Source organism: Vigna umbellata, chromosome 7 (genome assembly GCF_029865625.1).
Source record: "Vigna umbellata cultivar VRB3 chromosome 7, Vumbellata_1.0, whole genome shotgun sequence".
NCBI lineage: Eukaryota > Viridiplantae > Streptophyta > Magnoliopsida > Fabales > Fabaceae > Vigna > Vigna umbellata.
In genome coordinates this window covers 8,256,781-8,328,869 of record NC_142171.1, presented here as the reverse complement: position 1 = coordinate 8,328,869, position 72,089 = coordinate 8,256,781, and the positions used below count along the sequence as shown (strand labels likewise).

At 34.8% G+C, this 72,089-nt stretch overlaps 3 protein-coding genes across 4 annotated transcripts in view; 1 reads left to right on the top strand and 2 right to left on the bottom strand.

The window, feature by feature from the left end:
• Positions 1 to 12,420, bottom strand: part of LOC124820171 (protein SABRE-like) — a 23,793-nt gene extending 11,373 nt beyond the window's left edge. The window contains exons 1-11 of the mRNA XM_088094722.1: positions 12,350 to 12,420; positions 10,197 to 10,308; positions 9,684 to 9,968; positions 9,301 to 9,563; positions 8,781 to 8,994; positions 8,344 to 8,514; positions 8,186 to 8,263; positions 6,364 to 6,618; positions 2,907 to 5,015; positions 725 to 2,756; positions 413 to 510 (exon numbers count right to left, since the gene is read on the bottom strand). Coding sequence (XP_087950848.1) covers positions 413 to 510; positions 725 to 2,756; positions 2,907 to 5,015; positions 6,364 to 6,618; positions 8,186 to 8,263; positions 8,344 to 8,514; positions 8,781 to 8,994; positions 9,301 to 9,563; positions 9,684 to 9,968; positions 10,197 to 10,308; positions 12,350 to 12,420 — 5,688 coding nt within the window. The remainder of the gene's footprint in view (positions 1 to 412; positions 511 to 724; positions 2,757 to 2,906; positions 5,016 to 6,363; positions 6,619 to 8,185; positions 8,264 to 8,343; positions 8,515 to 8,780; positions 8,995 to 9,300; positions 9,564 to 9,683; positions 9,969 to 10,196; positions 10,309 to 12,349) is intronic.
• A 22,620-nt stretch (positions 12,421 to 35,040) lies between these two features.
• Positions 35,041 to 39,691, top strand: LOC148195095 (uncharacterized). Of its 2 annotated transcripts, XM_088094100.1 has the most exons (5): positions 35,044 to 35,284; positions 35,429 to 35,455; positions 35,710 to 35,832; positions 36,693 to 36,999; positions 38,499 to 39,689. In XM_088094100.1, exons 1-5 carry the CDS (start codon positions 35,226 to 35,228, stop codon positions 39,300 to 39,302), a joined length of 1,320 nt encoding a protein of 439 aa, XP_087950226.1. In that variant the 5' UTR covers positions 35,044 to 35,225; the 3' UTR covers positions 39,303 to 39,689. The 2 variants fall into 2 exon arrangements, with proteins under 2 accessions (XP_087950227.1, XP_087950226.1); XM_088094101.1 differs by lacking the exon at positions 35,429 to 35,455 and having other exon boundaries at positions 35,041 to 35,284; positions 38,499 to 39,691.
• Positions 39,692 to 42,697: 3,006 nt separating this feature from the next.
• LOC124821700 (E3 ubiquitin-protein ligase UPL1-like) lies at positions 42,698 to 64,388 on the bottom strand. Its single transcript, XM_088094232.1, is given in 19 exon segments — positions 42,698 to 42,973; positions 43,095 to 43,201; positions 44,357 to 44,496; positions 44,616 to 44,841; positions 44,920 to 45,000; positions 45,101 to 45,247; positions 45,328 to 45,806; positions 45,809 to 46,422; positions 46,722 to 47,008; positions 47,113 to 47,378; positions 47,580 to 47,784; positions 53,055 to 53,354; positions 53,423 to 54,483; positions 54,617 to 56,176; positions 56,179 to 61,129; positions 61,280 to 61,483; positions 61,567 to 61,662; positions 63,917 to 64,041; positions 64,222 to 64,388. Coding segments are annotated over 18 exon segments (10,923 nt in total). The 5' UTR covers positions 64,013 to 64,041; positions 64,222 to 64,388; the 3' UTR covers positions 42,698 to 42,870.
• Positions 64,389 to 72,089: the final 7,701 nt, after the last annotated feature.

Sequence of the window (72,089 nt, the reverse complement as noted above, 5' to 3'; positions counted from 1 at the left end):
TGAAAAATAAAAGACATAATATAGCAATTGGACGTGATCTACATTAAGAGAATGAAGAAAGATAAGATGGATTAAGGGTGACTGCAATGAAGACGTTTTTGAACAATTTTCAAGGAGAGATCTCTTACAACTATCTACAATTAGAGTTATTATTCTAGCTCACAATTGCCAATGGAATATATGAGTATTTCTCTTCATAGATAAACAACTAATTGTCCTAAACAAACTTACGGGAAACAGAAAACCAAAGCTGTCAGCTGTTTCTCAAAATAAGATCTGTTGATAAATTTGAACAAAAGGAAATTGTTTCAATCAAGGTACAAGTTACCATCTGAAAGGCATGCACAATTATCAAAATGCTTACTGTCTCTTCCCATAAGTTCTATTTAAAATGAAAAGGTTTATAACTTACATGTGCATCCTCTGAGTGAAGATTAAACTGTGGTTCAACAATATTAACCATGAAGTGACGAGTCCCCTCCTCTGGTTCATCAGCATTCTCATTTTTAGCTGGGAAATAGACAAAAAAGGGAAATAAAAGAGGGTAAACAAAGTTGTTAATACTCAGGAACAAATGGGGCTTAACAAAAAATTCGTCAAGGATCTCTGTTAAGCACTGATAGCACTGCTGTGACACAAGGCGTATTTAGCTATGTATTTGCTTTTCTTGTGTTATATTTAACTGCTTGCATACAAATTTTCTGAAGCATGTGACACATACTACTAGATGATGGCACGTTGTCCACATTATCCACTTGCGGTGGGGATGAAGGTAATTCAGGATTTTTGGCAGTCTGAGAAGAGGGAGAATCCAAGATGTTATTGGTGTTAAGGGACACAGAATCTTCATCTTGATTGGTTCCAGCTCCTTCATCTTGGCTGGTTTCAGCCACATTGTCTTGATGAGGTTCAGCTTCATCAACTTTACTGATTTCGCCATCATTATCTTGATGAACTTCAGTTCCATCATCTTGATGAACTTCAGCTCCATCATCTGGATGGACTTCAGTTCCTTCATCTTGAGCAGTTTCACCTGCACCATCTTGATCAGTTTCAGCAGCTTCTTGTTTTTTCTTCTCCTCACGTAACTTTCTCTGCACATACTGCCGAGAAGGAGAAGGCTTGGCAGGTGCGGCAGCTTTGGAAAGACTAGCAACCCAGAAACAAATAGCATTTCTGTTCTCAATATTCCACAGAAGCTTGAGACCATAGACAAACACACGCTGACAACTGTCTGCAATTACCACATTGTATCCTTCATCATCACTTGGATCTGATTGCGCTTGCTCGTCGGTTTCATTTCGATTTCCACGCTGTGGTCGTACATAGGTATTGTCAGAAGGTATTTTTCCTGCTTCATGCCAGGCTATCAAAGTATCAGGATCAGCCTTTGGGGACTGCTTTCTTATCGTGAAGTAATCACCAGATAAAAAGAATCCATCGTCAGGATCCTTCTGTGTCATGCAACCTTTTTCCGAGGGAGTTTTCTTGGATGCAGTTTGTGAGCCTTTTTGTTTCATGCTAATCAATTTAGTAATACTGCTGCAATCTTCTTTGCTAAGGAAAACTTTGGGCATGTGAAGATCAACACCTAGGTAAACAAGATCAAGAAGGGGACGGTAACATTCAAAAGTAAACTTTTGCTTGCCCCTCCCAAAACACACTTCAACCTTGAGCTTTGTCATAGAGAATGTCAGTCCTTTGGCTGGATCATCATCATGAAGATGCACGTTCTTTACACGAATTGGGGTGCCATCTATGCGCATCATAAACTCAGTTATAACTTTATCAAGTGCAAGGTTGCCTGATCTGACAATTCTTGGGCAACCGTAACGAGGGAAACGCGAGAAAAAGCGGAGTTTATGTGGGGGAAGATACATCAAGGTGCCAAATTTTGTCAGCCATGATAGATCATGAGAACCGAGGTTTATTGTTGGTGAAGCATTCTGAGAAGTGCGAGGAGGCTGATGAACATTAGCATCTCCTTCTGTACTATCTTTTGCAACAGATAATGATGAACTTTGTTTGTCTGATGGAGGAGGAAAGGATCTAAATGACATGCTAAATTTAATCGAAAGAGCAGTGGATCTGAAGGGGTCAAATAAGAACTCACGAGGCTTCCCTTCAATTGGAAGTGAAAACAAATAATGATTCAATGGCTTGTCAGACTCACAACCCCAATCCATTATAACTTCAAGTATAAAAACTGGAACTTCAAAGAATGGACCATAAACACCTGGTGGAATTTTGGCACCATTTTTGGTTGCCAAACTCTCCAAACTGGTCAAGTAAATGTTGAAATCTTCGGAAGAAAGAAAAATGCGACCATCTGACTGTTGAATTTCCATATAACGAGTCAAAAGTACAAGTTTATCGAACTTTTCATAAGGATCTGAACTTCCCAAAATATTCCAGTGTGTTTCAGAAAATAATAAGGTAATTCTTCCATGAATGTAGTTTCTCATGTCATCCCACCATGGCAAACTCTTCTCCTTTTTGGGTGGCAAAATTAGTGGCCCAGGAGTCTTAAGACTCAGATTAGCCCTCCGTAGCACCACGGTGAAAGCATAACTAATATCAGCAAAAACTGGTTCATAACCCACCCCAAATGACACTTCACCTTTCTGGAAACGTAACGTCAAATCTGTGTATGTCTTCATCGGCGGAGTAGTACCGGTGGCTGATCGAAGCATACTCACCTTTCTCCATTCCCCAACATAGACCTCTTGAACCATTTGAGGTTGAAAGCTAGTTGCCTACTTGAAATAAATAAAAGAAAAAATGGCCAAGAAAATGTTATCAGGTTAATCATATTTTGCAGGTTCTTAAGGATGACACTTGATCACAATAAGTAAGCATATAAAAACTACAATGTTGAAAAAAATATTATATTTGCTTCGTGTTACCTGCTGAGCCATGACAAGACGACCTTCACATTTGCCAGAAGTTCCGGCAAAGAGAGGAAATGTGTAATCTCGAATTTGAGCCACAAGAGAACCAGTGTTCAAGAGAATGTTTGCTCCATACAGTCTGGAAAATGGTATCTCTAATTCACGACAAACAGGATCAAGCGTCCTCAGAATTTCAATCATCCCATCTTCTCCACCATCGATTTTTGTCAAGGTTACATCTAAGTCTGTTGCATATGCTGAAAGAACAAAAGATCTTGAAGTACTGAGCTTGAAACCAGATTGAAATTCATCATTTTTATAAGCACCTGATCCCTCATAGAACTTTATGTTTTGGCATGACTGGTAATATGATCGGAATGTTCGTCTATAAATGTCTTCTCGCATCGATTCAACAACTGAAGGATCGTTTAGATCAACTTCAATATCATTGATATAAATTTTTTTTTCTTCAGTACAATTACTGGTATCATCAGTAGAGTTTGGATCTTTCTTAACCTTGGATATAAAATCATCTAAGAAGTTTAACCTGACAGCTAATTCGCCAACCTCCTTCTTCAACAGTGGGTAGTGTTCATCAAGCCATCCCTGAAGCGGTTCCTCTTCAATATCAAAAGTTAACTTGCGAAGGAAAAACTTCACACATCCAAATTTCACTGAACTAGGCTTTTTAGCTTTAGAACTGTCTTTCTTCACCGGAAAAATCATGTTGGTCTTTGCAGCAACAATAAGTTTCAATGCACGCAACATGTCTTCTAGAGCATCATCAATAGCACGCAATTCTAATCTGAATGGCATACAAATGTGAACATCAAGACCTTGAATCACCCAATCCCATATCGTAGCTCCCTTTGCATCAGATATAGCAGCATCAGATTTACTAGGAATTCGTGAAACCTGCATCCTGCTACTCTTGACGAGTCTGGCCCCATTAAAATAAAACAAGAGTCCTTCAAGGAGCACTCCTATACGAGCATTCTCAGAGAAAATTGACTTCACCTGAACCATAGCATCAACTCCATCTCCTAGCACACCAGATATCTTCAACATTTCTACATCAACAGCAAAAACAGAATCTTTCTTCTTTTCAGAATGCCCCGAAGGAAGAGGAACTTCATTTTTCTTATTAGAATCTTTTACATCAGACACTACATCTTCAACTTGTTCATTACCCCGCTCCCGAAGCTTGGAATTGTGTAATGCTAATTTTAGCTGCAAAACCAATTCAATCAGAGACAGATGTACATCAGGCTCCCACTTCAAACTAATCTCAGTGGCACTGAACAGAGAGCATGCAGCATTCTCTTTAAGGCCACCTAATCGCTGTACAAATTTAATATATCGTATGTCAAATAATGCCACCTTTGATACTGGCCTAGTTTCATCGTAATACTCCTGATAGATGCATCTGGCCTTCGCAAGTTCTACCTGTTTGGATCTTTTCTCCTTGTTCACACTCAACTTCAAATCTATGATTTGAAGAGAAATACAGTACTTTAGCTTCTGGTACTCATCGGAAACAGTGGATATTACAGTTGCAGTACGAGGGGTACCATCTGCGGACACACTTATTATAACTCTACCACCCTGTGAACCATAATTAACTCTCTTGGGGTCTGGAACAACTGCGTTTTCTATTCCAGTTTCCCCCAATACATACACTGAACACTTTTCGAGATTGAATTTCACCATTTGAGTTCCTTTCCCTGAACTTTTTGATGAATGTGACCGGGTAGTTGTGGATTTTTTCTTTGGACCAGAAAGGCTTTTAAATAGAACTTGAAAGGATATTGCAGTAGATATGAATGATTCTATACGCTCAAAACTTAGATAAATTGCCAGGCTTGTCACAACAACTGATAAACTTAGCACACACTTTGGAGCATCTTTTTCAGAGGATTTGATGTCCTTTTTGCCCCAATCCACACAAATCTTTGCAATGTGAAAAATGGAGGCAGAGTTTGATTCAGCACCAAAAATGCTTTTTTCCAAGCATTCTTGATTTTCATTAGCCATTTTGAGGCTTAATTCACAAAGTTCAGAATGCACTGCAGTTCCCATCTTCGAAGTGTTGTTTGCAGTTACATGTGTTGATTTTAAGCAAACCTGGATTTGGAAACAATAGATGAATGCTTGGTGTTAAATATGTCTTTACTCAAAAACATTTGAATTACATGTAAGATAACTTCCCCCAATAGAACTCAAAATGATCAAACAGGTGCCGTAATGACTTGGACAAAAGAAATTTGAAGAGTCAAAGAAACAAAACAATCCATCCATTTGGTGAGCCTCCAACACAACACTCAATCAATATCCAACAATGATCCTTTGAACCTCAAATCTAATATCCAAGTAGGGGTTTCAAATTTGTCTCTCTTAGTAGTTTATTCTAATCAATATGATTTTAATCCGTTGTTAATTTTTGTTTTTATAAAAATTAATACTCTTTAGCTCCTACGTTTATCACATTGATATAAAATGAATTATCATATTGATAAATGTAGAGATGGAAAACGTACTAAACATGGTAGGAACTGAAATCAATATTTTGAAACATTTTAAAAGATAGAGATATATTTTTATCCTTTTTAGTTTGAATGGTCATTAGGTTGTTGTTTTCATTCACATGTTTTCATTAATAGTTTAAAAAAAAGTCACCTTGTTTTCACTTCATTTCCTGTTTTCAAGAATCTGCAAAGGAGAAAAGAAGTGAAAATAAGGCGACATTTTTGTAGTTGTTTATAGAAGTATATTCGAAAAGAAATATAAAGCTAAAAAAAACTAAATGCAACCTTTCAAGAGAAAAAAAAAATACAGAATTATGATCTTTCCAATATTAGACTCACAAGCTTGCAGATCAAATGATCTCCATATTTGGACCTAGTTTTTGATTTTGAGGATGTTTTGATATCAGTTTAACATAAGTAACTTCTGAACTTTTTTTTCTGTGATCTCAAATTCATAACATAAGAAAACTGATATGATTTTATCTTTGAGCTTATCCTTTCTTGACCCTAGTGTAGCACTTTCTCCTGCTTCATATATATATATATATATATATATATATATATATATGCTTGCATGGACAAAATATAGTTTCAAACCGCAGATATTTCAGTAAGTTTGTAGTAATATTTTAGCTTCAATCAGTTACCAAAACTATCATTACAACAATATGGCTTGTTCAGGCTAAATATAAATATAAATATATAAATATAAATATATATATATATATATATATACACACACACATAATTATAAACTTTTGGTATTACTTTCTTTTTCATGCGTGTTATTTTGGAAATATCATACTTATTTTCTGATTTCTAGAGGACTCAAATGAGACACGTGTAACTAGAAAAGTTTTTAATCATGAATCACCACATGCACAACATCAAATATAAAGAGTTATATATATATAAATGTGTGTGTGTGTGTGTTTGAGAATACTTACATTATATAGTGGAGAAGCAGCCATATTGAAAAGCATTATTGTAAACTCCGAAGTTGACAAATTACATGTCCATACGATGGTCTTACTGTCATCAGTAGATTTTGGCTTTGCAACAGAAGGTTCTTCTCGGATGACCAGTTTTTTCTGCTTACTAGGTGGCTTTAGGAGCAACCAAGGCTTTATTCTGCTCATTACGATGTTGCATTGTGAACGTCCAATCTTAATTTCTGTTTCAGCTCTAATAAGCATAACTGACTAGAGGAAAGAGACCAAAAGATGAAGTAAGTTTGCGCATAAAATACAAGAAAAATAGTTATAACTCAGTGTAATAGTTCATATCAACCCTTCTTCATTCATACTGCGAGATCATTTTTTTATATATAAACTTCTCAAGAAATTATATTATACAGGATTGTGTCTATCAATGAACAAACTCTCCTAAAAGTTTAAGTTGTTATGGGTATGCTAAATTTGTTCTATATCTCCAAAGAAAAAATTATGTGATTGGATGGAGAATTTATAATTTTGTAAAAGTAAAATATATTAAATTTAAATTGTTTTACTTATTTAGTCATAGTTGATTGGAATTATTGCTTGATTAACAATTTTTCAATTAATATCAATTCAGATTTTTCTAAGTTAGCATTTGTCAATATCAATGCTATTGGTGATTAATCACAAGTTTTCTTAATCAATATTTGAAAAGAAATCTTAAATAATAAACTTTGATTAGCATCGAATGAAAAATAATAATATTAACTTCGATAATAAAAAAAATCTTATTAACATCAATCAAAATGTAATTTTGTCAATGTTGGTAAGCAAACCCTAATCATCATTAGTTGAAAAATAATGTTAACCTACATCAGCCAAAAAAAAATATTAAGTTAAAAACAACCCTGATTGACATTTGAAAATAACTCCAACTGATGTTAACAGAAAATAAAAAAAAAAAAAAAGTTTGACATCGATCAAATAACACTATAAATAAATGCTAGCTACGAAAACACAAAATAATTTGAATTGAAAAATAACGTGGACTTTCATCAGAAAAAAATAACTCTGACAATGTTGGTAGAAAAGCAATCTCTATGTTAAATCCACAGGTCAAGTCAACGACGTCTCAAAGGACACTAATTAAGTAGATTGAGTTAAGTTCATATGTTGGAATACTAATTAGATTGTGTTCAATTCATACATTAAAGTTTTACAGAACCATAAATAAGGTTAATTAATCCACAGTATAATATATAGTATATATGTGATATAAATATTATCTTACAAGTCATACTTTTAAATTTATTCTATAACAAAATTTATTATTTGTTAAATTTATTGTTTTATTTATTATTCAATCAATTAAAAATCATAAATTAATTTTAGATTTCACATATCACTTTGAAAATATTGAAAAATAAATCAAATTGTTAGTAATAGATTTTTATTTATTATTATGTTTATTCTATATTTAAAGTTCGAATTTTCTTATATAATTGGCGAGGAATCAATAATTATCAATATAAATTAATTATTAGTTCATCCATAAAGATTGATAATTAATAATTTGAAACAAATAGTATAACATAAAGAATAAGAGTAATTATTTATATTAAGGAAAAAAGAATGCAATAATATATGAAGCAAGTGCAAGTATATGTGGTTGATAGATTAAAGATATGTGATTTTAACAATAAGATTTCTACTAAAATTTCTCCACATAAACTACATATTTTACCCTTTTATTTCTCTCCCAATATTAGGAAAACGTACGAAATACAAAAACACAAAAGTGTTTCCTATGTGGAAAACAAAAATAAGTTACCTGTACAGGGACATACACAAAAGAAGCCATTTTCACACTCGATATCTCTAAGATGGAAGAACCAACTTCTTTAAAAAGCTGTAATAAACAGAACAACAAGAAAAGTAGTTGATAAGAAGGAAAACAAGTATCATGAAATAAACAAACACACTCCATACATGAATTTCACCAAATTCGAGTTGAAAATGAAGACGTCTACTCTCCCCACCATCCTTTGACGGTCGTGATTTGATGCTTTTGAATTGGATGCCGATGATGTTATTTTCAACATAAAGATTACGTTCACGATGCGTAAAACTAACGTTCACCTTTGACAAATTGAAGTTTACCTAATAATGTAAAAACATAGTTAAACACTTGATATTATAATCATTTGAACAACTTTTCTTTTCATTACATCAAATAAAAATATAAAGAAAACTATTGTTATCTTAATAGGGCCTAGAATTCTACACTAAATTGGCTCACACACTCCAAAAACTAATTCAATAATTTTAACACAAAGTCACTCATTCATACGTTAACTAACTTTGCACCAGTATGAGATCATTAGAAGAAAAAAAGAAAAAACAAAAAGCATGGTTAATTGCATTACCGTTTGAGGAAACTTTGAAATATAGCCTGAAATTTTTTCCTGCTTGTTGGAAGGTGGCTTTTTGCTATTAGGATCATCGCTCGATCCTATATTTTTCTGAGAGTCAGAAGAAGATTCTGATGAACTCTTTTTTTTCTCAAGCAACCCCTCATTCGAATTCACACTGATATCTCCAATGGAAATCTCTACACTCTTTATAGCTATACCTATTTCCCTAAATCCATAACAAGAAGAGATCAAAATTATGATACGAAATGAAAGAGATTATCCAAGTCAATGCTAATTTTTACTTCAATATATCAGGACATATAATAAATTGCAATGGAAAAATCAAATGTAATTATAAGACACCTTTATATGTAAAACAATGTAACACACGAACAACTACAAATATAAAAACTCCTATTGTCTTCAACCATAAGCTTTTCATCTTACATACAAATTCATTTCCTTTTCTCAAACTCAAACGAGTGAAGTGCATGATTAATATTTAAAAAAAAATATGCAAGGAAATCAGTACCTATCATGGCCAAATGTACAAGAGACAGAGAATTTTTCACAGACAAAAGTAGCAGAAGTCTTTTCAGTAGAAGCAACAGTTGCTTGGACAGAAGTATTGCTTCCTCCACCACTAGAATCCGATAATTGATTACTATCTTGAGGCTCAATAACGTTAAAGACAATGGGTAGTATTTGAACCCTAACTACCAAATCTGACTCGCTTCCAGCCTCTTTAGATATGTCCACATTCAACTTCCCAATTTCAACACTAAATTTAGGTGTCTGCAATGTTCACAAACACATTCACAATGTCCAAAACAATATTTTCAAATAACATGGAAATACTAAAATTAATGTATGTTTGATCGAAGAAGAAAAATAAAACAATAGAAAGATGCATACCTTCAAAGCTATATTTGTGACAGAAAGTGAGAAATATTTTGCAATGGTGCTTATAGTCTTCCACTTTCCCTTTCCTTTTCCCTTTCCAGAAGAAGCACCGCTGGATTTTTTAGGTTTCTTCTTTTTTACCTCAGTGCTTTTAATTGGAGGTCGTGTAACAACTTCTAAGTTGCATATTATTAGTTGCAACTTTGGGTCCCAAGAACTAAAACCCGCACCATGATCAACCAAACAACGACGGAAACTAAGTTTAATTTCACCAACATATATAGATTCAACACCACCCTGCACATGTCATTAATTCAAACAATGCATTTATATGAACTCGGATTTTCAAAATGGGTTGTATACACAAAAATACTGTATTATTTTTTATCACTTGCATAAGTAAAACTCAATGAATAATGAGTGAATTTTATTATTTCAAGCAATATTGGCTGATAATAACTATGTCCTGTAAATTTTGTAACTAGAAAATATGAACTATGAAAGTGAAGAAAAGTAAAGAAGAACCTTCTTAAACTTCAATTCCACGTCTTTTAAACTGTTAAATCCACTAACGCAAAATCCAACGGATGCACCAAGTACCCGACTCAAAATCCAAGACAATAATGCAAAAGATGATCTGATATAAAACTTGTAATCAGAAGCACGTAATAAAAAAGGTTAAAAGCACAAAATATTTCTAAAACATTAACTATAATGAACACAAAGTCAATGCAACATAACATTCAACTTGAAAACACAAACCACAATATGTTTTTCTACGTTAATGAGCAATAACATGATTTCATCATTAACATACAAGTAACTTTTTCTTTACACAAGTAAAACCAACAATGCAAATAACATATGATGATAAAAAAACATTGCATATAACATAAATTACAAATACGTTCAATAGTTTAATATAAAAATATCAATCCATAACAATAACAATTTTTCATCTTACATGTAGTTCCCCACAACTTCTCTTGCATGGTAATAGCAAAGGAGTTTACCAATATACTAATAAAATATATTTCTAAACTAAATCTGAAAAAAAAAAGCATTTTAATGACAATTGTCTTAAATAAAAAATTTGGAAATATAATATATATATATATATATATATATATATATATATATATATAGATTAATTCTAATTTGCTTTAATTAAGGAATTAAGAGGAAATAAAGTTTATATTACAATAAATTTTGTACTAATGGAAATTAAAAATAAAATAAAATAAAAATAAATTTTGGATCCTCGTGGTATTTGAGTTTTTCCTTGTAAGTATTGAATAAAAATTTTCTAACTAATAAATGAAATACTTCTAAAAAAATCCTTATCATGATATGTGTTTATTATCTTTGAAAATTGTTCAAATGGCAATATGCAACAGAATTGTATGCAGTGCTTCCCCACTAGCATTCTCACAATATTCAGCATAAACCAATGGAAGCTTAAAATCAAGCAGTGAACTCTCTTGACCACAACCACATCCATCGCGACGAGGATATTGAAACACTAGTAATCAATCATGTTCACCCTCTTGGGTCATGCGGGATAGAAAGGTTGAACTCTTAGTAACAAATTATTAAAAGTTTCACATCGATTACCTCAATTTATAATATATAAATAGATATAAACTTTATTTTATAAATTAATTTTATAAGATTAAATTAAATTTATGTATTTCTTGATACTAAAATCACAAAGAATATTATATCTAATTCTATGCATTTAAATTCGTAAGTAAATTAGTTATTATATACAGATTTTATCTATATATGAAAAACTAAATTCCATATAAGTACGTGTTTTTTTAGAGTATGTAACTATAAATATACACAAATTCACAAAGTAACAACAAAGGAGATTAACTTAAACATTAAACTATGAAAGACAATCAAGATGCAAGTAAATTTGTTGGGTGATGTTTGTTAATTTGAAGACTCAGAACAAAGACATTTTTTTAAAAGTTAAATATGTTTTTATTATTTAACTTGTAAAAGTTAAAATTAGTTCAGGTTCAAAACATTAAATTAATTTAGTCCTTGATTTTTAAAACTATTTTAATTTAGTCATTTTAACAAAATTTTATTAAGTTTTATTTCATGTTATGAAACACATTTGAAATGTTAAATAAATTTAACAAAATTTAATTAAAATGATTAAAATTCACATATAGTTTTATAAAGATAGAAGATTAAATTACTCCAAGATTTTAAATAGAGACTCATTCTAGTTTTTCCATACCAAAAACTATTAATATTTTTCTTAATGAAGGCAATAAGGTAATACATTATCTATTTAAAATTACAAATACAATATGTGGAGATTGATTAAGCTAACAAATTCATTAATATTTTATATGGTTTTGGTAAGCCACCCATCTCACTGACTAATGGCACTCTACATATAACCATCGTTTTTTAGGTACCTCCACAACCTTCTCTAGTTAGTTGCAACCATGACCAAACCTTCCACCATTCATATTGATGTCAACCTAAAATGCTTAACAAGTATTCAAAATTCAATCTCACCCACAAATATTTGTCTACACATTCTAATAAAAAAATTACATAAAAGACAATAATAATTGAAAGGCATGATTGAATATAACAAAAGTAAGTAGGAGAATGACATTTAGGAAGAAAATAGAGAATGATTGAAGGCTTACATGAATAGAACCAACAAGGTGACACAAAATATAGTGAATCCATGGAGGAAATTGATCGGAGAAATTTCCATTTTCACTCAAAATGCCATACGATGAAAGAAAGATGTTTCTTCAATGATGTAGTAGCATGGCGTAGTGTACCGAAGAAAGCATCGTGAAATGAAAAGAACTCATAAATTAATTTTTGCTTAAAAAAAGTGTAAAATGAAAACACATCCTTTAAAAGCATGTAGTGAGTGTTTTAGAATTAAGATCCGCTCCGTGAGGTACTCGATGATCAAAGGCGCCACTAATGTATTGCTAATTTATTATTTTAAAAATATACATATATATTTTCAAAAATAATTGAATAATTAAAAAAAATTCACCTCTAATTTAAATTTAAATTACACTAGTGGAAGCACAGGTGTTCCACTCTTCTCTTATAATAATTAAATAAATAAATAAAAATTAATTCTTCTTATTAAGAGTAAAATTTGTATACCAAAAATGATTAGAAAAAATAATTTCTTTCATTAATATTCATAAATAATGATATTAATATACGGGTAATTTTGAGAGTAATATACTTTTATATATCTTTTTACAAATTTAAAATCAATAAAGAGAAACTATGCTTAATCTACAGTATATATAATGATTATAATACGTGTGCATATCACAAAAAGACCTTTAACGTCACTATATAGATGTCCGACCTTCGAATATCCAACGTATAAAATGATCAGTGGTATTTCTGTAAATAAAACAATTATTTAGACGTCGGTTATGGGGGTCAGACGTCTAAATAATCATATACGTCGGCTTCCCATAATGGACGCTAAAACTAAACATAAAAGTAAAAAAAATTATTCTATTAGACGTCAGTTATGGGGGCTAGACGTCTAAATACTCATATACATCGGCTCCCCTGAATGGACGTCAAAATTAAACGAAAAAGTAAAAAAAATAATAATTTTATTTAAACGTCGGCTATGGGGGGCAAATGTCTAAATACTCATATACGTCGGCTCCTGATAATAGTTGAAAAACTGTTATTTTCATACTTAAAATTGATATTAAAAGCAACCTTTATACTTAAAAACTAGCTTGAAATCATGCTTTTCTTCATATTTTCATAAATAAGAGAGCTGGACAGGTTTATGCTTGATTTCAGTGTTTTTGTGCAGGTTTTAAGGTGAATTTGGTGAAAGAAGTGAAGAAGGAGAGAGATGGAATCAGAAAAGACATCAAAAAGTGCAAAAGGAGAAGCCGAAGTCACCGCTCAGCGGCAGTTTACCGCTGAGCGGCACTCAGGAAGTCACGGGAGGTCCGTTGAGGGGCAAAATGGCCGCTGAGGGGAAGAAACGACTCACGCACTTACCGCTGAGCGGTACTTTACCGCTGAGCGGCACTTTTATGGGCTTGGACCTAATTTTCTATAATTTACAAATAATATATAAGCTTTAGGGTTTCCTAGGGTTAGGTGTCTTTGGCTGGAACGAAGCAAACACTCTCTCTTCCACCCCTTTGAAGGAGGATCTTGGATGCTCAGGCTTCCTCTTCACCTTTCTAGGGTTTTATCTTTCATTCTTTCATTGTTATTCATCTAGGTTCACCATGAATATGGTGAACTAAACTCTGTATGTTTGTTGGGGAATCAATGTAATCTTTTGAAGCTCTCATATATTTGTTTTTACATCTTTTATTTAAGACCTATGCTTTCTTTCATCATTAGTTAGGGTTTTTCCTCTTTGCTTAATGCTTGCGTTGTTTAACTCATTCGATGCATGATTATTGGTTTTGTCGATACGGGCACGTACGGGGAAGTCTAGATCCGGGGAATTTCTCCCAATATTATATTGGTTGTCGTTAAGCTCCTGCACTTATGAACTAATTATTAGGAATGCTAGGAATTGTATGAACTCGTAATTAGGGAGAAGCCTTCTTGAAAGGTACTTTAGAGAGTGACATTAACAATGATGATTTGAATGTTGAATTCCTAAAATATATGAGAGTGGATAAGATGAAATTGACCCCCAACAACATATTCATACATATATTTCATTGAAAGTGTTTATCTTTTGCTTTTGTCATTGATCAAAACTTCATGCATACATATTTAATTTTCGTCTTTTGCATATAAAAATCCAAATATTTCGTCTTTAAGTCTTAGCTAATCAATAAACCACACAACTAAACTAGGCCGTGAGTCCTTTGGGAAGAACGATACTTGGTCTTACCAAGTTTATTACTTGAACGATTCGGTCATACTTGCCGATTGAAAAACAAGTTTGTGACATCATATTTTGGTGATCATAAAATTGTCCATCAAGTTTTTGGCGCCGTTGCTGGGGACTCGTGGTTTAACTGGGTAATTTGTGTGATTATTGATTATCTTTGACTTTAATTTTGAATTTCTGTTTTTATTTTCTGTTTTTTTTATTTTTCGGTTTTTTATTTGATTTTATTTTATTTTCTGTTTTTATTTGTATTTTTCTGTTTTCTGTTTTTATCTTCTCCTATATCTTTTTGTGCTAACCAAATATTCTAGGGTTTTGTTTTCTTGTGCATGCAGGAAGCAATTAGAACAAGGAGCAAGAAAACAATAGAACCTCTTCTTGAAGGTCTAGACGAGAGTAGACGGAGGAGAAGAATCCGAACATCTAGAAAACTTTTCCCTCCTCCGGAAACTCTGTTACAACCATCACCACAAGGTTCTGTTCATAGCACAGAAAATATGGAGAACAATAATATCAGAAGAACTCTTGCTGACTACACCAATATAGCTGGACCTCAGCACTTTAACAGTATAGCTAGACCTAGAGTCAATGCAGCTAACATGGAGGTCAAACCAGCACTGATCCAACTGGTGAAAAGCAACCAATTTAATGGGTTATCTCATGAAAGCCCATATGAGCACCTCACTACCTTCAATGAGATTTGCAACACAATCAAGATTAATGGGGTGCCAGACGAAGCTATCAAACTTAGCTTGTTTCCTTTCTCATTGGGAGGCAATGCTAAGCTTTGGTTGAATTCTTTCCCAGAAGGAAGTTTCACAGAGTGGGAAGCAGTGGTAACAAAGTTTTTAAACAAGTACTTTCCACAATCAAAGGTGACAAAAGGCAAGCAAGAGATATCTTCATTTAAGCAGGGCATGGAAGAATCACTGGGGCATGCATGGGATAGATACAAAAGTCTGCTAAGAAAAACACCCACGCATGGCTTTGAAGAACAGGAAGTAGTCTTAACTTTCCTTGGAGGGCTTGGTTCACAAACCAAGATGATGCTGGACGCCTCAGCAGGAGGCAATATTAAATGGAAAACTCCAGAGGAAGCCACAGAAATAATTGAAAACATGACTACTAATAAAAATAAGTGGAACAGTGAAAGAGGAGCTCATATTCAACAAAAAGGAGTTCTACAATTGCAATCCAATGATGCCTTGATAGCTCAGAACAAGTTAATAACTCAACAATTGGATAATCTCTAAAAGATACTTGAACAATTGCCACAAGAGTTAAAGACTGTTGCACAGGAACAACCCCAGTTATGCGAATTGTGTGGAGGTGACCATATCAATGGTCAATGTGCCTTTCCAGTTGAAGCCGTAGAGGATGTAAACTACATGACCAATCAGTACCGTCAAGGGAGCTACAATCAAGGGTGGAAACCATACCCAAGTATTGGTCAAGGACAAAGTGGGCAAGCTGGACAATCAGGGTCATTTCATAAGCAACAACAGCAACAACCAACCTTATGGCAACAAATGTCTATACTTAATGAAAGATCAACAAGGTTGGAAGAAACTCTTCAGCAATTCATACAGAAAACTGAATCTTCTCAAAAGAGCACTGAAGCTGCTATTAAGAACTTGGAGATTCAAATGGGTCGGATTACCAAGCAATTGGAAGAAAGGCCTGATAAAAATTTTGGCGCTAATACTGAGGTTAACCCCAGGGAAGAATGTGAAGTGCTAGTGAGTGTAAATGTTGAAAAAGTTGAGTTGGAAAAAGAAGAGAGAGAAGAGAGAAAAGAGAGAGAAGAGAAAGAAGAAGAGAAAATTTGTGTGAAAATAAAGAAGTTGAGAAGAAAAAGAAAAAGAAAAGGGAAGAAAAAAAATAAAAGAAACGAAAAAGAGAAAATTTAGGGAGAGAAAAAGGAAGAAAAAGAAGATGAGAGGAAAGAAGAAGAAATCATATGAAAAATCACATCCTCATCTAAAGAAGAATCACAGGAAGGAAAAGAAATTCAAGTGCTTTATGGAAATCTTCAAGAAATTGGAGATTAAAGTTCCTATGATTGAGACATTGCAACAGGTTCCTGGTTTGATCAAATTTCTGAAGAAGTTCAGTAGAAAGAAGAAAAAGAAGAAGGAACTTGAGCTTGGGTCAAGCTAATGAAGTTAAAAGAGCGCTTGCTGGGAGGCAACCCAATGATTTAAGAACTTTTGATTTTATTTTGGCTTTGTAACTTTTAATCTGTGGACATTATTTTTGTAAATATTTTGTTGGATATAGCATCTACTGAAGGATGCTAGGTGGTTAAGTATCTACTGAAGGATACTCAGTTTGTAACACCTACTAATGGGTCTTGGTGGATTTTGGGTCAGGCTCGTGACGTTAAACAAGCGCTACCTGGGAGGCAACCCAGTTGATTGAATATTTCTGTTTGTTTATTTTAGTTAGGGTTTGCATAAGCATTTTAAACACTGAATTACAGGGAACTAGTGAGGGGCATATATGGGAGGCACTAATAATAGTTGAAAAACTGTTATTTTCATGCTTAAATTGATACTAAAAGCAACCTTTAACACTTAGAAACTAGCTTGAAATCAAGCTTTTCTTCATATTTTCAGAAATAAGAGAGCTGGACAGGTTTATGCTTGATTTCAGTGTTTTTGTGCAGGTTTTAAGGTGAATTTAGTGAAAGAAGTGAAGAAGGAGAGAGATGGAATCAGAAAAGACATCAAAAAGTGCAAAAGGAGAAGCCGAAGTCACCGCTCAGCGGCAGTTTACCGCTGAGCGGCACTCAAGAAGTCACGGGAGGTCCGTTGAGGGGCAAAATGGCCGCTGAGGGGAGAAAACTACTCACGCACTTACCGCTGAGCGGTACTTTACCGCTGAGCGGCACTTTTATGGGCTTGGACCTAATTTTCTGTAATTTACGAATAATATATAAGCTTTAGGGTTTCCTAGGGTTAGGGATCCTTGGCAGAAACGAAGAAAACACTCTCTCTTCCACCCCTTTGAAGGAGGATCTTGGATGCTCAGGCTTCCTCTTCACCTTTCTAGGATTTTATCTTTCATTCTTTCATTGTTATTCATCTAGGTTCACCATGAATATGGTGAACTAAACTCTGTATGTTTGTTGGGGAATCAATGTAATCTTTTGAAGCTCTCATATATGGAATTTGTTTTTACATCTTTTAATTAAGACTTATGCTTTCTTTCATCATTAGTTAGGGTTTTTCCTCTTTGCTTAATGCTTGCATTGTTTAACTCATTCGGTGCATGATTATTGGTTTTGTCGATACGGGCACGTACGGGGAAGTCTAGATCCGGGGAATTTCTCCCAATATTATATTGGTTGTCGTTAAGCTCCTGCACTTATGAACTAATTATTAGGAATGTTAGGAATTGTATGAACTCGTAATTAGGGAGAAGCCTTCTTGAAAGGTTCTTTAGAGAGTGGCATTAACAATGATGATTTGAATGTTGAATTCCTAAAATATATGAGAGTGGATAAGATGAAATTGACCCCCAACAACATATTCATTCATATATTTCATTGAAAGTGTTTATCTTTTGCTTTTGCCATTGATCAAAACTTCATGCATACATATTTAATTTTCGTCTTTGCATATAAAAATCCAAATATTTCGTCTTTAAGTCTTAGCTAATCAATAAACCACACAACTAAACTAGGTCGTGAGTCCTTTGGGAAGAACGATACTTGGTCTTACCAAGTTTATTACTTGAACGATTCGGTCATACTTGCCGATTGAAAAACAAGTTTGTGACATCATATTTTGGTGTTCATAAGTTTGTGACGTTAAACAAGTGCTACCTGGGAGGCAACCCAGTTGATTGAATATTTCTGTTTGTTTATTTTAGTTAGGGTTTGCATAAGCATTTTAAACACTGAATTACAGGGAACTAGTGAGGGGCATATATGGGAGGCACGTAGGTTAAGAAAAGAAGGAGAAGAGCACATCACGAAAGTGCCGCTGAGCGGTACTCTCGCAGATGGGTTTTAATTCCCCTTAGCGGGACCCGAGCCCATTAGGGTATTTTTAAACCCTAAGCTGCGCAAGTTCTCATACTTTCAGGTTTTTCTCTGCACAAACACTCCCACATACCTTCTCCAAGGTTTTCCACATCTTTTCACTCTTCCCTCTTAAGAAAATTTCTCTTCCACTCACTTCTTCACTAGTGTGCCATCAAAGTTTGGGGTTGGAAGAGAGCATTCTAGCTTGGAAGCATTCTCATTGCATTTAGTATCTCCACCCAAATAAGTAAAATGCATTTTGTTCATTCTAGGGTTCTTGAATTTGAATGTGATTGTCAAAGCATGAATATTTATGGGTTTTGATTTCTATGCATGATTTGATGATATATTTGATGTTTGAACCGATTAAACTGCATGATTATGAACTGGAAAACTGAAAATTGCATTTGGGTGGAGTTAGGACAGCTTTAAAACAAGATTTTCAAAAATCTGTAGAGTTACCGCTGGGGGGTAAACTGCCGCTGAGCGGCACTCTGCCAGATTTGGTTTTTCTGATTTTTTGTGATCTGGAATGTGGCATTGGTGGCGCTGAGGGGAAATTCTGGCCCTCAGCGGTGGTTTAGCTTCGAAAGGAATTATGTTCTATGTTTTACTAATGATTAACATCATGTTCTGTGGTTTTGTATTTGTGTTTGAATGCAGGAATGACATCTTCTTCAGGAAAGAGATTGAAAACCATGGCAACCAAGAGAAAGGAAAAGGAACCAGAGCAACCCCACTCTAGCAGGTTCCTCTCTAGGAAACATGAGAAGCACTTTAGGGTGGTTCAGGACAGGAGACTTCTGATGGAGAGAAAGGTTGGAATGATACCTAACTTTGCTCCTCAATTTGGAGAGCAAGTGTTAGGGAATGACTGGGGAAAGCTAGCCACCTATCCTGCACCTGCCAACATAGTTGTGGTAAAGGAATTTTACACCAATGCAAAGAAGATTGGTGATTATCCAGCTGAGAATTATTTGGGCTATGTGAGAGGTCATGCTATCATGTATGATCCTGATTCTATTAATAACTTCCTGGATACTGTGTGGGCTGGTGAGCAGTGCCAGTTTGCTCTTTGCATGGAGGAAGGTGCTGATTATGAGGATGTGGAGAGAGTACTATGCATATCTGGAGGACACTTCCAAAGGAATAGATTTGGCTCAGTGGTTAACAAATGCATGATATTATGATTGTGATTGGGAGATTAAGCAGGATGTGTATGTCAAATGTGAATGAGCTTATATGTGAGGTTTTGAGCTCCAGAGTTGTTATGTTTGAATGCTATTACTCTGAAAGCATGAATGACTTTGCCCTGGTTTTCTATGATTGAATCAATTGCTTGTTTTGCATCATATGATCAAGGCCGTTTGTTGGAACCCTTTTTATTGGCCAAATTCATAAAGTTAGCCCACTAAAAGAGAACACTTATTGTTCTATCCTTTGAACCCTTAGCCTCGAACATACACTAAAACCCTTGATTGAAAATCTTTACCTTGAGTTAAGTAGAAGATCTTGTGTGGTATTGTTAAATGTTCAAGTTTGGGGTTGTTGGGAAAACATGAAAAAGGAAAAGCATTGAGCTAAGAGCCAAAAAGGAAGTATAGGCAAAGAAAAAGAAAAGAAAAGAAAAAGAAGTAAAGCTCAATGCAAATGCAAAGGCAAGTTGGGAAAAATAAGAATAATTGTGTGTTATGATTCTCTTAACTCAAGGATTTTGCGATCCAGAAAAACCAATTTTCTTGTTAGCCCAGCCACATTATACGCCATTGAAAAGTCCTTGTGATGATGCATGCTTGTGAATGTTTTTGATTGTGGTAAAATGAAAGGCAAAGTTGATTCATGTGACATTGTGATAGTAGAGTGAATGAGTGATCACCTCTTATACACTTGTGTGTTGAGTGAGACACTTTACCTAGTGAGGAAATATTCCATTAGCACATGAACATCCATGCTTAATTGATTGGTCATTCATGAAAAAGAGCATTTGTTGGGTATTAACTGACTTTGTGAAACACTAAAGCATGTGCACATCTTGATTGAACTCTTGGTCATAAGTTTAATTGAAGTTTTTACTTATCTAAAAAGAAGATTTTTGAATGAGTGAACCATCATATGAATTGGTTGAAGATTGAGTTACATCTTGTTTGCTTGAGGACAAGCAAATTTCTAAGTTTGGGGTTGTGATAACAGTTGAAAAACTGTTATTTTCATACTTAAAATTGATATTAAAAGCAACCTTTATACTTAAAAACTACCTTGAAATCATGTTTTTCTTCATATTTTCATAAATAAGAGAGCTGGACAGGTTTATGCTTGATTTCAGTGTTTTTGTGCAGGTTTTAAGGTGAATTTGGTGAAAGAAGTGAAGAAGGAGAGAGATGGAATCAGAAAAGACATCAAAAAGTGCAAAAGGAGAAGCCGAAGTCACCGCTCAACGGCAGTTTACCGCTGAGCGGCACTCAGGAAGTCACGGGAGGTCCGCTGAGGGGCAAAATGACCGCTGAGGGGAAGAAACGACTCACGCACTTACCGTTGAGCGGTACTTTACCGCTGAGCGGTACTTTACTGCTGAGCGGCACTTTTATGGGCTTGGACCTAATTTTCTGTAATTTACAAATAATATATAAGCTTTAGGGTTTCCTAGGGTTAGGTGTCTTTGGCTGGAACGAAGCAAACACTCTCTCTTCCACCCCTTTGAAGGAGGATCTTGGATGCTCAGGCTTCCTCTTCACCTTTCTAGGGTTTTATCTTTCATTCTTTCATTGTTATTCATCTAGGTTCACCATGAATATGGTGAACTAAACTCTGTATGTTTGTTGGGGAATTAATGTAATCTTTTGAAGCTCTCATATATGGAATTTGTTTTTACATCTTTTATTTAAGACCTATGCTTTCTTTCATCATTAGTTAGGGTTTTTCCTCTTTGCTTAATGCTTGCGTTGTTTAACTCATTCGATGCATGATTATTGGTTTTGTCGATACGGGCACGTACGGGGAAGTCTAGATCCGGGGAATTTCTCCCAATATTATATTGGTTGTCGCTAAGCTCCTGCACTTATGAACTAATTATTAGGAATGCTAGGAATTGTATGAACTCGTAATTAGGGAGAAACCTTCTTGAAAGGTACTTTAGAGAGTTGCATTAACAATGATGATTTGAATGTTGAATTCCTAAAATAGGGACAACCTAGGTATCAATCCAAAGACTCGGCTAAAATTAAGCCTAAAGTGTAGAATTAAATCTTGTATTTATTTACTATTTAATAACTACTATAGTAAGGTGGGGAAATGAAATATGAAACAATGAAATTAAAGAGAAAAGAATAAAGAAATCAAATTTGTATAAAAGAAAAAATGAAGAAAGAAAATGTAATTTGAAATAAAAGAAAAGCAATGAGAATAGAACTCTAAACTACCTAAACAGAAATAGAAATGAAACTACTATGAGAACTTAAATGCAACTAAGATGATCCTAAACTAATGAGCATTATTACTGTCTAATAACAAAATCTAAAGATTATCACTGCAATAGATAAATGATGCAAGAAAACAAGAAAATAAACCTAACTAAGAGTGCAAAGAAACAGAATAGAAACACAAAACCGATTTGAATCATCTCTGACTCGAGAAAACATCCCGAAAATGTATGCTCACTGTGGAGTCATTCAATTCCAAAAGGAACCATAGAATTTCAGAGTTACAGAATCCAAATCATTTTCTCAACACATAACAAGTACAGAAATCAAAAACAAAGAACAAAATCGAGACATACGAGAATACGAATTTGAACTTTATTAATATGAAAAATGAAAATTACAAACACTTTACCAGAAATCAAAGAATGAGGAACTCACGGATTGTCACGGTTCCATGAATCTCATCAGCGAAATCCAGAATCAAGAACAGTATCCTATTATGAGAAAAGCGAATAAAACCCTAAACTCTAGAACGGAGAACTGTAAAATGAAAAGGTAGAAAGCGTATGAAGAAGTGTGTTCTCCTCCTATTTACATGGTGAAAGCCCCTTTATATAGGGTCGAAAAACGAAAAGAGAAAAGAAAGGGGGAAAAGAAAAAATGGGAGAGGGGAAACCTTGCTTTGACGCTTCGAGCTTCTCCTTGATCCAACGGTCTCCAAAGGCTTTTCTCGTCAACCGTTCCAGCTCAGCATACCTCCGATCACGATTCTGCTTCTCCGGTCCGATTAGCTTCTGGGCCGGCTTCCTTTTGGGCCTTGTAGCTTGTGTTCTTAATCACTACTCTGGTTCTTCTCTTTTGCTGGAACACGAACCCTAGGTGTGGGGTTGAGAGAATTTGGGGAAAGAAGCTCCCTCTTGCACAAATGAAGCACGAAGTATAGGGAACTCCCAGCCTTTGCCCTTTCTCGCAGCATGAAACGTTGCGTTTCATTAAACCATCCAAAAGGGCTTCAGCCCAACTCCTTGCACACACTGCACTCCATTTTAATCAGCACTGGACTTTCTAATTTGGCCCAAACAGCACCAGCCCCTCTCTGCAAAAAAATAGTACCAAATTAAAGAAAAAAAAATCTAACAATTAAAAAGAAAGATTTTTATTAAAGATTTTCTAAAAAAAATTATTATTTTCCTACTAATTAACAAAAGCTAAAAATTACATCTAAAAACCTATTTTTAACTAAAATTTTATAAAACTAAAGAATTAAGAGAAAAACATAAAACTAGCCTAATTCTAAGAAATTAAAAACTAAAGAAATCTAAGAAATGATTTTTAACAAAGAAAGATATGTAAATCTAGAGTGTTATCACCAGTTTATTACTTGAACAATTCGGTCATACTTGCCGATTGAAAAACAAGTTTGTGACATCATATTTTGGTGATCATAAATTTGTCCATCAGCTCCCCCGAATGGACGCCAAAACTAAACGAAAAAAGTAAAAAAAAAATTTACTCTATTTAGACGTCGGCTATGGGAGGGCCAAACGTCTAAATACTCACCCAGAATCTAAAAAGTCAATTTTTGACTCAATTTAGACGTTTGATCCTACCACTATGACAATTATAGTCATTTAAACATCGGTCACCCCTATCCTGAACTTCTAAAGTATGCGCCAAAATAATTTTTTAAATGCTTTAAATGTCAGCTAGGCAAGGGAGCTAACGTCTAATGGTCTGCTATTACCAAACCCGCGTGTGAGGTAGCAATTACGCGCACTCACTATTCATCATCTTCCTCGCGTTTTCTCTCTGTGGGCTACGATTTTAAGGTTCGATTTCTCACTTTTGCACCGTTTAAAATTAATATTACTCCGATTACATTAATCTTTGATGAATTATCTTTCATTTGAACTGATTAAAATGCGTTTTCGTTGCGTTTTGGTGCAGTTTTGCTCGTGTGCTTAGACTTCGTGACTACTTTGGCCCTACACAAAAAAACACTCAATCCATGAGTCAAGATGCATTGAGGAAGATGGATCTTTAGTGGGAGGAAAGACTCAACCAAAGCATGAGATCAATGGAGCAACTATTCATGAAACAACTACAAGAACAAAAGGAAATACAAAGAGCGCTTGAAGATAAGCTGCATTCCATGACGCAGGTTGCCCACTAAAGCTCCCACAACAGACGTCTGACCTGTGTAGTCCGACATTTATATAGACATCTGACTATGGGGTCCGATGTCTCATTAACGTCTCCTAGAAAGACGTCGGGTCGGGATCAGACGTAAAAAGCCCAAAATAACAGACGTTAAAAGCCTTTTCTACACTAGTGTATTTTCTTAAATAAGCTTTTCATGTCACAAGATTAATTTATATTGACATATTTAATTAAAAATTTAAATCATATTAATAACATAGTCTAAATTTGATTTGAGTATATTTTTGTTTACAAATGTGTAACATCCCATTTTTAATAGTAAAATACTACTAAAATGAAATATTACATATATGATATTGGAACCACTATAAGAAAACAAACCTACAAAACAAGATCTACACCTATAGAATTATCTGGCCTCTCATCTATTTCCCCCCACCTTTTTCTTGAAGAACTGAAAAGACTGCATCTCAAAGCTCATACCATTAAGGTGATCATCGCAAAGAGAAAAGCAACATACGATAGACAACACAGAAGCAAGGGTAAGTTAGTGGTAAAACAGTTCATCATAACACAATAAACATTCCATTATACATTATATTATACACATAATAAACATCCATCAACATGCCATAAACTTATACTTGACCATCCGGATACAATATGAATGTCGAACTATGGTGGTTCTTGCACTTGTGGTAGCCTCTACTGCTCCTTACCAATGGGTTTCACCTTACCACTCACAAGATTAGTCCTCAAACGTCCTTTTGTCAACTAGAAAAAGGCCCCTCAAGCTAAGACCTCTTGCTACTCTCCATGACATAACCATCCATCTCTACTTAAGTTGGGGTTATTAAGAGTGCCAGGATAAACCACCAATACAAAGCTCCATACATTCATACAACAACAACATACACCACCATGTATCCTCTCCACGAGAATCATGAAATTACATTCATCAACCATTTACTTAATCAACCACATCTTAGATTTCTCACAGTCACTCTGTTTCTAGATCTTACCATTCAAAACCTTAAATTTGGCCAAAAACCTCTAAGAACTCACCCTAAGATGACACAAACAAAATTTTCTCATTTAAATGCCTAGACAAGTCCTAATGGGTCTTATAACACACTCCTAATTGTCCAAAACATTCAACGCCTCTTACTTCCTATTCTCACTACTCAAAACCCCCGCTTTTTCCACTAATACACTTCAAAACTTCAACAATGAACCTAAATCCTCTTCTTTCAACCATCTAACTCTTTTAACAAGTCCTAATTAACCACATAACAATGTTAGACCAGTTGTCATCTCACTCCAATACCAAATTCTCAATTTCACTCACAAAAACCTCTCTTTTAAGCTTGAAACTCAAGTAATTCACTCTCAATTACTCCAACCACTTTAAGATCACCATTTAAACCAAATACAACCTCAAGACGCATAATTATAACAGTAAAAAATCTAAACATATCACACCAAGCATTCAAACATTAAACCACCTTGGATCATTATTTAAACTCAAACATAATTAGAACAATTAATTCAAATACATGTAATTCACTTTATCCTACATAAATATATTAAGTTCAAACCCAACCCAATAATCTAAAGAAAGTTCTAGCTTCCCTTACCTCACAAGAAACAACCTAACTCAAAGAATGTTCTATTGATTGCTTGAAATGCAAGGAAATTCTAGACGAACCTACGAAACACCAAATTGAAAACGGACAGAGTCCTTAGAAATTTAGATGATTACACATGCAATAGTACCAGATTCTTCTAAAACAGATTTAGAACATAAGCGAAAAAGGAGTCGAAACTTACTTTATTCTTGAATCTAATCGGATAAGAATGTAGACCTTGTCGCCATGGTCGATTAGGTACCTCTTGATCGTCAAAGAGATGACGCAGGAGTTCAAACTCTTCAAGAGAATGTAGAGAATTCTAGAAAAGTGATTTGTATGGTACGTTTTAAAATAATGAACTCTTTTATAACAAAACTATTTATAAATAACACATTTAATATTAAAATAATCGAATCTCACTATTTTTAAACTACCACCACTTCTAAAGTATCATTTTCTGAAATTTTACATGTTGCAAGAAATGAGTCCATAAAATAAATTAGCAACATAAAAATTATACTTTATTTTATTTTAAAGCAATAAAGGTCGATAAGTTGATTTGTTTCTACACGGTTTGACTTTGACAAACTCATTTAAAAATGATTGAAAGTGGACTTTCATTTTGGCTCATTAAACGTTGAAATCAAATAGATTTCATGATCACGGGGAGAAACTTAAAATATTTAATCCAGGTCCTTATTAAGAAAATTGATCGATAAAAAGATAAATAATATTGTAGAACAATAATATATTATAGGTTCTTTTCATTATTAGGCTAGTTAGTAATACTAATATTTTCAATTTTAATATGCTAGATTTTCGTGTATGAGTTAAAATCACATTGATAAAACAATCCATTTTTAGTAGTAGATTTAAGAAAAAGTGTTTTATTTTTTAATAATAACTATTAGTATAAATTGTATTCATTGTTTTTTTTATAAACTATTACAGGATATTGGTCCAATTGTAATCAAAATAAAATTTTCAAATATATCTATTTAAATAAACAATTAAACAAGTTGAACAAAGGTAAACAGATTTAGAAAAGAACTAGTTTGAGACTCTTTCGTACGCATAGGTCAGATGCTTTTTTTTATATTTAATATTTTGATTAGGAAATAAATAATATAATTATTATTTTTTATAAATGAAATATTTATATTATATTTACGTATTATGATTATTTCTAATTTGCAAATTTGATATTACAACAAAAAGGTTAATAATATGAAAAAAATAATTAAATAATTAATAAAAAAATATTGAATTGTGTTTAAATTATATATATAGAAATATATTTGTGTATTGTAGAATATCTTATACTAATTAAATTAATGTATAGAAGATGTTTGTGAAGACGTTCTTCTTGATAAAGAAGCAAGGCTTCAACTTCTTTGAAAAATAGGATCGAGACGAAATAAAATGGTGGTAACAAATCACTAGTAAAAAAAAAGTGGTTACTAACACGCTATATATGCTTCGGTTACGCAGAACCCGAAACATAAAAAGCTATATACCTCGGTTGCACCTTGACCCGAGGCGGAATGGTGATATAGTCTCGGTTAGTAGAAAATCCGAGACCTATGCCTCTGCACTAAGCACTACAAATCAAACCTCTCTGTCTGACATCTTTTTAAAAAGACCCTATTGTCTCGGGTTGCCAGGCAACCGATGCTAATACACATGTGCAAGTCAGCCTGAAGCACTGACAACTGGCTTATTGCCTCAGTTTTCTAGGCAATCGATGCTTATACGCTAGCCTATTGCCTCGTTTTGCTAGGCAACCGATGCCTATACGCTGGTCTAGACGTTTCATTTGCAAAAAAAGCAGCTTCTTCTTCCTCGTGCTCTCCCATTCTTCCTCTGCGGTTTCGTCCACCACTACCACTTCTTGCCTCGCCGAGTCGCCCCCTGTGGTGCCAGTGGTCTCGCCTGCCTCCTTCTTGCCAGTGCTCGCGCCATTCCTCCCACATCTTCATTCACGTTTTCTCGAGGTTTGTCTTCGTGCAAACCCTATTCTTCACCTCTGTCTCTCATCTAATTTCTTCCCATTTTGGTTGTTTGAACCATTGAATATCTTCATCCCTATTGATTAAATGCCTTCCTCCACCGATTTCACCGATTTATTTCCCCTTTTTCATCTTCCATGGCCATCTTCATGAAGCGCCGTCGTCACGGATGGCGCCCTGTTTACTGTCATCGCTAAGCCCAACGGCTACGGCGGCGAGTTCTTTTCCTCCTCCCTCGTCACTGCCAAAGGATGGCGGATCTGGTTCGCGTTCTGACTTTTTAGCGGTGGTGCAGCGTCAGAGTTTCTCGTTGGCAAATTTGGGGGTTTATCGTTTTGGGGCTTGAGGTCTTGGTGGAAAAGGTTGGAGAGGGTGCTGCGGACGTGGACGCGGATGTCGCAGGATTTGCGCTGGGGTTCGAAGGACGCGGATGTCACAGGACGTGGATGCGACGCGAACGTTGCAGACGATGTGGATGAAGACATTGATTGCTCTCTTGATCTTACAAGGCAGAGGAAGAAGAAGGCAAATAAGTTGTTGGACGAGGAGACTGATAAGGATGTTGTTGGAAGGAAAGAGGCCAAGGAAGAAGGAGGGAGTGGCAGCAAAGTCACACCCTAAGGGCTGTTGAATTTCAATGATGGGATTTGGTCTGCTTGTGGAGGGGTTGCTTGCAAATAATTACTTGAAGCTACAAACTCATCCATTGTTTGACTCCATCAAGAGGCTAATAAAGGAGGCCAACATCACCCAACTAATGTTGCTGAAAACCTCATGCCCAAGTCCTCACTAGATGATCCTCACAAGTGCCTCTCCGAGAGCTGATAATATTTTGATTATCCTCATTACAGGTGAATCTTGTTGAATGGTTCAAGATGATGGTGGGGACGAGAAGGGTCGAGGAAGTTGTGGATTCAAGGCTTGAAGTGAACCCATCAACACGTGCTTTAAAACGTTCTCTTCTGGTTGCACTTAAGTATGTTGATCCTGAAGCAGAAAAGAGGCCTAAAATGAGTCAGGTTGTGAGAATCCTTGAAGCTGATCCATTCTAAGAGTGTTAGTCGATTTCGGCAAGCGTACCGAATCGTTCAAGTAATAAATCGTGGTAAGACCAGGTATTGTTTTCCCAAGAAACTCGTAATACTAGAAAATTGTGCGATTAACAACTCATCTAGACTCAATAACATAACATCAATTTACAAACAAGTGTAGAAACATAAATTTATACATAATTAAAAGGTTGGACTTTGGTAGTGAAGACACTTAGATATGGATAAAGGTCAGAAATGATATGGATCGGCTTTGCTCAGATTAGATTTCACCACTTTCACTCTTATGCATAAAAAGTTTCATCTCCTCTCCATTAATTACTAATGTCAACCATCGAAATTACTTTATCCCTAATTCCTTAGGTGAAAAGCCTAAATCCTCTATTAACAATCAAATCCATGATCAATTAATAAGAAAATCCGCATTAAAGAACAAAGATCTTAAGACAACTAATGTAGTAAGTTCCCTACCAGATTTCATACATTCACTAGGCCCCTTGTTTCAAATATAGATCACAAGATACATTCCCATACCCCATTAATCCCAAAAATCAATTCATGAATGTTTCCATTACAAGAAAGCATTAAAGATTGGAAACAAGAAACTAGAAATTAACAGAGCAGACATATATATATTCAAATCATTCAACAAAAACACAAGAATCTAGTAATTACATCAATTCTTAACAAGATGAATTTGGTTCTCCATTTCCATGGAAGAACCTCAAGCTTACAAACATGGTGGATGGAAGAAAAAGAAGACCCAAGGAGGAGAAAAGAGATGCTTCCATATGCCCCAAGCGACCTCCATGAGCTTCTGCAATGAAGTCGCACCTCCACACCGTCGTCCCTGAGCTCTAGGAGAGTTTCCCCCTCCAAAACTGCCTTCTCTGCCTCTGGTTCGCATCCTTAAAGAGATGGGTCTTAAGTGATTTTTTGCTAGGCGAGCAGGGTCAACTCGCTGGGCCACTGGGTCCTGGTCGCTGGGCCACTGGCTCCTTTTGCAGGCCAATCTGCTCCCTCTAGTTGGGCCACTGATGGGCTCTGGCTAGGCCACTGATGCACTCTGGCTGGGCCACTGATGCACTCTGGCTGGACTATTGATGCACGCAGGGTCTCTTTGATATTTTCCAATCCTTATTCTATTGCGAAATAAACACACAAAAACACTCATATTGATATAAAATCAATTATATATACATTTTATACAACTTTTCATGAGATTTTACTCCATAATACATCAAAGGAGATTAAAATAAGTGCTCAGTATATGTAATTTTGGACACTTATCAAAGAGGTTCATTCTTTGTCTTATCTTCTCATATAACTTTTGCTACATAATCTGAATTTTTATCACAATTTGGGACTCTGGATGTTTGTTTTGCTCCTTGCTACCTGACAAATCATTGGGAGTACACACTAACTCAATAGCCTTTTTGTAATCTAGTGTGTTAAGCTTCTTCTCTGTGTGGAATTATTTTTTGAACTTGATATTTTGAATGACTAGTAATCAATAACATGTTCCCAAATTTATTCTCAGAATTCATTAGCCGGTATGCATGCCCTTTTCATGATTAGTTACGAGTTACTAAATGTTGAATGCCATGGATCCTTTGGTTTTGTATGTGCATGTTTGAATGTATGAGTTTCTGGGTATTACATGAACTCTTCATCAGTCACTTCTATTGGATTTATTAATTTAAGGCAAACATATATTCTATATCACTTCCAGGATCGAAGAAATAGAAAGAGCCGCACAGCCAGCATGGAAATTGAGTGTCTGAAGGATATTTCTGGCCCATCTGATGCTGAAAAGGTAAAGGATTCTGAAGGCCATGCACCAGAAACAACTCAAGCGTAGGATTGACAGCCACACTTGACTTAACCAGCATGTACAATCGACATTGTTTCAATTTATGTAACCAATCAAATATCATATATGTTCAATTGTACATTGTTTCAATTTATGTAATCAATCAAATACCATATATGTTCAAAGCTTGTCTTGAGATTTTTCTTTTGCCGCAAATCCGAGAAGATAATGAATTCTGATAGGAGAATTAAGTTGGAGATAGCTTATTTGGACAATGAAGCATTTTTTATATATAAAAAAAAAACCTTTTACTACCTTGGTTGAACTCTAAATCGAAGCATAAGACCCAACCACGAAAATAAAAGTAAAAAGAGGAACATCCTATACTGCCTCAGTTGCATTTGAACCGAGGCAAAAGCATACACTTTTTTACCTCGGTTCTGAACCGAGGCAAAAAGTGGTAGACTTTTTACCTCGCCTGTTTATGCCTCGGTTGCGGAACCGATGTCTATAAGCGAAAATAACCGCTGTCTTTTCCCTTGACTGCACTAGTGAATTCATCGTACTCATCAAGTAATCCATCAGAAACAACTTTGATGTGATCGTTAGTAGAAATGGGACCGTGAGTAGAAATGGGAGACCCAATAACAACTAATAAATTAACACGTACTAGTAAAGAATTAGGTTTTTAATGTGTTTTATATAATTGTATCTTAAAATATTCTTTTTTTTCATAGTTCAATTGCAACACATATGATGTTATTAGGGAAATCAATTGTTAAGGCTAAAAATTTTGGATGGTTGACATTCAAGGTTTGGTATTTTGGTCCATATTTTCTTATAATTGTTTTATTCCAACGATATTCCTCAATTATTTATAATTATGATGACATATTGTAATGTAATAGACAAACCGACTCATATGAGTGTGCTTACTACGTAATGCATTGGATGATGATAATTATTAGTGCCCATATTACATATGGCTGGGAAACGGTAATATTTGCATTGAATCAAATATTTTCCTCCATTATTTGGAAATCATATACACTAATTGAAATCATTGTATTTTTGTGTAGAGCTTTAAGACTCCTTCTCCAATTCCTAACAAGTCCATTCATTAGATACGGAAAGTTTGTGCAAAATATGTAATAGAACTATACAATAGTATGTAATTGTTAGGATATAATAATTTGTATATTAGGATATCATAATTTGTACATTATATTGATTTTGGGTTATAATTATGTTTTTGTTTAAAAAATATATTATAGTATGTTTCTGTGTTGTGGATACTAGTTTTGATATGCAAGTATGTTTCTGTGACATAGGATGTTACAAAAATAAGAATCATATTTAAAAAAACGCAAACTTAGGCAACAATTATGACAAAAATTGAGGAAAAAAATTATTTATGGCCTCGATTCTTGGTGCAACCGAGGCCAAGGATGCTTAAATTAAATAATTATTTTAATTCAAATTGGGTCTATGGCATCGATTGTAACAATAACCGAAGCAAAAAAACCTTTGGCAGCGATTCTACAAACAATCGAGGTCATAGAACCTATCAAGGATCTATGAAACTGTTGTCATAAATCCTTAACCCCCTTGCCCCCTTTACCTCGTCTTAATATTCATCAGTTTTTAAATTGTTGTCAATTATTGAAAACAACTAATGTCACATCTTTTCACTGCACTAGTGACACTTCTTGGTATTAAAAAGCTAAACAACAATCTATTTATCTTTCTTTGGAGCTTAGAGTTGAATCTTGAGTCGCTTAACACGCGCAAAGGCATAATAAACCTTGAGTTATTGTCCAAACTTGAGCGGTGGTGGTGAGACCAACCATCTTGGTCAAAATGGAATAATACATGGACATAAGCATTCAGGTGAGAAGCAACTGATCTTGTTATTCATATTGTTGAAAAAGAGGATTGAAGCCATTATTAATGCCACTTTTAGGGGTTGTGTATTTGATAGGTACTCTTAATTCTCCAAGAATTGTTGAAGTTGTAATCCCTTCAATATAGTTAGGACCTATTGTTGCCATATGTGGTAGTTAACATCATCTAGCTTAAGAGAAATGGGAGTATTCAAAGTGTGATGTTGAAATATGGGTGTATATGAATTTTCATAACTTGAACACGTGAAAAATTTTAAGAAGCATAACATATCTTGAATTTTATCTAAACTTTAGCGGTAGTGGTGAGAGCAACAATCTTGATTAGAATGGAAGAAGACATGGACCTAAGCGGTCAAGCGAGAAGCAACTGATCTTATTGCTTATATTGTTGAAAAACAAGATTAATAATACCGATGACGACATTTTTAGGGGTTGGATATTTGAAAGAGTAATCTTGATTCACCAAGAATCCCTAAAGTTGTAATCCTTTCATGGTAGTAGGACCTGTTGCTTCTATATGCGGTAGTTATCATCATCTAGCTTGAGAGAAATGAGAGTATTGAAATTGTAAGGCTGAAATATGGGTGTAAAAGAATTTTCAGAATTTAAAACTTAGGAATTTTGAGTGAAAGCCATGGTCAAAATCATAAGGCTCTAAATACCATGTTAGCAAAGGGAAAGAAAGAGAAAGAGAGAAAGTGAACGAGAAAAGAAAGAAAGGCAAAAGTTGTATAATTATCAATAATGAAAGGCTAAAGCAAACAAGGAATAAATATAGGCAAAAGCCAAAGACTTAGAGAATTGGTTTTGCAGTTGTGTTAGTTACATTAAGACACATAGTCTATATACATTATCAGGTTTAAGATCCATTAGATTAATACACCATTAATGTGTATTTCGAGAAAGGATCACCTAGAAGATACATCATCAATGAGACATGGACCCAACTCATAAAGGATTAACACCACATCTAATCCAAAATCTTAAGGTAGTTTATGCTCTTCTTTCTTATACAATACTTAACTTTCTCGTTTTTACTTAATATATGACTTAGAATCATCCTTATATTTTCAACAATCATGAACTAATATTATAACTCCACCAAGGATCTTAAGACCAAATTAAATTGAAACCAATAAGTTTACATGATTTTTTCAATAATCACTTCATCAATGATGTTAAAGGTGGTTATATCAAGGACAAGACATTCAACTTTCTTAAAATATTAGTTATCAACTTAAGTTTTAAATTCTCAATCTATATATCAAGAGAATTTCATCTTCACGTACCTTCTTCATAAGGAAATGCCTCAAATAAATTTTACCAAGCTATTTTCAAGCTAATGATTTTTTGTACTCTTCCATAATGACAACTTTGTTAGTCTAATTTGATTTATACAATTATGACGTTCCTCTATTCTTAAGAAAATAATGCCTATACTATTTTTTAATACAAAATTCTTTTTTAATTTCATCTGTGATTACTGAAAACACTACCCATGCCATGTAACGAGCAATTAAATGGTCGTTTGTCCAATTTGACGGTAAGCCTTTAATTGTTACAATTTTACAAAAATGGGGACCCAATTGAGACGACAAAAAGAAAGAGGACTTAATTGAGATTCTAGGGCCAAAATAAGGATCTACAGAGACATTAAACCTTATTTATACAATACAAACTATTAATGTATTAACAATGTACTTTATAGATTAAATAAATATTGATTTATATTAACAGTAATGTTATATTAGTATTATTGATATTGTTTATATTGAAGATCTATTATAAAATGTATTTTAATTATATTATTTTAGTTACATTATTTTTCGAGTTCATATTTTGTATTGTCTTTTATTGAATATTTAAAGTATATTTATGTTGGGATTTTAGAAATATTTTTAATACACTTTTAAAAAAACATGAGAGGATTTAAAAAGTGGAAAGAAAGAAAATTGGGAAGTGTAGTGGTAAGCAGTAGTGATGAAAAAAAAGGTTATGGGATTCGTAAGAAAGAGGGATAAAGTGAGATGAAAGCAAAAGCATGAAAAGATAGGGAGAAAAAGAAAATGAGCATAGCAGAGAGAAAAAGAAAATTAACATTATTTGTGCTATTTAATAGAATGGACCACGTTAATGCAAATTTTACTAAACAAAAACCAATTTGACATAGACCAATTTGACACACTTTTAATTAAAATTGAAGACAAAATAGGCTATTAAAGTTAAAAATTATGATGATTGGATTGGTGTCAGCCAAGCAACATTTGTAACACAAAGTTGCTTTGTTAAGGAAATCGCCATTTTCGGATTCGAGTCAGAAAGTGGAAAAGGGAAGAAAAGAAAAAAGAAAATGAAAAAGAAAAACGATTTCGATTATAATAAAAAGTATAAATTGTAAGAAGAATTAAAAATAAAATTTGTATTTTGTGGTGTCGTTTTCTTTGATGGTTTATGTGGAAACAAAGAGACAGCAGTGATTAAATTGACTTTTGGTCTTCGCCTTTTGAACTATGCTGTTGGAACTTGTTGCTTCTCCCATAAAGTTCTTTCTTTGTTGGATTTAGATTGAAGAAGAAGAAAAGAAAAGAAAAAAGAAAAGAAAAGAAAAGAAAAGAAAAGAGATTGAAATTAAGAAGCAAAGAATGGGATGGGAAGAACCATTTTACACTCTCTTAACCAACTCATTCACCCTTCTTTCATGGTAAATCCAACTCTTCTCTCTTCTTCATTTACCAGTTATTTCTAAATTTATCTATGATCAACCAAATTTAACACTTCAGTTTCACTTTCTTATGTTCTTATTCTCTTACGATTGTGTCTGTTTTGTTTTTCTTACACACTGCAGGCCTCCATTTAGCTTGCTTTGTCCATTGTAAGTATATGGTACTCAGTACTCGTAAATACGATAATGAGAACAATAAAGGAAAAATACCCCCATTTTGTTGTTCAATTGCATTACTCTTTAATTCTGTGAAGTATTCGCTGTTCTCTTTGGGGATGAAATTAATTGTATTAAATTGTTGCAAGAATCAAATTGGATGTTTCTCTTGGCAAAAATATAGCCTTTTTATTCTGAAAGTATGACAGATGTATGTGTTTGAGATTGGTTCCTAATTATCTTTTCAGGTTTGTTTCTGTTTGTGCAATGGAGAGTGATTCTCGTTCCAGCAAGCAGCGATGCCTTACTTTTTGGGTTCTGTTTTCCTTGTCAACAATTGTGGAATGGGAACTTTCAGTGTTATTTAACTGGTATTTTCTTTTTTACTGAGAGTTCAATTGATAATTTGTGAAAATCTAAACAGTATTTAGTTTACATTAATCATTAAACTATGCTCACTGATAATTTCAATTCAAACCACTATAATCATTCTTTTGTCATTTCTCCTTAACTCTGATACAGTCACTGTACATTTTCCTCTTGTGATTTCAAAGTCCAACATTCTCTTCCATAGAGTAATGTGACAGTAAAACTTTCCTTTAAGCTTCGTTGGTACTTTGTGATCACAAATAATTCCTAGTTGTTTTTTTTTTCATTTTAACCACTCAGCTGGTATCACAAAACATCTTCATTAGTTTTAACATTATTTTGACTTGAAAAGGAGAATGATTTTTATTATTATTATTCACATCTATTACATTTTCCTTACTTAACAACTTAATCTTTTAAAAGGAAATAATAAAAAAATATACTGAACAATAAGCTAGAAGATTTTATAGATATTTTCTTAATTCTACAGATATTTTCTTAATTAGGAAGATTTTCCTCTAATTACAACATTTTGTATTCTTGATATACTTAAACATGTAAACTCTTGGTATGCTATCTTTTCCAATTTTACCTTCCAAGTTACTGCAATGTGCATATTTTGTTTTATTCCTGCTATTCAACTTATGTCTCAAAATCTCAAATTAGAAGTTAACCTCTTCCCTTATTCTTCAATTTGATTGTAGAGTTAGCAAAGAAAGAAAACATAGTAAGAGTTCATCCTCTTACAATCACTGTCTGCTGCATGGAACCAAACATAACTTGCACTGATACTTGAACATATCCTCATCTTTTGGTTTTCTACTTCAATTTATTCTCATTTTTAATTTTCCTGATTTTACAGCCTCCCATGGTGGCCACATCTGAAATCCATAGCCACTGTCTTGCTGTTGATGCCTTATGTTGGTGCAGCACCATGTGTCTACAGATTCCTAATTAGACCCTACTGTTCTTGGACCCTATTTACAAAGATATCAAACATCGTCAGTGAGAAGGGCACAGATTCTGAATCAGATGAGGGTGCTAAACTTTTTGATGTCTCTGACCAGACAATTACATCAAGTCAAATACAGGAAAAGGAACTTGTTGATTTCTATTATCAGACAATTACGCCAAGTCAAATACAAGAAAAGAAACTTGAAGCATGTCAGGTATTGCTTTCAAGTATTGCAACCCATCTGATAATATTAAGGTTTTAGCCATCTTTTTGCTACTTCTAATTTCTGAATTTATCTATGAACCCAAATATGCAAATGTCATGGGAAACGTTCACTGTAATTATGTTTCATGTTTGTTTATATGTGTTAGATATATTAAATTGTTAGATATTATCTTTATCTTTTATCATTAATTAGTTTGTTATTATTTTTATTTGTATTTTAGATTTAGTCCATATTTCTTCTGTTACTCTATGTGTATATTCAATCTTGGGAAGATTAAACTCAGACAATTTTTACTGTATTGAACATGGTATCTAGAATCTAAAGTTCTTTCAAAAAATAATTTTCTTACTCTATGTGTATATTCAATCTTGGGAAGATTAAACTCAGACAGTTTTTACTGTATTGAACATGGTATCTAGAATCTAAAGTTATTTCAGAAAATAATTTTCTTTGTCTCACCCGCTACTGGCGGCAGCAGCAGCGTATGTCATCATCGTTGGAGTTCTAATTTCGACCAACGACGGGTTTTGATCTTCTTGGCCAAGTGACCACAATGTAGTTAACGATGCCTTCATTTGAGCGCTTTCAGCGTGTTTTGAAATTGTGGATCTACTCCCTCTTCTATCGTGTATGGTGGCACGTGTCATCTCCTCTTAGGCAGGGTAGTGATTCACATTTTTGAGGTCATTCTTTTTCCACTTTCAGGTTTGTCATGCATGGACGCTTGTCCCGTCTCCTCTATGGCAGTGATTCAAAGCGTCAAGGTCACCTCTTTTTCTTTCACGTGCCTTGATTAGAAAATCTTGGACTTTTAGGGTTTATCTCTCTCCTGTTCATCCATGGCTTCTTCATCTACTGTCTCTTCTAACTTCTCTTCCAGGTGTGTCTGACCCGCCCATATATACTTTTTCTCCAATTGCAATTGTTAGTTTATTTAACAATGACCTCTTTATCAACTAGAGTTCCTTAATAATGATTTGCACGAAGAGATTTATATGAAGTAATCTCTTGGATTTGTTGCTCAGGGAGAGTTTCCTGAGTTGGTTCATTGTCTTCTATATCATCTTCGGAAATCATTAATAATTTGGTATCACGTAAAAAGATATATTTTCATTAAATTTTTATTGATTATATTTATAACAAACTTAGTAAATACGATTTGTGTGCACCAACTTGATGGGAATGTTAGATATATTAGATTATTAGATATCTTAGATAAATATCTTATTTTTATCTTTTATCTTTAGTTTGTTTGTTATTATTCTTTATTTGTATTTTGGACTTAATCCATATTTCTTCGGTTATGTATTCAACTCAAGGGAGATTAATCTCATATATAATTTTTACTACATTGAACAATATGCAACAGTCTACAATTAGGTGTCTGCTTCCTGTTCATTCCTCATCATATTTTCTCACTCTAACTCTAATGTGTAATTGTCTGAATAGACATTGACAGATTTCCCCTAACAAATTGTTTGCATCAGGATGATAGTGCAGGTTGTGACAGAACTGAAAGCAGTTATGCAAGGATAACTAGAAAAAAACTAGTTCAGAAGGAATGGAGCTGTGCTTTATGTCAGATTAGTACTACCAGTGAAAATTGCTTGAGGGCACATCTCAAAGGGAAGAAACACAAGGATAAGGAAACAGAGCTAAGAGTAGAGTTCCATGAAACAAATAGCAAAGACCTGTTATCCTCTACTCAGAAAAGAATCAAAGGTATGGTTCTGATAAGGAATCTGAACCAAATTGCTAACATTCTCAACCCAGTTTCCAGATCCATAAGATGGTGTGAGTGGACAAAGCCAAAGTTTGGATGGACAAAACTAAACACTGATGGTTCTATCAACAGAGATAGTGCCAGTTTTGGAGGGCTGCTTCGTGATTATACGGGTGAACCAATATGTGCTTTTGTCTCTAAAGTGCCTCAAGGAGATGTTTTCTTGGTTGAACTGTGGGCCATTTGGAGAGGCCTTGTTCTTTGCTGGGGCCTTGGGATCAAAGCAATATGGGTGGAATCAGACTCCATGAGTGTTGTGAAGACAGTCAATAGAAAACAGCATTGTCCAAAAGCTGATAGCTATTTGAAACAAATCTGGAAACTATTGAAGAAGTTTGATAAATATCAAATTTCTCACTCATGGCGTGAAACTAACAGAGCAGCAGATCATCTTGCTAAGATGGTTGTTTGGGGAAATGATGTGGTTTTGTGGCCAGTTGATTTTCCACCTACCCTTTGCAGTATCATTGAAGATGATGCCAGAGGAAAGAAATACCTCAGACGATGAGAGAATGTTAGCAACACTCTTTTGAAATGAACAAACTCTCCTATTGGTTAATGTTTTGTAAACTATAAACTTTAAACAATTAGAGAGAGTATGTTTCTACATGATGATGATATCTAACTTGGGTTAGTATCAGATTGCCATTTGAATAGAGAAGAAACAAAGTTAGAAAAGGCTGAGTTACAGTTTCTTCTTCTATTTGGAGGTCAGTTAACATCACTGTTTTAGACTCCAAAAAAGTTCAAGATTCATATATAGTGTTGCTACCACTGGCCATTAACATTGTTAAAAGTTGTAGATACTAAACTTTTTTTTTTACTGCTTTTGATGTTATTGTTGTGATCTCAGTTGTCTAAATATATGAGCAATGTATGTATCCTTAATTTTCTCGTTCAAGTAAATGGTTAATCTTACTCATAAAAGTTGTATTTTGTCTCATTAGTCTACAAAATATAAAAAAATAAGTAAATAACTTCTTGTCTCATTAGTCTAAAAAATAGAAGAAAATATGGATTTTTAGGGTTCATGGAATCCACAAAGTTAATCACATGTTTTTTCATTTTGTATTCTAATGTTTTTATTATAACAAAGTGTCTTTATAATAGAGACCAAATTGAAAGCGGTATATTTTAGGGATTTAGAAATAATCCTAAAGTTCAAAGACTTACTTGAGATTTACTTACACTAAGGTAATAGTAATATAAAATTTTAGTGACTAAATTCAATATTAATTTGAAATAAATAACATGACTAAGAAAAATAATGTTTAGTTGAAACCCATGCTATTCATCTTGGAAAAAAAAATATGACAAGTAAGAAGAAAAAAGTTATAAATAATGAGAAGTTTTGGTCTTAAAAGTGTAGAGACAAAAAATTTCCAATGTCTAAAATAATAATAAAAAAATCATGATTTTATATGGATTGGGACTTATGATAAAATATTTCATATCAGCCAACTTATTTGTAAAAACTATAACGAATAAAAGTCTAAAAGTATTTCTTTTGTGTAATAAACATATTAAAGTTTTTAAGTTTTTTCGTTATAAATCAGTCTAAACATGTCTATTTAAATATTACAAATAAATCTCGAAAGTTTAATAGGTTGGTTGTTATTTATTATTCTATTACTATTTATTATACTCTCCAAATAAATATTAAATATTACAAATAAATCTAGAAAGTTTAATAAGTTGATTATTATTTATTATTCTATTACTATTTATTATATTCTCCAAGTAAATATTATTGTAATAGGAACATAAACTTATGGTCCATGTTGATTCTATAAATGCAATTAGTATTTTTCAAAAAATTAATATGATCGAAAGTTTTCTTATTAACCCACTATAGATACTTCTGTTCCAATCCAAAATTTGAATGACATCGTCAGGATCAATCACTATACATTATCTCCTTTGAAACATAGAAGGTTTTGTCTTTAAGGTTTTGTTCACTTGAATGGATTTGGAGGAGAGTGATTGAGAGGATTTGAGAAAATTTGAAGGTAAATGAGAGTGGATTTGAAAGTAAATTTTTTTAATCTGTCACCATCAATCAAATATTACATTAATTCTCACAAACTTTACTTCCAAATCAACAAAACAATTTATTTTTAAATCTTCTCAAATTCCTTTAATCACTCTTCTTCAAATTCATTCAAGTGAACAAAGCCCTATTGAATGATGAAAGGAAAAAGAAACATTTAAAATATACTTGATTTTAACTCCTAACCAATGCAAAAGTATTAGGTGGGGGCAGAAACAATATAAAAAATATAATTTTACGGAGATAAAAATATATTAAGCCATACGTCTGAACATCACAAAAGACATTATTTAGAAAATTGAAAAAAAAAGGATAAACTATTTGAAAAATAAAGAATGGAGAATTATTAAGCAGAAAGCTGACGAGACAAATAACCTAAAGCTGTGGACCAAATTAATAGTGTTTATTCATTTAATTAATTTGTGAACATAATAATAGAGATTAAAAGCATGATTGTAAGTAACTAATTAAAACATCCACAGATGGAGAAAGAAAGACAAGGAATAATAAACTGAGAAAAGGTTGACGCACTCAGAAGTTCAAAAGTTTACAACTGAAGCACACATAGTAATGAAAAATTTGTTGTCATTGCATAAATTGATAGTTAAAATTTGTTGTCAGTGTAAGTTTTGTAGATTTTATACTCGAAGTTAATCATTATTAGGTATGGTAAATTTATTCTTTTTTAGTGACTAATGTAAAAATTATAAAGTTTCTTTAAGTTCTTAATATATTACATTTTTTCCCTCACCTTACTTTTAAGCACTTTAAAATTTATATTTTCTATAATTCATTAATTATGACAGTGAAACAAAAAGAAGAATAAAAAGGATTCAGTGACTTTTTTAAAAAAAATCACTTAATTTTAATTAATTTTACTTTTTAATTGGTGTTTTTTATATTTTTTAAAAGAAATTAAAATTAATCATTTAACATATAAAGAATGGATAAAAATTAACTAAGTTAGTGACTTAAAAAAACAATGCTTTTCCCATCTATAAAATATAAGAGTGGATAAAGACGGTTTAATTTAAAAAGCCAAATAGAACAATTCACTGTATGCGTGTATAACTCAAGAGTTAAATCACAGCAAAGATTTCAACTTCGTTATTTAATTATTACTGTGATTATTTTAATTATTTGATTATATATATATATATATATATATATATATATATATATATATATATATATATATATATATATATATATATATATATACACACATATATATATATCCACTAACTGAGAAATAGGTGGGGGAATAGAAGGCTTATTTTTTACAGTTGTTCTTTCTCATCGCTTTTACGTGAGGACAATTTCTTTCTTCCCGTATCTTCATAAATTTTTGCCCGCAACTCTAAAAAAATTCTAGTTTTATTTTTTTTAAAATTGCACAATTTGAAGGTTATAAATGAAAGTAAAAAAATTACAGTGTCTTGTAAAACCTCTTTAGACTGTAACAGTGTTTGGATAGAGTGAGATAAAGAGCAAAAGGTAATAAATTAACGTCAAATTTTATTTATTTGGTTAAAGAGAGAAAGAAGGAAGATAAATTATACGCATGAGACTGATCTCACGAGTTTCATATTCTTAAAGGAACTGAAAACGAAACAAGGAAAAATTTTAAGTGGAATGAAACCACTAATTTTGTTTGAAATACAGAATAAAATATGCACATGGGAGAACTGGTGAAGTGGAAGTTTTACAACTATAAATGCTAATACCAGAAAACTTTGCTATTAAAAATTCTCAAAGATGACGATAACAAAAAAGGTGTATGAAAATGAACAGGTAGAGTATTTGCAAAGAGTATAGGCTCTGAGATCTGATTATGCAGTGCAGAGTGGGGGTGATTAAAAAACTGCCACCGGCATTTCCCATTGCAAATATACGACTGTACAAGATATTAACATGATATGAACTTAAAAACTTCAATCCCCTGTACCACTGGATTCTATTCTGAAATAGCTCCTAACCTAAAATTGTAATACATTGTATTTTGTACCCACCCCGATGAAATTTCTCATCCAAATCCAAAACCCTCACTTCCCTCGTGAACTGCAAGCAGTAACCTCTCTTCCAAATGTTGTTTAGATGGATACTCCGGCAAATCTAATTGATTGAAACTGCGCGAAGAAAGTTCAGTTTTAGATTGCTTCAAATCACACCACTATAATTATCCATCACAGATAATCACAACTAAAACCAAATGCATATATGGAATTTGGAAAGGGGAAAACGACATACCAGGTATGAGCAGAAGGTAAGTGATCCGGACTTCCATAGGCCTTGTGTATCTGAAACTTCTGGGAGCCCGAAATTCCTTGAAGAGCACTAAAGCCTTCCAAAGGCACCTGAAACATTGGTTGTAAAAATCAGACCCCCAAATTGTATTGTAGATGTTTTTACGGCTTCAAGTTAGAAAAAGAAAAATGTGTCTACGTCATTACCATATCATAATGAAGAGTTCCTAAAAAATAATTGAATCTTATATTTCCAAGTACAGAGAAACCTTAGATCCAAGGTTGTCAAAATAAAAAATCTTATGGGGAGAGGTATGAAAAAACTCGTGCAATTGGAACAAAAATCCTAAGATTTTACCAAAAGTAAGAAAATGTATAAAAATGATCAACTAATACATACAATCGTTGAAATTTAGGGAATACTTCAAATATTGATTATAATATTAAAATTTATTTTATATTCAATAGCAATTACTAAAAGAAAAATAATCAAGCAGAAAGAGAACAGACAAGAACATTAGTCTAGATATCTTTTATTTCAAATAAAGGATACAAAAGCCAAGTTTATGGGTTTCAGGAAAAAAAACCAGTTAGAGCTTCTTCAGCAGTTCAGTCAGATCTAGTAGAACAGTGAAGAGACACACTGATGATCTGGCCAAAGAAAGAATGGATGATGCCCCAACACATAATAGACAAGTCAGGTCTCGAGAGCGTAGACCAAATAGGAGAGATGACTTAGAACAAGATCTAAAAGCTTGAGGAAAGGATTTTGAATGGTGGTGTTAGAGAAAGCTTCAAAATCCAATGACTTGCAGCAAAGAAAGGAACTAGGGAAAAAAAAGAGTTTGGCTTTCAGGTCACCCAAACCTACAAAAGCCCAGTTGCATCAAACAAATTCAAATGCTTAAAACCCACAAATTCCACGGCCCTACAAGTATGATCAGCTTTTACACTACAATCCTACTCAGGATCCATCAGAGAGTCTTACAAAATGTGTAAGACCTTACAATTCTATGACCTTCATCACAATTTCGATACACTACTAAGATCATTTGCATGCATTCAGGAATAAAACTCAGTCACACTCATCTCATACCCTGAAGCAGCTGATCTCAATAGACTCACTCTTGACTAAAATGCTTCAGAAATAAATTGAATACATGAACATGTGCGATTTCAAGTAGATCGTATGGATGGTGTTCACATGCAATATATCCGGAATGAGTAGCCTATTAAAATTTGAAAAGTTCCTCGATAGCAGTATACCTTTGATGTGCCTGTCACAAACTGCAATAGCCTAGCCTTGTCTTCTTTGCTTAAACCTTGAACAACCTCCCAAAACCATTGGATAACTGGCGATGCAGCACTATATCCAGAATATTCAGTGTTTGCTCTCAAGTCATCCACTGAAATAAAATAAAATAAAAGAACAGTCAAATTTGCCCTTCCAGGCAAATTCTCGTGGGGAGAGCAATCGAACATTGATCACATCTGATAAAAGCTAATGTAAAGGACCGAGTCTTACAATCAATATCAGGAAGTCCACTGATCAATAATTCCAGCTCTTTATCATTGAATATCGATATCAACTCCCTGGGAATCAATTCATTGAACCCTTCCAAGAAAGAATTTATCTGAGGTCGAATAGCTGTTGTCAACCGATGCTCGGCAACCAAATCAACATATTGATGTTTGTTCTCCTCAGTAACTTTGATATTCCGTCCACCGGCAATCAACTCATAATCCGTCACCTAGATATGATCATAATTAGACCATATAACAATGCATAATCCAACATTCCATATCAGTTTTAAGAGCATTGTAAATACCTCATTTCGTTCATATAAGATCAATTTTTCCTCATCTGCGTCAATGCTAAAAGTAAGATCCAGAACATCACTAATATCGTTCTGCAATCATACCAGAAACAGAGAATCATCACAAATTGAACAATAAACCAAGTGTGATTAAAATATAAAGGGAGGGAGAGGTCTAAATAAATGCACTTGCCTCAAGCATCCATTTCAAATTTTTGAAATAACCAGGATCAATGGCTTCAATATCATGATATGTAACTTTGACCCCAAGAATGTGCTTGTAAAATGATCGAGTAAAATGAACATCCAAGAGTTGGCCATCAAATAATGCTTTTCCAACCTGGATAAGACAGAAAGGGGTATAAAAATAATCATATATGACTAAAAGAAAATATTCAAAACAATTGAAAAGGGACCCACCACTCTACCAACAAATTTGAAATAAGATAAATGTTCTGTTTGGTAAACAGAGTTAGGGTTTGGCTGAAACGTTGATTCATTTCCCACTGTAGTAAAAAGCAGTGCTCCTTTATCAAAAATAACTCTGGACAACAATTGATACCATTCCCTTGTAAGCCCACCTGCATCAATACCCTCCTCCCCTTGGAAGTGAACAGTCAACCTTCCCTTTAAATCTTGAGTTGATCTCATGCGAAGCTGGTTATAAGAATCTTCTAGAACATATGCCCTTCTCACTGATATTCTCAAGGGGCTATGGTGATGGTCGTGCTGATGCTTAATTTTTGAACGGAAATGGGCTCGTTTGTTATCAAAGTCAATAAATCTAGGAACCTTCAGCATAAGTGAGAAAGATTTCTCGAGCAAACCAGGGTTTTGCCTTATAAAAGAATTTAGTAGCTTCCTATGCTTCTCTGAGAACCGTACAAAAGCAGCATGTTCTCATCTACTTTTGCAGAAGTTCCAGATGCTTTCTGGGGAGCAGATGTGCTAGCATACTCAACATCAGAAATAACAGGAATACTTGATTCATGACTAGCACCTGGCTGAGCAGGATGCAATTTCTCACAGACCACAAAGAAAGATTCAATGTACGGTAATATATTTTGAGAACCAGCTGGTAGTGGAGACATCACACCAGACGGTTTAGACACAAATGTACTAGAAGATGTCAAAGACTCGGATGCAGACTCGGAGTAAAATTCTATCTTACTTATGCAACAGCTCAGCTCATGCCACAAAGGCTCTAATGCTGAATTGATTTCCCAAACCTCAGAAAGGGCAGGAATACCTTTATCATTCTCCTTCCCAGTCAGTAAAGTTACAAGTGAACTCAAGGCTTGCAAAACTCTCAAAATTGAAGCTCCATCCGTAGAAGTAGTACTGAGCAGTGATTTCATTGCTTCACCAAATACATGTAACTCATTCATTGCAGATGAAGTCAACTTTTGAACTGCTTCTGCCAGCTCAGTGACAAAAAGCTCACAATGATTTGGAGCTATGGCCACTAATTTCCTCATTACCTCCGCAACAAGGGTATATGCATTATCTGACAATCTGATAGTAATGCACAAAATGTCAGATCAACTCCAAGGTTAATAAAACAACTTTGTATATCAACAGTTATAGCCAGAAGCTCTAATTGGTGATTACTTCAACAGTGGCATTACAAACAAATATGCAAGCAAATGCATATATCAATAAAGCTGACTATTTCTAAAGTACTTTAATGCTTATAAGTCACGAGTTAAACCACCCCCACCCTTACACTGTCAAGAACACAAAATCTCCTAGTCATTATGACAATATACACAAATGGCAGATATGTTGACAACAAGCATAGGCCAAACACATACCCTTCTTGTGCGAGTAGGGAGCAAAGGAGTCGGAGTTCTACTTTTCGAAGATTACTCAACACTCCATGGGAATCACATTCGACATTATGACCAGAAGATGTGGGTTTGGAGGAACCCTCAACATCAGTAGATGTGTCATCCCTAGGTGATAAAATATTAGAATCTGCATTCACGTCTGCCTCCACAGCAGAAATTTGTGGACCTGATGGCAGGGTAGTAGATATCAGGGACTTGTCAGATGACTTGTTTCCAGCACTATCAATGATAACATCCAGTAAATTTAGCAGCTGAAAACACACCACAGATACATGATAATTATGTCAGCACTGGCTGAAACTCTGATGGTACGTGAAATTAAATGACAAAGATGCCAATAAAACCAAAGCATCACCTGCTCAAGATGGGCTATGCTCCGCAAATAAAGTGGTTGGTTCAAGAGACCCAAAAGCATTGCAATGGAGATGTACCCTTCATTACTTTCACTTATATTTTCTTCACCTTCACCAACTATCACAGCTTTTCCCCGTTCGTCAACTGGTTCTTTTATTGTAGGGTGAGGTAGTCTGAACTGAAGCAAAATTTTAGCCACGTACAGATGATTGCGAGCAAGATAAGTGAGAGTTTCAAGTATTCTACGAGACAGCAATGGGGGAACTCCTATGTGATTAAACAATATGAAAGGTATAAATAAATCCATTGCCAAGAAAAAGACTAAACATTAAAGATGGACACTCCGGTATGCAAAAGCTCATGAAATAAGAAAATAAAATACATTTCAGACAAATTATAACTGGGAAGATTCACACAATAAGCACCAATGACAAACTGTATTTATGTTGCATAATCAAGTATTCTTACCATCAAAAGATTGAGGACGTGAATACATTACATTGCTCTGACAACCATATAATCTATATGGTGGTTCAACTTTACTTAAATAACTGACAGGTCTTTTAACATCAAGCATCAGTAAGTCCATCAGAATTCTCACTAGAGAGATTCTCGTTTCACTATGAGCACAAAGATTTAAAAGAAGCCTCTGTAGTTGGCCCTTGTAGAGTGGCTGCAAAAAAATAAACAACGAATTATTATGGAGAATAAAGAATGACTCTTCTGGAAATTAGGTTAAATGGAAATTGATATTTTTATTACAAAGAGATCATACAAGATATATACGGGAGACCTAAGCTATTTTAGGAAATATAATAACTATATTCTATTCTAGAATCCCTTGATTTATGGGATTGTCCCTATTTATTCAAATCTGTACTGATTACAATAAAATATATACTTGTTATGAAATACACAAATTTCCTAATTTATTCTTTCCTAAAATACTATTTGATTTCCCACACTCCCCCTCAAGCTGGTGAATAGATGTTTTCCATTCCCAGCTTGGATACAATCTTCTCAAAATTGTGGCAGCCCAGCCCCTTGGTAAGAATGTCTGCAATTTGATCTTGAGAGGACACATATGGAGTGCATATCAAGCCACTATCAAGCTTTTCTTTGATGAAGTGTCTGTCCACTTCAATATGCTTTGTTCTATCATGCTGCACTGGATTGTGGGCTATGCTGATTGCTGACTTATTATCACAATAGAGCTTCATAGGTTCTTCCCATTTTATCCTCAAGTCTTCTAAGATGATTTTAAGCCATAGCAACTCACATATACCTTGTGCCATGGCTCGGAATTCCGCTTCAGCACTGGACCGAGCCACTACACCCTGCTTTTTACTTCTCCAAGTCACAAGATTTCCTCCAAGAAAGGTGCAATAACCTGTAGTTGACCTCCTATCCACAATTGACCCTGCATAATCAGCATCAGTATAGGCTTCAAGCTTCACATTACCATTCCTTTTGAATAGAATCCCTCTTCCTGGAGTTCCTTTAAGGTACTGTAAAATTCTGTGGGCAGCTTGTAAATGGGTCTCCTTTGGGCTATGCATAAATTGGCTAATTAAACTCACTGCATAGGCAATATCTGGCCTGGTATGAGACAAATATATAAGTCTGCCCACTAATCGCTGGTACATCTCTTTTTCAACAGCAACGTCTTCTTCTGCATTTCCAAGCTTTATGTTTGGTTCTAATGGGGTACTAGCAGGTTTGCACGCTGCCTTGCCAGTTTCCTTGAGCAAATCAGTGATATACTTCTGCTGGGATATAAATATCCCATTCTTGGAGTGGGCAACTTCAATTCCCAAAAAATATTTTAGTTTTCCCAAGGTCTTGATCTCAAATTCCTTGCCCAAGCATTGGCTCAACAATCGCTGCTCTTCTTTATCATCTCCAGTTAATATTATGTCATCCACATACACCAATAATATTGTTACTCCCCCTGACTTGGAATGTTTAAAGAACAAAGTATGGTCCCCTTGACTTTGTTTGTAACCTAGACCTGTCATAACTTTAGTAAACCTGCCAAACCATGCACGGGGGGACTGTTTTAGCCCATATAATGCCTTTTTCAGCTTGCAAACAGTGTTGGTTACAACGTCTCTACCGTATCCCGGAGGTATCTCCATATAAATTTCTTCTTCAAGGTCTCCATGTAGGAAAGCATTCTTAACATCAAATTGTTCCAAGTTCCAGCCATAATTGGCAGCAAGAGACAATATCACCCTAACTGTGTTCATTTTGGCAACCGGAGCAAAGGTCTCCAAATAATCAACTCCATAGGTTTGGGTGAACCCTTTGGCAACTAGTCTTGCCTTATATCTCTCAATTGATCCATCAGCCTTGTATTTCACTGTATAAACCCACTTACATCCAACTGGCCTCTTTCCTATTGGTAAGGTGACTAACTCCCAGGTGTTGTTCTTCTCTAACGCCTCCATCTCTACATCCATGGCTTGCCTCCATTTTCTGTCAGACAATGCCTCAGATAGGGTATTAGGTAGGAGTGTAGTGTTTAGGTTTACTAGGAAGGCTTTATGGGTAGGAGAGAAATTTTCAAAGGACAGGTAATTTGAGAGAGGGTAGATTGGCTGTTTGGTGCATTTTCTTGGCCCTTTTCTAATGGCAATTGGGAGGTCAAGATCATTTTGGGTTTCAATTTCAGCCTGCACAGCTGGAGAAAAAATTGTTACCTCTTTTTGTGGATTTGAGTTGGATTCTTGAACATTGCTTGATCCTGGAATGGCCTTAGTCTTTCTTGAGTATACCAGCTTCTTACCAAATTTTCCAGCTTCAACATCTCCTTGATCAGCTTCACAATTAATTTCACTTGGTACAGCTTCAATTTGATCTAGTTTAGGTTCAAATATCAGGTCTGGAAGAATGGGAAAACCAGAATTACTACTTTCCTTATCTTCCCTGAAACTCTCCCCCGGAAGATAAGGTTGATGGAAATAGCCCTCTTGTTCATTGAAGGTAACATCCCTAGACACAAAGAATTTTTTGGATGGGGGGTGGTAGCATTTATACCCTTTCTGAGTGAGTGAGTAACCAACAAAGACACACTTTAAGGCTCTAGGATCAAGTTTCCCCCTGTCTGTATTATGAATATGGACATATGAGATGCACCCAAAAACTCTTGGTTTAAGATTATTTGTAGTGGATAGGTTTGGATAGAAAGACGACAAAGCTTCCATAGGGCTTTTTGATCCTAAGACTCTAGAGGGTAGTCTATTGATAAGGTGTGTTGCTGTAAGAACAGCTTCCCCCCAGAGATTTTTTGGAACACTATGTTGGAACAACAATGCCCGAGTCTGATTTAATAGATGCCCATTTTTTCTTTCTGCGACCCCATTCTGCTGTGGTGTTTTGACACAAGAGGACTCATGAATTATACCTTCTTTTTGACAAAAAGAATTAAGGACATGATTGAAGTAATCTTTGGCATTATCTGACCTAAGCCTCTTAATATTAACACCAAACTGACCTTTTATCAGGGAGTGGAAGTTTAGGAAGACAGAACTGACTTCTGATTTTTGTTTAAGTAGGAAAACCCAAGTGACCCTTGTACAATCATCTATAAAGGTGACAAACCATCGAGCACCAGACACATTTGAAACATTAGAAGGTCCCCATACATCAGTATGAACAAGATAAAAGGGGAAATTGCTAATTTTATTACTTATTGGAAAAGATACACGCTTGTGCTTAGCAAGTTCACACACCTCACAATGAAGACTCTCAACATCTAACTTTGTAAACAGAGAGGGAAACATAATTTTGATCACTCCAAAGGAGGGATGTCCCAACCGACAATGATAAAGCATGATTTTTTCTCTGTTGGTCATCAAAGATTCAGATATGAAGGAATGAGAGATTCTGTTTTTGTTGGACAGATTTGGATCTTCAAGATAATAAAGGCCATTCCATTCTCTAGCATGTCCAATCATCCTCCCCGAATCCTTGTCCTGAAATACACAATGATCGTTGTAAAAAACAACCTTACATGACAAATCCTTTATAAGTTTTCGTATAGAGACTAGGTTGGTGGACAGCTTTGGGACATGGAGAACATCTTTTAAGGTTATTAAAGAATTGATTTGGATATTTCCTTGACCAGCTGCAGTTATAAGGGTTCCATCTGCTGTGGCAATTTTCTTGTTGCTGGGACATGGGGAATATGTGGAGAAGTATTTGGCTAATGGTGTCATGTGGTCTGTGGCTCCAGAGTCCAATATCCAGTAATTGTTAAAGGGTGTATCTGAGACATTTAATCCAAAAGAAAGTGGAAACTTACCTGAATATGCCAAAGAACACACACCTGTAGGTTTTTCCAGCTTACTAAGAAAGGTTCTCACCCTTTCTATCTCCTCTTGATTAAGATGGGCAGCAGCTTCTGGATTATTTCCTTCATTTGTTCCAGCAGCAACATAAACTTGTCCTCCTTTCCTTGAGGGGCCTCCTCTGTGTCCCCCTTCTCGATCTCGATTTAAAGGCTTCCCATGCAACTTCCAGCACTTCTCTCGGGTATGACGAGGCTTATTGCAGTAGGTACACCAGAGACCATCACCTTTTTTCTCCACATTTGCTGATCCTCCTTTCTTCTGTTCGGCTACCATGGCCAACGTCTGTTCTCCTTTATGGTCAGCCACCATTGCTGAGTTCTCTACTACTGCTGGACTCTCCAACATGAGACCCCTTCTGCTTTCTTCACTTCTCACAATAGCCACCACTTCATTGAAGCATGGTACCTTTTGCTTCCCCAATATTTGAATCCTAACTTGATCAAATTCAGGATTCAAACCAACAAGGAAATCATAAACTCTGTCTTGTTCGATATATTCCTTGAGAAGTGCTGAATCTTCAGTACATTTGGCTTTTATGACTCTATAATGGTCTAGCTCCATCCATAATGATTTCAACTGATTGGCATATTCTGTAACAGTCTTGTTCCCTTGTTTTGCTGCCAAAGTTTTCACCTTTACGTCATATACTTGAGCAGCATCTTTGGCTTTAGAGTAGGTTTGCTCTACAGCATCCCAAATCTCTTTTGCCGAATTAAGGAACATGCATGTGTCGCTGATTTCTGGAATCATTGAATTCCACAGCCACGCCATGATCATTGAATCTTCCTCATCCCATGTAGTAAACTTGGGATCCTCCTGTTTGGGTCCAGACTCCATCAGGTGACTCAACTTCCCCTTTCCCTTCAGCACTGTACGAACAAGTTGGGCCCACTTCAAATAATTTCTTCCATTGAGTCGATATGCAGAATGGATATTCTGCAGTTCTCCAGGAAGCTGGGAATGGGAATTCCCTGTTTCTGGGGTTGGGTTCACAACTTCCGCTTCCCTTGACATCATAGCAAGAAGATGGCTGAGCGGAAAAAAGGAAAGGCTGTGCAATTAAGGCACAGAGAAGACAGCAGCAACAGAAGATTGAGCGATAGAGAAGGTTGCAATAGCAAGGGAAAAAAAATGTAATGAATATAGGAAAAGATGCAGCAGCAATGCAGGCTGCCGTCTTAGGGTTATGAGAGATGCAGCAGCAATGCAGGCTGCCGTCTTAGGGTTAAGAAAAATGCAGCAGCAATGCAGGCTGCCGTCTTAGGGTTTACAATGCGCAGACAGAGCTTCCTAGATCGGAAGCTCTGATACCATCTGGAAATTAGGTTAAATGGAAATTGATATTTTTATTACAAAGAGATCATACAAGATATATACGGGAGACCTAAGCTATTTTAGGAAATATAATAACTATATTCTATTCTAGAATCCCTTGATTTATGGGATTGTCCCTATTTATTCAAATCTGTACTGATTACAATAAAATATATACTTGTTATGAAATACACAAATTTCCTAATTTATTCTTTCCTAAAATACTATTTGATTTCCCCACAACTCTTATTTGAAGGACTTCACAAAGTAATACCTGCACTACGCGAAATAACCGAATCATAGCATGCAAAGCTTCTGTATCAACAAGAGGTGCTCCATCAGCTTCAACAACCTTGGCTCCACCAGACCGGCGAGAAGAAATGGTTCCCCCAGCTGCATCCAGACCAGAACCAACACCTTCTCGTCTTGAAGTCTCCCCTCTACGACTTCTAGGATACATACCAAACATAGTACGACTGTAACGATGAGCAAACCTCTCCCGCAACATATTTGCCTCAGCAACAAGAGCAGGTGTAAGATTGGCAAGGATAGTATCTGGTGATGTTAACAGAACCTGAAAAGGGGAAAGAACTTAAAATCACAGAGTCTCATTTTTATATAATAGTGAAAGTATAAACTTGCCTCTTCTCGTAAGTCTGATGGAAAAGTTGCAATTATTGAGACTGTATCCATTTCCACAGGTTGCCCTTCCAGTTCCTGAGACTGATGCAATCTCTGTGCTTGCTGCTGAGCTAAAACTTCTGCTCTAATATCAGCTGGAAGAGCAGCAAGGAACTCTGGATCAATATCCCCAGTGTTTTGAGACTCAACATTTGATGGCTGAGCTGCTTGACCCTGCTGAGCTGAGAGGACTTCAGCACGCAGCTCCTCAGGAAGGGCATCAAGAAAAGCAGGATCAATAGCTCCTGATCCCGCATCACTGTTTACCGGTTGTTCTGCTGCTGCTGGACCATCTTGGTCTGCATCATGGCTTGAATTTTCAGAAACTTCAGTAACACTGTGAAGGGACGCATCTCTTCCAACCACAGGAGAAAATTGAGTCAAAGGAATGTTTGCTCTTCTGGTGCGGGCAGCCTGTGAATCACCTGCTATCCTATCTGCAGAAACCTGCCTTTCAGCACCATCATCATGGCCATCAGCACTTCCAATCTCAACATCCAAGCTCCTAAGGCTTTCACCAAAAGTTGCTCCACTACCACTACTCTCCTGGCTGACAGCTTCAACATCTCTCACATTCCCATCATTATGTTCAAATTGCATCTCAACTGCCTGAGATTGTGTGCTTAAAACATTTGCTTGTGAAGGACCAGTCCCTGTTGGTCTTGCATCTACGTTGTTACTATTATCAATGACTGAAGGAGTTGTTGTACTAACTTCCAGAATAGGATCACTTTCAACGGGGACATCAGGCATTGCACCTCCTGCATCCTGTGCCTGGGTGATTCCAACTTTAGCATGAGAGCCTGCTTCTGCTATGTTCTGATTGGATGACTTTTCAGCACTTGGTCGCCTCAATTGATTCACAAGCAACTCCTCAAGGCCTTGTGGAACAACAACAGCACTTGTCCCACCACTTTGCTGGTAATTATCAGTCCACAAATGCAAACGTTGTGCTTGGCGTCCACTTCTCAGGGATCGAAATATATTATCCAAACCCACTGAGCTGTTCTCCAATGAACTATCTGTAATATTTAAACAAGATACCAAAAATCCCAAATGTCATTAAAAATATCAAGTCTTGAAATAACTAATAAGCTAAGAAAAAACCACTGTTGAAATAGATTATCAATAACAAGAAAACTCAGAGAAACTAGCCTGATTGCCCAGTAAGTGGGGGAAAAGAAGAAGGTTCAAGCAAGAGTGGATGACGAGAAGGCAAGGCAGTATCACCAGTTCTGCCCAAAAGACTATAAATAGATGTTGTTCGTCCAGGACGTCTAGATCCGAAAACTTCAAGTGGCATCACATGAAACGCCTCATTTGCAAAACTATTATCTCTGCCAAAAACGTCAATATGGTCAAAAACATTAATTCCATTAATTCCCTCCTCAAGTCGCAGTATAACACCATCTTCATCTTCCTCATCATCCTCATCCTCTTCCTCCATCACTTCATCATCAAAATCTTCATCATCAATCTCATGTTCATCTTGATCTGTGTCAGGAAGTGGCAAATGATGGACTTCTTCCAAATCATTGTGTTCCTCGTCATCCTCCTCATCTTCATCCACATCCTCACCTTCATCACCAGACATATCATCATCATCTTCATCAAGGTTTTCTTGGCCACGAGGTTGAATTTCAAACTGTAGACCCACATTTTCCATTCCATTTTCAAGATCTCTTGCATCCTCGGAATTCTCATGCATGTAATCATCCTCATTACCAGGAGCAAAACTTCCATCAAAATCTTGATCATGTTCCATGTCATCAGTAACAGCTTCTGAACCACCACCATAGGAGCGAACTGCATAAGACCTGACATGGTCAACTTGAAGGGAATCGGGATTGGCTTGTGAGGTCGTTTCCATGGACTGAGAGATCTCACCAATATTATCAGTTCTTCCAGGTTGACTTAGAACAGAAGGTTTTGCAGAAATATCACCCTTACTAGAGTCAACTGAATGGACATGCTCCTTGGTTACCAATTCAAGAGCTTTAATAATACCAGTAGCAACTTCAGATGAATCAGGATGGTCAAGGTCCAAAACTTGTAGAGTACAAGTGAATGGTTTAACCAATCCAGAATCAATAAAAGTGGTGGTAGCCTCAGCTGAGATGGATGAACCAGCAGGTGTACGTGCAGCCAAAACATCATTCAATAGATCAACAAAAACCTGAACTTCATTGCCTGGACTCCTAATGCCATGACATAAATCAACAAATTCATTGATGATATAACTAATCTCATTAAAAACCCTTTTCCTTGCCTCTGTGGATCGAACACAAGCAGCCACCAAAAACTGGTTGGCCCTGGTTGCTAGTTTTTGCCTCCAATCCCCATCAACTTTCTTGTCCTTCTTTGAGTTTCTAGAATATGGAAGAAAATTATGAAGAATATGATAAAATATCCCACCCATGCTTAAACCTGCAGGACTCTTTTGATAAGAACCCCTAATGCTGCTCATTTCAGCATCTCGTCGAAGTAGAACATGAACAGATGATGAATACATCAATAATATCTCTGTCAGAAGCTTTAGAATGAAGACAGTCTTTGCAAGTGATGCAGAAGCATCCTGACTACCGGTTTCATTGTCCTCGGACATGTTGGCAACAGCTTTTCCTTTTCCTTTAGCCAAGGAGACATCAATTTCCATATCAGTTGATGCTGCAGTTCCAGGAAGAGCATTTGAAGCAATGTCATCCTTCAAAGGGGAACAAAAGTGCAAATAGATTCAAGAAGAAGTTCTATTACATTAACAAAGCTTTGGGAAGGCTTTTTGTGACCTTTGGCACTCTTGGTATTTGAATCATGAACTTTTCCATTGATAGCAGGTGAGGTTGTATTTCCCAAACTAACTTTCCCATCACTGTTCTGTACTTTATCTTTCTCCTTAGCTTTGTCTTTATCCTTGTCTTTCAACAAGACAATGTACGGCCTCTCACCTACCATTTCAACTTGACACACAGATTGAGCAGCTAGCATAAAAGTTGCTGGATCCCGAGAAACCACAGAAGCTAAATTTGAAAGGAAATTATGAGGATTGACCCTTCCATTTGGATGCCGGTTGGACGCAACTACAAGACTATGCTTTATCTCAGATTCCATCGCTTGTTGGAGTGTTTGTGGATCTTCAAGAATATGACGAACAATACTGGCAGCAACATTATCAAACCCAGGGAAGAGGCTGCTGGTTGGCAAAGAAAGAAGTAGACTTAGACCACCAGCATCCAAAAAGGTAAGAGCTACAGAATGATTCCTTGTAAGATTGGAACACAGTAACAGAACAGCATGCATTGTATCGGATGGAAGCTGATTCTTCATACAACTACAAGCAATCTCAACAAGTCTCTTATGTTCATGTATGTCAGCATACTTCATACCGAGTCCAAATGCAGCCTGCAACCTGTTTTGCCTGTCTTCATCAATGGTAATTGATACCTGCTGGTTATTCACAGGTTCCTTCTTCAACTGCTCAGTAATTTCAGAATTCAATTTTTGATCCACTTGCAACAACCTGTCCAGTGCTAGGAAAGCAGCAGTGACCCATTTTGGTATCTGCTGCTTCTCCCTGCTATCTAGACTAGAATCCCACTGGAACAGTAGGTCAGAGGTAATTTTAATCATACCACTCTTGGATGCAGCTTCCCTAGCTAAAGAATCCTCATTAAGAATTAAGGCAAGAACGTGAAAAAGAGCAGCCAGGATGGCATAATTTCCATTGTTAGAAACCAAACCACATTCTTTTATCCGTTCCACAATAAAAGAGACTACATTAGTTCTATGTTGACCATCATCCTGAGAGCAAATCATCACAAGCAAGTCACGGACTGGAAAAGCAAGTGGATCCTTTGACAAAAGTTTTGTACAAGTAGATAGCAACTCATCAACAGGAGGAAGTTGGACCATCTCTTCCTCAAGATGTTGGGTATTGTCATTAGCAGCTGCATCCTTTGAATCTGATTCAGAGTTTCCAAGGGACATGGCAAGTGCACGGGCAAGTTCATCATCTTCTTGTGTCTCCTCTGGATGAGAGAACAACCACTCCATTGCCAACTCCACACTATTTGACCCAACTTGCCTCAAAGCTTCTTCTGCTCTAGACCTTGTAAAACCCATCTCTATAATGGTTGAAATAGTTGTTTCATTAGGAGGTGGCCCAGTAATACGAGCACCACCACTACCATTCACATTTTTAACTTCAATGCCTGTGTAGACATGCTTAATTATAGAAATAACTGTAGAGATAAATTCGTAACTACAGTCAACAAACTGGGGATGAGTCCAAACAGGAATTACAGTCTTCATTACTCTGGATTGAAGGACCTTCACAAAAGTCTCAGCATCCCTTGGGAAAGGTGTATCACCATTAGTGAGGGGCTGTGCAAGCAAATGCTTTGTGAATGATGACAATATAAAAGAAGAAGTCACTAGATGGTCCATCAATTTCCCATAACTAGCCAACGAGCCATAAATCCAACTATCTGAATCTTCCTTGTCATCTTGCTTTGCATTTGCATCATCAGTATCCATGGGTGAAGCAGGGGCCCGATTAACTGTAAAGAGCAGCTGACTGGTAGCTTCAAAGGTAGTTAATACAATTCCAATAACACCACGTCCATACAAGCAATTCAGCAGAATAGGGTTGCATGAGTCTAGCCTCTCCATTAGAATATTATCCATAAAATCAATCACCTTCCCAAAATATCGACATTTTGTTGATATGGATTCTTCTGTTCCAGAAAGATTTACACAACGGCCACCATAGTTCATGTGATCAAAAGCAATGGTTGCAAAAGTAGAAGCCACTGATTTGGAGGCAGGACTTACATTTACTACATCATCCCGTCGTCGCGAAGGTAGCAACATTACTTTTCCTAACTCTTGGAATAAATGGGAAATGTGAAATGAAAGTGATCTGACCATGTCACAACAGGAGGTATAATATGGTCTCTGCTTGTCAGATTCCTTCTTATGAGCAGTCTCAGAAGTATCATCTGACCCAGAATGCTGGACCTGGTTACTAGAACTTGACCGCATGTTAGATGGCCCAATTGAAATTGATCTATGCTGAGAACCAGGGGAACGGCCTAAATCTCGATAAAGATTTATAAGGTTAAAAAACTGAGATTCAATGCTCCATCCTGGTGTTCTCCTTCTTAATAATGGATCAAGAAACTGCCTGAAAGAATTGAATCTTTGCTCTTCACTTTCACTTGCATCCCCTTCTGCCTGTTGTGAATTAGAAGAATAAATACCATCTTCGTCATCCTCAGGCTTTCTATTTTCAAGTAGAGCAATTTGCCACAGAACTTCACGATGTACAAGCCCAATATCTTCAAGAACATCCTTACTCTCATTTCCAAATTCCGTAAGCAATGCAGTCACCCAACGATTGTCTTTTGATGTCGCGAGAAATAGAAGGAACTCAACCACAAAAAGTGAAGAAAAGAAGCCACCATCAGATGACATCCTTGGATCTAGCAACAAAGGTTCAGATGTTGCACCTAATCCCTCTAAAGCTTTCTTCAAGTGCACCCTAAGGGAAGAACAAAAGGCACGTGCCAGAGGAATGGAATGATGTTGAGCAAACCCTTTAAATACCATAGTGCTATGTAAAGCAATAGACATGCCATCTGAGGATTGTGCAATAGAGGGGCGTAACAACAACTTCAACAAAGCTTCAACTCCTAATTTTTCAACAAACAACCGGCATGTCTCACCATTTTCTATAGTCCTTTGAACCAATACCATCAAATGAAAGACACATAGCTGAATAAACTGCTCATCACCTATCCCTTCTACAGCTGAACTTGATGTACCAACAATGCAACAGTGGCCTTCATTTTCTTTGTTTTTAGAATCTGTTTCCATTGCAGTGCTCTCAGCTTTTCCAGAAGACCCTATATTTTTTCCATCCCCAAAGGATGCAATCTTATGGATGATTTCAATGATAATATCAACTCCGGTGCTTCTCAGTGAAGATACATGACGTAGAAGTTCCTCCACAGCATTTGCCAAAGGAACAATAGCCTCATTCATTGCTAAAACATACTTCTTGCTAGTGAAAATGTCAACAAGGAACCGTAGTGATGAAGATTCTCTAACAGCCTCTAACCCTTTGGCATTGAGACAAATAGCCCCAAGACCATTTGGAATGCATGTCAAAGCCTTTGATGAAGGAAGTATGTCAGACCCAACTGACAATAAAAATGCATTAGGAAGACCCATTTCATGCAGAACAGAAAAGCATGTTGGATCTTTGTGGATTATTTCACTCATAACAGTAACAGCCGAATAATAGATGTCACCACCAAACTTATCTACATTCTGAAAAATCAAGCTGAGAGTTGTTGGTAATGAACTGTCATGAGAATGCTGAGATCTGGTAGAGTTTGCAGGTGCATATGTTGCAGAACCAAGAGCCTTAAGGGAGACCTTTATGAGCCTCTTCTGGGAGTGCAATTGATCAGGATTATGTCTAAAGCTTTCACCAGTAAGCATCATGCTATCAGTTTCTCCAACCAAACCAATGACTCTGTGTACCTCTTTCTGTAATCTTTGAGTCAAAAGTTCAATGCCCCCCAATTCTCTAAACAATGATACAGATGAGCTGCTATAATCCATAAGCTTCTGAAGAGTTTTCACAGCAAAACAGACAAGATGAATATGTGTAGGATCAAAATCCTCCAGCAAAGGCAAGAAAGTAGGTACCATACCAGAACCTCTAATATTATTTGCAGAGGTTGAGGTTGAAACCACATGGAGCAGATAGAACTGAAGAAGTGCTTCAACAAAGGCAAGGGATGATGGATCATTAGAACTCTTCAATGACAAAATAGCCCTTTGGAGCACATTCAGGAGTATCATGCGGTTCCCACCAGCAAAAGTTAAATTTGATCCACTGAGTATCCGGGCTCGATGATGTGATGATGTACATGCTGCTAATTGAGCTCCTAAAGCAAGCATTGCAAGTGTTCTAATAGATCCAGATACAACTTCCTCTGATCGGACAATTCTAATCAATTCATTTGTATATTCTGGTTCATTAGCAAAAAAGGAGACAAGTTCATCCTGGGCATCACCAGACTGCACTAGAACAATGAAAGCCAGTAGGCAAATTCTGCTGTAAAGCCTGCATATTCTAGGAGACCGAAAGGCCCGAGCATATCTGATTCTAGTGAGCAAGGAAAATCTGAGCTCAGAAGGAATGCTATATTGTTCAATGCACTGCTTCATCAATGACAAATCATCTTCTTTGCACAGATGCAAATCTGGCATGTGTATAACTGTTGTGCCAGTGGAAACTGCCTCTGCACTTTGTTCCTTGCTCTGGGCACTGGGAGCATGCAATTCAAAATAAAGGGTAGTACCTATGCGATAATTTGATTGGTCATGACCAATCTTTGTAATATCAGAAGGAAATAAGCTCAGTGCTTCATCTTGGGCATCCTCATTTGCCATAATACAAGTGTACAATCCCAAACCCTCCTCCTTGCTTCCCCAGCCCTGAGCTAGAGACAAAAGATAGCTGTTCACCGAACCACAGCAAATCATCTTTGTACTTCCATGAAGCTTAGAGGGGTTAATTTTTACAAGCGCAGAAAGAGTTTCCAAGGCAGCAATAAGAATCTCAGGATCTGTCGATGCAAGTAAAAGCTTGAAATGCTGAAGAGGAAAGGATAAATATAAAATATCAGACATAAAAGTTTAAAATATAAAAAAATAAATCACTTGAGTAAAACACACAGGGGAAGGAATTAAGAAAAATATATCAATTAAGACCAGGAATTGATAATACACAATTGACAAACTAACCTCTAAGCCATCAAAGGAACTTTTGTTTGCACAGTTCTCTAAAATTATTTGTGTCACTCGTAATATTTGCAGAATTGCATGTTTTGGTAATGGGCTGTCGTCTTCTAGATTATCTAACAAAGTCAAATCGTTTCTACATGACAAATAAGTCTTGAAGTATGTCTCAAAATGAAGCAACAATGGTCTCCAGTGATGGAAATCCCCCTGATATAAAAGAAAGGCTTAAGCACTGGGAAAATAAAATAAATTACTCATTCCAACAAACCATCAGACTAAAATGGCAATACCTTATTGTACTCCCACCGAAAGCCAGAAAGCGGTATGGCAATATCTTGTAATGGACATTTGATAATCTTCTCAATGAATCCTTTGATCTTAGGAGGCTGAAACCAGTCAACCACCAAAATAAAATGACATCACATGGATGTTGGGTAAGGAAATGAATGAACATGTGTAAAAAAATATAACATCTAAATAAATACAAAGGAACATAAGAATACAAAATATGAAATGCAGTTGAAGCAAATCTGCAAATATATTCAACATCATAAATTTGTTTGTCACAATCAGTGTTGACTGATGAGTAACAGTATTACTCAAATGTTTAGTAAAAGAAAATTGTCACCAAATAATATTAATATTACCAAAAGGAATTAATATAAATGGAGCATGCACAATTTAAATGAAGAGTCCTGGTAATTGCCACTATAAACAATGCATGCAAAGAAAGAAGTACCAAAACCTAAAGCTGTTCAAAAGCCACAAGCTGCTATTTCTTAATGAGTAACAGGGTATGTTCACACTTCTGTATTCTGTATATAGAAAATTAAACTGATGTAACCTATCAAAGCCTAAGATACACAGTACACAACATGAAATCAATATATTAGAATATCTACATTAGTGAGAAAATAAGAGTAAACTTGGGAGTTCTCTTAAATTTTGCATTTAATATTTTGAAAGAACAAGGTGATGGGCTCTCTTGAAGATAACTGACTTACTATCTCTAAGTTGGTTAGTGTCCCAACAGAACTAACAGAAACAATGAATACAAAACCATATGCTTCAGTGATAAAATGTAGAGAATGCAACAAAAAATAAGAAGCTAGAAAATAAGAGTAAACTAGAGAGTTCTCTAAATTCTGAATGAACTCCCTTGTCCAAAATGACTTCCAACATTATAACTCTCTAACTATCACTGAGTCAGTTAAGAGGGGGACAGAAGCCATGACTACTCTACATTCTACTACACAGGCAGTATTCTCTCGTGGTCTCGAGTACCTGAGATGCAAATGGACAGTAAATAATGATAAAAGATAAACTACTTGCAAGTAAAATAGAGTAGAATTGCAGCTTATGAATCATATTCTAATATTCAATGTTTAACAACAAAAATGCATCCAGGAGGCCTCAGTTCTATCAATACTTACATAAATTTATGCATAGCACAACTTTTACGAGAAACAGACGATTACATGCTGATTAAACCAGCTTTAGTAAGTGACTGGTAAAATCAACAATTAAGGTGAACCAGTAACAGTTTAATATACTCAAATTTTGAGGTAACAAACTAGTAAAAATATCATTATCGTAACTATATATTATTTAGTTCAGTGATGAATACATCAGCTTATAAATTTAAAACACCGTAACTAACTATGCTTCATTTGCCAATATTTTAAACAAACTAGTAGCAAAGGCATCTTCTATACTGCATATAACAATGGTAGAAAGAAGTATTAAAATGAATTGAAAAAATCAAATACAACAGCCAAAATTCAAACAAGTACACAAGTGAGTTGCTTATTCTAACTTTTCTAGTTAGTGGTTAATAGTTTTGAGACAAATCCCAATTCAGTTCATGTAAGACTAAAATGAGAGAGCTCATTTCACCTTTCAAACGCACTGCCAAACAAAACATAAACTACAGAAACAGTAATGTATTAAATAATGAACTCCAAATCAAAGATTATCGATTTAATCCCATGTACAACTATTTTTGCTAGCTTTACACCAATTTGAAGAAAACATAAACTCAGTAAAATGTTTTACTAATTAAAAAATAAAATTGCATTTGGTGGTCGAAGCAAAACAGGAATCAACTTTTTCCTAAGAATTGACACAGTTACAACAGAAAAAAACAACTTCCAATCATAAATACCAGCAACACTGTCAAACTTTCAATCAACAAACACAAGTACAATGCATATACCAGATTATCTAAATAACTAAATACAATCAACAAAATGCATAGTGCTCTAATATCCTTCTACATAAAAACATTAGTAAGTTCCAATACTTTCTTTAGAAAACAAAACTCTTAATAACAAACACACACACACACCAAAAAAAAGAGGTTCTAACTAAAACACACACAAACACAATCAGATGAATGAAGTCAGAAAGGCAGAACCCGCCAAAAACTAAAACACAAACTTCTATCCTTGAATGCAATTCATATCAAGGCACCCATGCTACATTTTTTATCATGTCATATATCAATGTCAAGCAATAAGAATCTTAACCCTAACTATGGATTCCCCCTTAAACCATATCATTAGAAAACATTAATCCCTGTTATTAGCAAACACAACAAAACAATGCATATTAGATAGAGAGGACAAAAGACACACTCACAGGCTCAGTTTCCAACTTAACAGAAGGACCAATGGCACCCTCGTTGGACAAAAGCTGGCGCAACCTCGAAGGCCAACTCGATCTTAGGGTTGTCATCTCACCTCAACAGTACACTGAACCACCACCTAAAACCAAAGACAAAAGCAAAATCAAAACCCAATCACAATCCCTATGAAATACGATCAAACTAACAAGTTTAAGAAACAGAATAGGTCGATAACAATCCGCGATTGCGCCAAAGCGATTAACTGATACCGAATCAGCAATTGGTATGAAAAAACTGGATCAAGTTGTTGGTAAGGTACCTGAGAGATGAGAGAGAAAGGAAAAAGATGCACACACATCCGAAGGATTACGATAAGAAGAAAAAGTGAAACCCCAATCAGAGAGGGAGAGAGAAAGGGATGAAAATCCTTGCTTTGTGTCTGCGAAGTAAGAAGAAATTTGATTTTACTTTCAACACAATTTTTTGTGCCCTCTGTGGTAACGAGAGTGTTATATAGACTGAGACTGAGGCTGGTTGAGTCTTTCATTTCCTTGCTTACACTATGGGGTCTTCTAAGCGCGCTTTTTTTCCCTTTTTACCCCTAGGTTTATTGGTACTCCAACGTGGGTGCTTGTTTGTTTGTTTAAGTCTTGTTGACTTTTGCCTTTCATGTATCACATTTTAGATTTTAAAAAAATTAAATGATATTTAGTATCATTTTGCTTTAATGTACTTATTAGACTGTGTGATTCTAAGTAAGTTTATTATTTGTTAAGGAAAAAAAAAATAACTTCATGATGGTATATGTGGAAATATTGTTTTCTGCTGATGATTTAAATTGTTTGCTGACTTAATAACACATTATTACCTTATCTTGTTATTTACTTCATTTTATTAGTCTGGATTTTTTTTATGGAGGTGTGTAAGAAAAATTATTTATAATATTTAAGATGCGTTCTAATGGTGTAATAGTTTATTTGATTGAGTTTGTAGATAATTTTAGTTAATTTTAATATAATACCTATGATTTAGAAAATGAAATATAATGCACTAAATTTGGAAGAATATTAAAATACAGTATATATATATATATATATATATATATATATATGAGACTTATTTATTTTAAAGAATGATATAGTTTATTTATATATGAAACTTTTCTTTACCGTACCTACATAGTTTATATTTTAAAACAATAATAATGAATTTAATCAACTAATAAAATGTAATTAGAATAAAATACAAGAAAAAAAAAGTATGTTACTTGTTATATTATAAAAAATATTATTTTTTATATTTAAAGTAGATTACAAAAATATTTTAAAAGTAAATAATTTACCTTTTTATTTATCCAATGATATTTTTATATTTAAAGTAGATTACAAAAAATATTTTAAAAGTAAATAATTTACCTTTTTATTTATCCAATGATATATATATATATATATATATATATATATATATATATATATATATATATATATATATATATACTCGTTAAAACTATCTTTTCAAATTTAAATAATTATTCATAATAAAAATTATTTTATAATTTTATCCTTTTTAATAATATTTTTTGAATACATTAATAATTATAATAAAAAACTATATAAATTATTTATTTTATAATTTCTTAATAAAAAACATTTTAGATGTTAATAAATTTTTTGTTACAATATAAAAAAAAATAATCAGTGCTTCAATTAGTATATATAATATTTATTTATTTTTTATATAATTCAATTTATTTAGTAAGTTTATAATTTTTTTATAAATAATAAATCTTTTATTCAATTTACTTCTCTAAGGTAATATGTTAAATTAAAAAGCAAAAAAATGATAAGTAATATTTTCAATTTCTTTTAAGTATTTCATCCACTCTTTGTAGAAAAATGGAAAATCTAATAACTTGATATTAAATATAAAATGTAATTTTTAATCTAATAGATTTTTTTTTGTAATTTAATGATATTTCTAGTACTTTTTTTACTATTAAATTAAGAAAAAAATGTTAATGATAATATGTAACTTGATTTCTTTCGTATATACACATCGTATTGAGAGGGAAATAAAATGAAAACATTATTATTATAAAAATGAAAATTAGATATAACATGTAAAGACCTAGAAAATGATATTTTAATAATTGTAATAGTTTAAAAAAGTGAGACTTGATTGTTTTAATATAAATAATTTTTTATGAACGAGTTTCATTATTTTAAAACACATCATTTCTCTATAAACTATTTTTTATAATTCTCTGATTTTTCTTAGGAGTTTTTATGTGTGTCTAATTGAAGAACCAAGACCTTAGGAGTGATTTTTATGGCGAGCTCTTCAACTTAGACCAATCAGTTTATCTATTTGAGTAAATTAAGTTTCAACCCCTTTTCTCTGATCTTTCCTTATATATGTTGCATGTGGGCTCCACTCAACTTGCATGTGCCTTTTGAGTCTTTGATGATTAGTGGTTCTAATGGTATACCCTGATCGTGTTTCTCTTGTTCGTAGGAGCAAATAAAGTTTCTTGTGTCTTTGGAGTTGTTTTAAGATTCCTAAAGCGTTTTGGTCATTTGTCAGGTAAGGGAAGCTAAATACCTTGTTTTAAGTTTTTAAGTACTACGATAATATATGTTGGTATGCTTAGATTGGATTTAATGGATTGAGTTGCTAAATTTGTGTGCTTGAGGTTGTCGAAATTATGTTATGTTATGGTATATTTGTGTAATTTTGGTCTAAAATTGTGTTGTCTGTTATGAAAATTTTTGATGTGATTGCTTGTTAAATGGTACTTGATTTGGTTGTCTGAATTGATGAAATTGAGGTCATCATTAACTAACATTACTACTAAATTATGTTTCGGGTAATGGGTTAGAATGTTGGTTGAAAGTGATATAGAATTGGTGGGTTTACGGGTAAAATTCTATGGGAATACTTATTGAGTGAGCTTGATGTTAAGAGTCCGTGTTTGTGTCATTTAAAACTTGGTTAGCTTTTTAGTTTACCAAAATCAGGTCTTTAGGATGTTTATTTTGTTTTTTGCGACTGTGGTGAGGTGTTTGTTTGGTCTAGTGAACTGAGTTATTGACCAAATGAACAAATTGATATCCAATCCAAATGTTTAAACATGTTTTCCAAACAATCATGGGATAAAGATACTAAATTAGGTCATTTGGATAAAACTGAAGTGCATATAGATCAATTTTAGAGCTACTGAAAACCAGGGCATTTCGGGTATGAATGTCTTGACTTGAAAAAGTCAAAGAAGAAGATGGTCTTTCCCAAAAGGGAAAAGAAGAAGGTACTCATGAGTACTTGGGAAGACTTAGATTCCTCAGAATTTGAAGAAGAACAAAAGGAGGAAGCAAATTGCTGCCTCATGGCTGATAGTGTTGAGTACTCATCAGACGACTTTGAAGAGAAGGTAGATTTCTTAGATTTTCATTCAGTTGTTCAAGCTTATAATGAGCTTTTGTGTAACTCCTCGAAATTATCATAAGCTTTCAAACAACTTTGGAAACAAAATAAGAAATTTTCAAAAAAAATGAACTTTTGAAAAATGAATTGAGATTGTTTAGAGACGAAACGAAATATTTGAAACAGAGTAATAGTGACCTAGAAAGGAAGCTAGTTGAGTCTAAAAGAGAAATTGAAAATCTCATTTCAAGAAAAGAGAAATTTGAGAAGAACTCAATTATTGCTAAGGATGCTAAATGCATCGAATTGCTTCAACGTGAGAATGACACCTTATTCATGGTGTTAAACAGAACGTTTGAAGGCAAAGAACATTTAGGACTCCTAATCAAAGGTTGCAAACACTCTTTTGATAAACGAAGATTGGGTTTTAAAGGCAAAAACTCTCATTTTATGACTAAAAATAAATCTGCTTATTTTATTAAAGTTAATGAGAAAATAATTGTTATGCATCTACTTCTAAAAAAAGGTGCCTAAAGCTAACAAGATAAGACCCCATCCAAGATAGGTACTTAAAAATAAAATAATTTCTCTTGTGGATATGCTTGATCACAGAAAAGAAACTCATGTAATGGTATCTGGACAATGGGTGCTCATGCCACATGACGAGAGAGGAATAATGTCCTTCAATGAAAATGAAGGAAGAATAATAGACATTGGAAGGATAAGTATAAATTTTTTCGCCTTTATTGATAATGTTTTATAAGTAGATGACCTTAAACATAATTTGCTTAACATAAGTAAATTATGTGATAGTGGATATAATGTTGTTTTTGAAAAAGGTCAAAGTAAAGTCTTAGACGATAATAGTCTATTAGTATTTTCTGCTAAGAGATAGGGAAACTTGTATAAAATATATTTAAATGAACTACATGCTAAAAGTGTTTCATGTATTGTATCCATAAAAGACGAGATTATGATATGTCATAATATATATAGACATTCAAATATGATATTAATCTCAAAGTTGCAAAGCCATGACCTCGTGAGAGGACTGCCTAAATTGTCATTCAACGACAAAGTCTTTTTGATACATGTGTGAAAGGCAAACAATTCAAAGAGTCTTTTAAGAGTATAAATGTAATTTATACTGAAAGACCTCATGAGCTGCTTCATTTATATTTGTTTAGTCTATAAGAACTACGTTTGTAAGTGGTAAACACTATAACTAGTTGTAGTCAATGACTATACTAGATGGACATGAGAAAAGTTCTTAACCATAAGGATAAAGCTTTCGACTCTTTTAAAAAACTCTACAAGAAGACATAAAATAAAAATGGTAATATAAGATCATTTCAATCATAAGTGATCATGGTAGGGAATTCGAAAATGAACATTTTAAAAATTTTGCGAAAACTCTAGCATTAACCACAATTTCTCAACTTCAAGGACGCCATAACAAAATGGGTCATTAAGAGGAAAAATCGTTCTTTAGAAGAAATGACCAGAATTATGTTAAATTATTTGAACACCCCTAAACACTTTTAGGTTGAAGTAGTTAATACAAATTGTTATCTTCAAAATAGGATTTATTTAAGGCAGTCTTAAGCAAAACTCCATATGAATTATGGAAGAACAGAAAGTCCAACATTTCCTACTTTCACCCCCTTGGGTGTGAATGCTATATTCTATATATCAAAGATAGTTTAGGAAAGTTTAACTCTAAAAGTGATAAAGGAACAATGTTTGGCTATTCTAAAACCTCTAAAGCATTTAAAGTTTATAACTCTTGAACTTGAAAGGTAGAAGAAGTCATTCACGTTAAGTTTAACGATTTTGAGTTTGACAATAAAATGTCAGAGCAAGACGAGGCTTTTGTAGATATGCAAATTAGTAATAAAGCGTTGAAACCAACCAACGAGTCATTTTAACCTGAAGCGTCGAAACAAGTAGATCGGTCTTTTGATGAGAAGAGAGAGCCTTGTGGGTCGCATCGTCTAGCAGTAAAAATAATCCTTCAGAGCATATCATTGGTGATCTTAAGGAAGATATTAAGACCAAGCTTTTTACAAGCAAAGACCGATAACTCTTATCTTTCAAATCGAATCGTCGAACGTTAATGAAGCATTGAAGGATGATTCGTGGGTAAAGGCTATGCAAGAAGAGTTGGATCACCCTAGAAGAATAACGTTTGGAAGCTCATTGAGCTATCACAAGGAAAGCTCGTTGTTGGAGCAAAGTGTGTCTTCAAAAAGAAGCAAGATGAGGATGGAAAAGTAGTAAGAAACAAAGCAAGGCTCGTAGCCAAGGAATACTCACAATAGGAAGGCATATAATATATAGAAACCTATGCTCTTATTGCTAGGTTATAAGCAATTAGAACTCTATTATCTTTTGTTGCTTATAGTAAGATTAAATTATTTCAAATGGATGTTAAAAGTGATTTCTAAATGGTGACATCAAAGAAAAAAATTATGTGGAACGACCCTCAGGGTTTGAGTGTTTTATTAACCCTAAACACGTTTTTAGACTAAAAAAAGTATTGTATGGTTTCAAACAAACTCCTAAATCTTGGTATTAACGTTGAAGTTCCTTCTTAACTCAAAATGGTTTTTTAAAGGGTAAAGTAAATTGTACATTGTTCCGCAAGAACCTCAAGAATGACTTTATCATTATTTAAATTTATGTTGATGATATAATATTTTGATCTATTAACGAATCTCTTTGGTAAGAATTTTCTAAATAATGCAGAATAAATTTGAGATGAGCATGATGGGCAACTGGAGTTCTTCTTAGGACTACAAATCAACCCAAAGCCAGATGTTATATTCATTCATCATACAAAGTTTCTAAAGGAGCTTCTAAGAAAATTTAAGTTGCATGAAGCAAAGGAGATGAAGACTCCAATGCATCTAACGACTAGGTTAGGACTAGATGAAAGCTCTACAAAATGGACAACACCGTTTATCGATAGATGATAGGTTCATTTTTATCGATAGATGATAGCTTTACAAAAGTGAAAAACAAAAATGTAGATTTTTGTTCAAAGTAGGTCAAATGCAAGTCAAGTGTAACCTTAATTATACTTTTAAGATTGTTGTTCAATCACTTAAATTAGTGACTACAAGTTATCCTGAGTTCTTGATGGACAAATTTGTAAGCACCAAAATATGATGTCACAAACTTGTTTCACAATCGGCAAGTATGACCGAATCGTTTCAAGTAATAACTTGGTAAGACCAAGTATCGTTCTCCCAAAGGACTCACGGCCTAGTTTAGTTATGTGATTTGTTGATTAGCTAAGACTTAAGAACACAATAATTGAAGTTTAATATGCAAAGACGAAAATTAAATATGTATGCATGAATTGATCAATGACAAAGACAAAAGATAAACACTTTCAAGGAAATATATGAATGAATATGTTGTTGGGGGTCAATTTCATCTCATCCACTCTCATATTTTAGGAATTCAACATTCAAATCATCATTGTTAATGCCACTCTCTAATGTACCATTCTAGATGGCTTCTCCCTAATCAAATAGTTCATACAATTCCTAGCATTCCTAATGATTAGTTCATGAGTGCAGGAGCTTAAAGGCAATCAATATAATATTGTCAGTATAATATTGGGAGAAATTCCCCGGATCTAGATTTCCCCGTACGTGTCCGTATCAACAAAACCAATAATCATGCATTAGAATGAGTTAAACAATGCAAGTATTGAGCAAAGAGGAAAAACCCTAACTAATGATGAAGAAAGCATATGTCTTAATTCAAAGATGTACTCAACAAATCCATATATGAGAGCTTCAAGAGATTACTTTGATTCCCCAACAAACATACAAGGTTTAGTTCACCATATTCATGGTGAACCTAGATGAATTACAATGAAAGTATGAAAGAATAAACCCAATAAAGGTGAAGAGGTAGCCTGAGCATCCAAGATCCTCCTTCAAAGGGGTGAAAGAGAGTGTTTGCCTCGTTTCTGCCAAAGATGCCTAACTATAGGACGTGCAAGCCTTATATACTAATCTAGAGTTACAAAAGATTACAAAAGTCCAAGCCCAAAAAGTGCCGCTCAGCGGTATTTACCGCTCAGCGGTATTTACCGCTCAGCGGTGATTGCGCGTCTTCTTTCTTCCCCTCAGCGGCCATTTTGCCCCTCAGCGGTTCCAACGTCACCTCTTGAGTGCCGCTCAGCGGTAGTTTGCCGCTGAGCGGTGCCTTCGACTTCTCCTTTTTGCACTCTTTCTTGTCTTTTCTAATGTCCTCTCTCTTATTCTTCACTTCTTTCACCAAATTCACCTCAAAACCTGCACAAAAACACTTAAATCAAGCATAAACCTGTCCAGCTCTCTTATTTCTGAAAATATAAACAAAAGGCATGATTTCAAGCTAGTTTCTAAGTCTAAAGGTTGCTTTTTGATACAAGAAGGTCTAGCACCATAGGACCCATCACAAGAGGGATGGCCAAAAAGCTCCAAGATGAGTATTCTCCCCAAGGTCAAATACTATTTCTATTTTTGGATGGAAAATTGGAGAACAAGAAGATGTTACAAATTTGCCAAAACATGGAGAAGGGTAAAATGGACATTTTCACACAAGAAGGGGTGTGCTTATCCTTCTAAGGGGTGGCATTAGTAAAGTTTTTCTCTCCACATGTAAAACTCACGTGTTTCATAAGGCTTTCTAGAAGCCACACATTTAGCACATGGTTAGCATTTCAGATCTAAAAAGAAATGTGTAAAGGCTTGCTTAAGCTTTGAG

Bases quoted from the DNA above. Each gene is read 5' to 3' on its own strand.
- LOC148195095 (XM_088094100.1), top strand. From the start codon at position 35,226: ATGGGATGGGAAGAACCATTTTACACTCTCTTAACCAACTCATTCACC. The intron at 35,833-36,692 runs GTATTTTCTTTT...CTGATTTTACAG, and splicing joins CTTTCAGTGTTATTTAACTG to CCTCCCATGGTGGCCACATC. The intron at 37,000-38,498 runs GTATTGCTTTCA...TGTTTGCATCAG, and splicing joins AGAAACTTGAAGCATGTCAG to GATGATAGTGCAGGTTGTGA.